The 72089-nt window shown below is 33.8% G+C and overlaps 2 protein-coding genes and 1 long non-coding RNA gene across 3 annotated transcripts; 1 reads left to right on the top strand and 2 right to left on the bottom strand.

Moving 5' to 3' along the window:
- Positions 1–2370: 2370 nt before the first annotated feature.
- LOC147076664 (uncharacterized) lies at positions 2371–17607 on the bottom strand. The gene is made up of 6 exons (XM_085940909.1): positions 17281–17607; positions 16860–17012; positions 11078–11194; positions 8627–8779; positions 7476–7625; positions 2371–2436 (listed from the first exon to the last, which is right to left on the bottom strand). The coding sequence occupies exons 1-6, from the start codon at positions 17419–17421 to the stop codon at positions 2371–2373; spliced, it is 780 nt and encodes a 259-aa protein (XP_085797035.1). The 5' UTR covers positions 17422–17607.
- A 311-nt stretch (positions 17608–17918) lies between these two features.
- Positions 17919–28303, top strand: LOC147076665 (uncharacterized). The gene is made up of 4 exons (XM_085940405.1): positions 17919–18124; positions 18385–18537; positions 24253–24399; positions 25820–28303. The coding sequence occupies exons 1-4, from the start codon at positions 17978–17980 to the stop codon at positions 27356–27358; spliced, it is 1986 nt and encodes a 661-aa protein (XP_085796531.1). The 5' UTR covers positions 17919–17977; the 3' UTR covers positions 27359–28303.
- Positions 28304–43268: 14965 nt separating this feature from the next.
- LOC147076666 (uncharacterized) lies at positions 43269–50667 on the bottom strand. Its single transcript, XR_015069354.1, has 3 exons — positions 50451–50667; positions 45090–45239; positions 43269–44760 (listed from the first exon to the last, which is right to left on the bottom strand). It is a non-coding gene; the product is annotated as an uncharacterized LOC147076666 (long non-coding RNA).
- Positions 50668–72089: the final 21422 nt, after the last annotated feature.

Below are 72089 nucleotides of genomic sequence, written 5' to 3' on the forward strand. Positions count from 1 at the left end.
GCCAAAAGACTTAAAATAATAACACTCGCTGCTTTCTTTTTTAACATTCCCATATTGACAACTGACATAACGTTTTTGAGAAGTACCTACCTACCTATACGAAATAAGTATCCGAATAGATTACAATACCATAATATGTAAACACCGCAGGTCCATTTACCTTGAACACCCAATGTTAAAACTTAAACTTTTTTTGCGTGCATTTGTTTGTGCATCGTTATTGCACGTTTGTGCAGGATTTTTTTTCGTTTGTGCACCTATAATGACCGAAAAATTCCAATTTCAAATTGGATGTTCCAGCTAAACGTTGGGTCACCCAATGTTGAAATTTCAACTTTTTTTGAGTGCATTCGTTTGTGCATCGTCAGCGCACGTTTGTGCACGCGTTTTTTTCGTTTGTGCACGCATATTAAGGGGGTTATTCGCATTTCAATTTGGGTGACCCAGCTAAATGCTGGATACTTGTGTCACTAAACATGTGTTTCCTTATATTTAAATTGTAAACACTTGTGCGTTGGTAGTGAACGTTAGTGCACGATTTTGTTTTGCTTTTTCACCTATATTCTGCGCGCTATTTAATTTTAAAATTTGTATGCAAAACCTGACTGGGTGGGTTAAAAAAAATATTTTGTAGTGAAATCTCTTGTCGCATAGCTAGTGCGCAATTCTGTATACTTTTTTTATTTTTTTCCTCATATAGTGCGTGAGGTATTCGATATGAATTATTTGATGAGTGTTAAGTAGAACCACCTAACAAACTTTTTAATTTTTTTATTAAGTCATCAATTTGTCTATTATTGACTTACGTTTGTGCACGTGCTTTTTTTGTTTTCTCGATTACATCGTGAGAGATATTATTTTTTTAAATTTAGTGACTTGATACTTGAACCATTAAATTTGCCCTAAAACATTTTGTTTAGTGCATCCGATTAAATATATTTATGTTAAAATTTAGCATGTTTTTTCAAATTGTTATCTCTTATATTAAGCTAGTAATTTTATTTTGAGTGGCCGTCAAGTTTTAACACCAAACATTTTTTTTCTTAATTTTATAAATGCACACCTTTGAGTAATTTAATTACATGATTTTCATGAAGTTTTTATTGTTTTTCCATTTAAATTACGCGAAAAATTCGCATTTTTCCATTTTCACTAAGTAACCCGTCAAAATGTCCCGAACAAAAACAACCGCATCCGTTTGGAACACCCAGTCAAAAGAGTCTACACAAAATAGCCAAAACGGTGTAATACTCACTAAATATGTCGGTTTATAATAGACTACCTTAAAATTTACATTTTGATTACACAAAAGTGTCAAAATTACAAAAACATTAAACATTCATTACATTTATCTTTTTATTTAGGTATGGTTTTGAATGTATCAACGTCAGTTTCATAAGGAAAAAAAGTAAATAATAATTATACTTACCTACTCTTTTTTAAAATGATCCGTTATAAAAATAAATAAGTTATTAGAATACAATTAGGTTTGCATACTTTTGGAAAATGCAATATGTTTTTATGCAACGATATTTTCTTCAAAAGATAATTTTGGAATGACATTTATATTTTTTTTATATAAAGGGGTTAAGTTGCTGGCACTTAACTCTTCCTAATAATATTTGCATATTATGAATTTCTTCTTTTTCTGTTTCTCCAGATGGTGCAACGTATGCTTGTAGTTCTTGTAGGTATTATGTAAGGAGAGAAGTGTTAGTCAAAAACTTCATATCATGCTCTTCAGAATCGATATCAAATGAAGTTTTGTAGGTAGGTACCTACTTAAAGTTGCCTCTGACGGCTTTGACAATGGTTTCACGCAAATGGTTTTCTTCTGAATGTGTGTTTATGAGTTCCTAAACAACGTACCTACCTACATATCCGTTTACATTTATATTTAAATTCATCATAAGTATGAGTTTTTAGATGACATAATATTTTTTTATATATGAAATGAAATACATCACACGCATATGGTTTTTTTCCAGTTTCGTTTTATGAGCTTTAAGAAAATGTTGTGCCGAGCCTCCGTATAAGTAGTCAATTTATTTAAAAGGTTATTCACCATTTTGTATCTTTACATGTATTTGAAGATTACTCCGTCACGAGCATCCAAATGAACATACATCGCATTTATAAGATTTTTGACGAGTATGTTCTATATATGTATATATTCATTTCTTCTCTTTTAAGAAAACTAAGTCACACGCATTTATGTAAATATATTTTTCATTTATAAGGATTTTCACCAGAATTTGTCATTTTATGGCTTTTAAGATTACCAAGTTGCGAGCATCTATATGTGCATATATTGCATCTATAAGGTTTTTCAACAGTCACCAAAAATGCCAGCGCGGCTTAAGCGATGGTCTATTGCGTCGAGGATCCCAGGTCCGAATCCTGGGTCTGGCAAGTACGCATATTATTCACGAGAATCTGTATGAACATACATTGCATTTATCAGATTTTTCATCGGAATGTGTCATTGTGTTTCTTTTAAAACTTTAATTTGCGAGCGTCTATATGAACACAAATCGCATGTGTGAGGGTGTACACCAGTATTACCATTCCACATGTTTTAAGACTACAAGGTATTTTTAAATGAGATATTTGATTACATTACAAATCACAATCATCACACGCAACTGGTTTTTTTCCTGAATGTGTAAGTTTATGAGTTTTTATACAACGTATTCAATACGCTGCTGCCAAAAGTTAGTAAGTCGATAGTTTAGGTATTTTGAGTTTACAACGGATAAAATGACTAAACTTATATACGTTTGCTTGAAAAATAAACCAGATGATACGATTTTTAGAACATAGTTTTTTAGCTATTCATTATGTTAAAAATACGTAACTCTTGATCTTTCAATTTTCCAATATCAAAAGATTGTAAAGATATTTACTGTATTAATCTAGATAAAAATCTAACCAAATGTCAATAAAACGCGGCAGTTAAATCTTTGTAATAATATTAACAATTTTATTATTTTTAATAGTTGAGCTTAAAGTTAGGCCTTCTTCCGAAATAAGTTTGTAAATATCATATTAAAATGGCATAGAAATTACGTTATTTTCAACAGAAGTAATATGGAGGAAATATCGAAAACATATAAAAATTACATTAACCTCTTCAATGAAAGAACTTATAAACTTCCACATTCAGGAGAAAAACCATTTGCGTGTGATGAAATGTGATTTCCAATTTAATCAAATATGTCATTTAAAAATACCTAGTAAGCTTAAAACGTATGGAATGGCAATACCGGTGAAAAACCTTATAAATGCGATGAATATTCATATAGATGCTCGCAAATTAGTTGTCTACTCTTCTCTTCTTGGTTGTATACTCATGGCTGAGGATCGTAACCACTGTTAAATTTTGTTATCCTTTGAGCGACTAAGACTTTCAAGCCTTCTCGATCTTCAGTTTCTCGCAAAGCAGAATAAATGGTGGCCGCAAGACACATTCTAATGAAAAACCTTATAAATGCGATGAATGTTCATACGCAGTGGTTCGGATGTCATCAAAAGGCGGAAAGTACGCTGTCAATGAACTTGACACAACGGACTTCATTGACTTCAAATATATTGCTGAAGAAATTATTAAAAACAAAAAGATTGACTCGAATGGAGACCAGGTAAACTGGTTGAAAATTTCTTGGTTCCAATATAGAAAAGATGAACCAAATAATATATACTTCAAATATGAAAAATCTGAGGAATTTAGCAGTATATCGATACAGCGGCGCCACTGTACAAGACAAAAGCCAATTGAATTAAATTTTATCCAGGAATATTATAAAAGACCAAAACAAACCCACAGCCAAAGAAAAAAAATAAGATTTAATGGCACTTAACAGCAAAACCACCAGTTTTATAATAATTAAACTATCGGTGGTGATATTCGTAATAATGAATCGGATTGAAAATGATATAATATCTTAATACAATAATTATTGAGTGTTTGTATATTAAAAATGACCACCCCCCCGCTCTAATCGGCAGGAGCGCCTTCGTACACTAAACCAACATTTTATTTTTATGATTCAATTTATTATTTTCTCTTATGTGATTATTTGCATTAAATTTATTATCAAATAAATTGTATGTACCATTATTTACCATCAACCTGAACTGTTAATTGTACCTTTTTATGATTTCTTCCATATATGTAATGTTAACATAATATTGTAATTGTATTGAATTGTTTCTCTGTATATTAAAATTAATGTTTTTTCCATCTAAATAAAGTTTTCATTAATCTGTATGAACTAAAATTCCATAAGTATTATAATAAAATTATTTCGAACAGGTCAATTTTTGATCATCAATTGACTATCATTTTTTGAAACCTTAGTATTTACCAGTGATGGACTAAAAATTTGTTTGCAACACGAAAACGTAAGTAGAACGACTTACTTTTTATAACCAGATTCTTAAATATATAAAATGAAAAAAAAAACTAAAAAAAAAATATTTAAAAGAGAAATGATTACAGCTTAAAACAATCAAAATTACACCTTTCTACGATTCTTACGCTAAAAAGCCTTGTTAAAACAAAAAAAAGTTTGTTTTGCCTCTCCTGAAAAAATTGACTTTTTGTTGTAGGTTTTTGTGTTAATAAGGGGACGATGTGATAATTTTACTTAGTGCAGTAATTAAACACACTATTTAACTGGTATTGTGGTTATATTTCTTATACAGGCTAATTATTTTTATAAATGTGAGACATTGTTTAAATTCTTAATTGTAAATCATTATAAATAGGGACGTAGGTAGAAACTTATAATTTACTATATTATTTTAGGATTATTTGAATTTATATAAAAAAACAAGACATTGTGGACATAACAAATCTAAATTAAAGACGTACACAACACGAGATTTTAATTATAACAAATATTAGGTACCCTCACAAGAGAGAAGAAGAGAATAGGTACCTACATATATAAAATAATTATAATAAAAACATACTTACTTCAGACCCTAAGTACAATTTTATCCAGAGATATAAAATTTTAAAAACAAAAAACATATCACGTCTTCGAAAATATCTACGTGTTTGGGAAGCTCATTGACTAGTCTTGCACCACTCGCTATTATTGTCGGATCCCCTAAGCAAAGCTATGAACTAGCTAATCCCACGATGACCGCACGTCTTAAGCATCAGCTTACAGCATCGTGGGTCCCAGGTTCAAATCCTGGGTCTGGCATGTACACATATTATTGTTTATCAATTTGTGTAGGGTCAGAGTATGGACTTAATAGGTTGAGAAAGTGGATGACATTTGTTTCTCGTAAAAACAAAATCTGTTGGAGGCCCATGTGTTCCTATTCGGATCGGATATGGTTTGAATAAAAAAAACTAGCTTACGGTAGTGGAGTTCGATACACTTCAATTTATGTCGCTAAAACCTATCGTACACAAATCCAAAATACAACAAACGAGATTTCTTAGAGCAAGTGGGTTTGAAGTATTCAAAAACCTTATTAAGCACAGAGATAATAATTATTATTGTATGGCTTAAAATAATATTACATACGGTTACATAATTTTATGTCGCTATAGAATAGGCTATAAAAATATGTTTACGTTATCGTTTGATGATAAAAATGACGTACGCACGTTCGGTGTCTTCTCAACTCTAGGTATAATATCGATGGTGCAGATCACAAACCTCCATAGTCAAAAAATACGATTTTACAGGGGAAGGTAAAAACTGATTTATTTGCAGCATAATACGATGAATATGACATAGGAGTTTTAATTAATAGATCAATAAACTCGGCTATTTTTATCTCGGATATTATCTCTTTGATATAGGAGGTAAAGTTCAACAGATCCATTAATGTTAGTAAGTATAAAATCAAAATCATAAAATTTGACATAGAAGGTTTGTGATCTGCACCATCGATATATTATATTGAAATTATTTCCCAAATATGCGGGAATTTTTACAAATTATTAAGTCGTTGTAAAATATGCTACCAGAACGGTCACCATGTCAACCGGTCAACCAGGCGCGAAAAATAACGGTCAGTTATTCATCAACCGTGTGCATTTAAACATTTACCTAAGCTAAACCGTCAAGTGCCACGCACCGGATGACCTAATGAACAATAGCGAACAAGACGACCAGGATTCACAACCAGACGATGGAGCCAGCCTCAATAGCATAAAAGGTCAGTGCCTGGCATCCTAGACATACCCTCCCCTCCCAGCATCAGAAACATTCCTTCACAATTTCCAACTCACTTAAAAGCACAGCCAGTGTCTTTTGTTTAGTGTCTTTTACAGACAATTTGCATCCGTATAAGTATTTACACGAAATGGCTTTTCAATGGGTCCTATCATGTATTTTCATGCTACTAAACGTTATACATGAGTAAATACATTTATCACATTATGCCTATTCAACAGTATGAGTCTTTTTGTGTCTTTTCATGCTACCAGATGTCGTGCATGAGTAATTGCATTTATCACAGTTAAATGGCTTTTCACCAGAATGAGTCATTTTGTGTGTTTTCATGCCACTAGACTGTCTGCATGAATAATTGCATTTATCACACTTAAATGGCTTTTCACCAGAATGACTCATTTTGTGTGTTTTCATGTGACTTGGATGTCTGCATGAATAATTGCACTTATCACATTTAAATGGCTTTTCACCAGAATGAGTCATTTTGTGTTTTTTCATGCCACTTAAATATCTGCATGAGTAATTACAGTTATCACATTTGAATTGTTTTTCACCAGAATGAGCTATTTTGTGGTTTTTCATGCTACTTAACGTCGTGCATAGGTAATTGCATGTGTCACATTTAAATGGTTTTTCACCAGAATGACTCATTTTGTGTCTTTTCATGTCACCTAATTGTCTGCATGAGTAATTGCACTTATCACAGTTATAAGGTTTTTCACTGGAATGGGTTCTTTTATGCCGTTTCATGTGACTAGACCTTGTGCATGAGTAATTGCAATATTCACATTTAAATGGTTTTTCACCAGAATGGGTCATTTTGTGTCTTTTGATGTCACCTGATTGTCTGCATGAGTAATTGCACTTATCACATTTTAAAGGTTTTTCACTGGAATGGGTCCTTTTATGCAATTTCATGTTACTAGACCTTGTGCATGAGTAATTGCAATTGTCACATTTAAATGGTTTTTTAACAGAATGAGCCATTTTGAGTGACCTTATGGCGTGACTAAGACGAAATCTCGAAAAATGACCATCGTCACATTTAACCAGCCTTGCAACGGAATCGGTCGTTTTCGCAATTGTGGTTTTGTGTATTGCTTTGTGAAGCAACATTAGGTCGAACGATGAAAAAAAATCAAAACAGATACTGCACACATAATTTTGTTTATGAAACGATTTTGTTTCTAGTTGTATAACAGCCACTAATAATTCTGTGTTAACAATTTTAATTGATTTAAAAATATCACGTTTACTATTGTGACAGGCGACATCTTTGAGCTTTTCAACATATTCTCCTAGTTCTCTCTTTATGTCTTGTTCCTCAATGTGAAGGTCTTCGCTAGACGCTTTTGCTATAGTCACGTTCCATGATGGTATGAGGCTCGCAACATTGGCCAGTACAGTGCTTCTAGCGATAATCTAAAAAAAACATTTTAAAGTATTAATAAATTATGAGATGTACTATAAGTAAAAGATCCAGTTAGAATTATTATACCAAGACACGGCGTTATTAAACCTTTTTACGAGGGCACGTGTGCCAAAATATTCCAATCAACTGTGTGACGTACCGAGCAGTTTTTTATTGGGAAAAAAATTAAAAAGTAGTTTTTAAGAATTCTATTAAAAAAAAAATATATTACAATGAGAAATTCTATCTTTCACCGTGTTTATAGAGGAATGCATATCTTTCATTCTTTGAATATATTATTTTTGCTTGTTTTCTAATTTTACAAAAAGGTCGTGGGAGCATTTTAACCACGCTTCTTTTATAGATTTCATATAGTCCATAACTGAACGGTTTTCATTTTCACTGTCTGTCAGAATTACTACTACTAGCTCCTCCAAGTTTTTGTTTCTTATTTGGTACTGGTATTTTGTTGGTACCAATTAAATTGTTTGTTACTGTATTACTTAGCTTGGTTATTTACACAGAAAATGACACCAGAATTGCTGCAATCAGATGAGGGATTCTTTCGCCACAGTGGCCCCAATCAATATAAATCGAATAAAATCAGAACTTCGCTTCCTCCGCCGCCTGATGAGGTTAGTACGACACGATTGTCATTTATTTTTCCCCTAACCGATTATAAACGATTGCTTTAGTTGATTTCAAAAAATGGACCTGACAATTTTTGGCCTCCTCCAAGGTCGTGCGATTTGATATATCTGGATTACGTCGTGTAAAACTTCGTGGAGTCACTGGTTTATCCTGATAAACCAATATAAGCCAATATTGTTCGCGATATACGACCAACAGTGCTCGAATAAGTAGCATCCGAATTTGTTGTGACCAGATTTTTCTGAGTTGAGAACAACTACGGTGACCATATACATTTTAATGCCATATAGATATCGATGTTTCGAATATTAAAAAAAAAGTTTGAAATTTGTGTTATTAGTGAACTTGTAAATGAACGTACCTGGTCTACAGGGCTGTATTGTCGATCGGAGGTGCCGGGTTGAGGATTCTCATTATTGATTTGGCGAATTGCATCGTCAACAAATTCTTGTTTGATGATGACACCCTCATTATCATTTTCCGACCTTATATTGATCAGGCTGTCTTCCCACTCCTGAAAATAACAACATCACCATTATGATTAGCCAGAGTCAATCCATTTCTGGATGAGACCTGCCACAGCTGTATCCTCTGCTTTCAGTGGCCACCAATATACGACTGCATTTGGGAAGTGAATGTATACTCACCGAAAGACATTCCAGCTAACTGCAGCACATTGCGTACTTTAATCTGCCTTTTTGTAAACATATTGCACATTGAGATCTATAGGATTGTGAATAGGATCGTCTATCAATTAACGACAATTTAATTAGTTGCAGTAGACTGCCGAAAATTGTACCATGTTAGATTAACTTTGTGTACTTTATCCTACTGTAGTTCTTAAATATATTTATATATATATTTTTAAATTATAATGTGGATTTTTGGAATTGCGGCCATATAGTTTGGGAATTGCCGAACAAACTTGCAGATGCGTCATCATAGTTTTAATAGAAAAAAAGTGCATCCTTTTCATATAAAATTTATTTTATTAAAATTAGTGTTTTATATAAAAAATCTTTTATTATATAAATAAAAAAAAATAGAAAACAGAGAAATAAAAGAAAACAATAAAAATAACTTAATCAACAGTAGGATTTGATATATAATTAATTTCAAATTCGGACAATTTAAAAAAAAATGTGTGTGTACTTATGTTCGCGTGTTAGAAGTTATTCTTCTTTGGTGTAACAAAACAAAAACAAAACAAGATTCTTCGACTAGCTCTTAATTATTTTATTAAATTAGACACGTAAGAAATCGGGCCGCCTATTGAAGCGCCGTTGGTTTATTTATATAAATTATATAATTATCACTCTGACGTTTAATAGTTATTTTAGGTGAGGAATTGCAAATGGCCGACAATAATAGATTTGCTGCCTAGGCAACGGAACAATTCTAAACTATAATATTACACTGTATAATCGTCTTTAATGCAGTATCATACTGTGGCATAAAGGTGGTGCGTTCGGCTGATAACCGAACAATCGGTGGTTTGAATCCAATCGAGTGCGTTTTTTTCGTGTGAAAAAATAAATTATGTGTTCATTTTTGGGTTATTTTGCAGTTACGACGCCATAGATCTCAGACTGCGATGTATATTTACCTTACCATGTTAAACATACATAATTTTGAAAACACTCATAAGAAAATAAAGCCAATAGAAAAAATCATTTTCGAAAACTGTCTCTTGGGTATGGCGCACTGTGCATTATCACTATCATACGGCTGCCATGCTTAATTACGACAAAATTTAACTATTGACCTTTTAAATACCTGCTTATAAGCGCTCTCCAAAACTGAAAAAATTCATAAACACAAAAATGTCGATCCTCAGCAATGAGTGAACGACCAAGAAGAAGAGCAAAACATAGTCTTTGCCGCATTAAGCCAGCTCTCACTCTACCTTCAACGTGTCGAATACGTCATCGTTATTCACAAAACACACGGTGCCAAATGGATCTGCGCAGATTGGCAAAAATAGTTAATTAAATTATTAGCAATTTCATGGTACAACATCTTGGAGTGATCCGTGACGTCGGTTTGTAATAATAATGTAATTAATACTTATTTTGATTTAAAATACAAAATCTAACTGCCGATAATAACTCAATTTAGAAAGCGATTCAGAGAATATTGTAAAAACTAATAGTTAAGAATTCGTCGCAATTAGATAAGATGCCTATAGTACTGTGCTCAATGAGCGTGGGCGCAAATTCCGAGATGCAGGTACGATTCCTACTGGGTGTCAAAAAAGATTTTTTCTTATTCTTATTCTATTGTTCTATCTATTCTATTGTTCAAACCATAAATCTTGTGAATAATTCGTTGAATCAAAAAATAGTTAATACATAGTTACGCATATAAGCACCTTTACATTATTAGTGACTTGCCAGATATATTTTCAAACTATTTCTGTATATCTTCCAATTATAAGCGTGCGTCAAATTAATGTCAAACATGTTATGCGTCAATAATTCGCAACAATACGAGGCGGTGTACGCGTGTCTAGTAATCGAACAATTGTATCAAGATGGCCACGTGGCTTAAGCGTCGGCCTACAGCATCGTGGGTCCCAGGTCTGAATTCTGGGTCTGGCAAGTACACATATTGTTTTTTAATTTTGTGTATGAGTCAGGGTATTGACCTAATAGGTTGAGCAAGAGGCTGACATTGATTTTTCGTAAAAACAAAAGTATGTTAATACAAACCTCTACTCTGTGGAGGCCCATATGAACTTAATAGGAACGAACATGGTCGAAGAAGTTCATAAAATCAGGTAGGTACCTAGATCTGAAAAATGAATACTCACCAAAGACGGATTTGGGCGTTCCCCAGATTCGACGAACGTATGACAGCTTTCATTGACAGTCTCTCGGAGAAGAGGATCAACTTCACATATTATTTCCACGTCAGGTTTGATGTCAACCTATAAACAAAATAATAAGTATGCACTGTCATTAATATATTTACAAAATAAATATTGTTATTGATGAGATATCGTTGTAAAACATTGAATCATTAAGCCTATTCCAGACATATATAAATACAGTGTCACCTTAAAGCAGACTTCGAATTCGGCCACCTTTAACTTTTAGTTTGAAATTGACAATGGATAGATTTTGACCACAGGACATCCATAGAATATGGGAAACGAAGTAAGTCCATTCTACTCAATGACATATTAAATGGACAACTCACTTCATACCCGGCGCGCACGAGAAATTGTGCATGAAAGTCATTCACAGATGTATACGTAGATGTCACGTGACCATATGACGTATCCGTTTCCATTATGCGATATAAGCTTCGAGAATTTATAGTAATATAACCTTTATTGTAATGGCGTATTAGTGTCATGACTCATTGCGTTAGAAACAGATTCTCGGTTACTTACGACTTCTCGGAGATTAGACGCAAGTGAGCCCAGCGCATCACAGGCGATTGTCCAATGGTTTCTGTCATTCAATTGCATCGAATAAACATTCATCAATATCTTAAAATGGCATTTTATCAATAATACATAATACTAACACATGAAAAGTGATATCCCATCTTCTTGGAGGTTTTAGTAGATTTTTTTTACAATTTTTAGCTAGGCACATTGGCATTTGTAACACAATAATAACGGTGGAGTAGAAACCTGACAGTCAGAAATTTTGTATGGGCAGACCCAGCGGTGTCGCCAGACCGCTTGCAAGCAGAATGTTCATTTGAGCGTAGGATACCGATATTAAAATATGAATATCGCCATCCGGCAGACCCGACACAAAGTGAGTGTCATTTTATTTTCTAGATGCTTCGTCCATATTAATGTCATTGATTCTACTATTCCCACGTTTCTTGTCCTGGTTTGTAGAGTTTCCTTTGAAGAGAAATGAGCTAAAACTGATACTGAGGCTAAGAACAGGCTCACCAACGGTAAACGATTTGATTTCTTCGTGGGAAAAAGCGATCCGCAGTTCTGCAATGAATGTGATGTTTTGGAGGACATAGTACATATAGCAGTACAATATCCAAAACATAAACAACACAGAGTACAGCTGCAGATTGCGGATATCTATAAGAATGCAAGTGCCCTGGAGGTAGGTAGGACGGAAGAGATTGGCAGAATTATAAAGTTCTTTAACAGAGTTGGAGTGAGGGTCTGTTTGGCAGATCCTCTTCTAGATGAGAAAGGCGATATGACAAATGACACACAATTAATGAACCCACATACAGTCCAAAATACCTGAAAATCACGTTAGACTGGACGCTGTCCTATAAGCAACACTGCATTAATATCAAAAATAAGACAGAGGCAAGGAACAGCATCCTGATAAAACTAAGTAGCAGTACGTGGAGAGCTCAACCACATACACTCAGGGTCTCAGCCCTTGCACTATGCAACTTGGTGGCCGAGTACGCCTGTCCGGTATGGCACCAATCTGCGCACACGACACATGTGGACACTGCGCTTAACGAAACCTTTCGGATCGTAACGGGGTGCTTGAAACCCACACCTGTCACCAAAGTTCGCGTGCTTACAGGAATCCCCACCCCACCCCGCATCTGACGCTAAACTGCAGCCCAAGTTAAAAGAGCAGCCTAAGAGAGGGACCCGCGACGCGTCATGCCATGTGAATCTGTGTATCATATGTGATACATACGAATACCAACTAATATATACCTAAAGTAATAATAAAACTAACTAAAATATACTAAACGTTAATTTATTTAGATTTAGAATATTTTATAGCTACTAATCGTGATTAAATTAGTTATAAGACCTTAAGTAGATAAAATGCAGGCTAACTTTCATTTTTGAAAGAACACACGCCCGTTCCATTCAATCATGTATTTAGGTATTACAGGAGCGAAGGGTGAAGGTGGGCTGTTAAGATCCGCCATAAATAGTGCACATTAAACTTTTTTGGTCATACGAATTTGTTTTTATTGAACAATTTATAGATATTATTGGTTAGTTTTTTTAAAATCAACTTAACCCTGCCTAAACCAAACCATAATAATTTTGGTATATTTTGGGTGATACTACAAAATTGTGCACACCTTTTCATTCATACTTATTTGTTTTCGTTGGATTAAGAATAAATATCATTACACATACATATTGTTGGTTGTTTTTTTTAAATTCATTAAGCTCTGTCTAAACCAAACTATAAAAGATAAAAAAATATTATTCTATCTATAAAATATTCAAAGTTATGTACCTATAAATAAATCGCATAATTTTAGATATTTTTAGATAGATGAGTATTTTTTGACTATTAATTAGCTATGGTTTTCGCAGGGTTTCATTGAATTTAAAAACTTACTAACACCATCTTTTAATTGTAGTCTTTTTATTGAAAACAGAATAATATTATATACGATTTAACAATAACTAAAAATGCAAAATGTACGATAACCGAATGTTAAAAATTATATTTTTTTTCATAATATTGATCAGTATAAAATAATGTTGTCATTGATGCATTTTATTTTAAAAACATACCTATTAATATTAATGATAAGTCAATGATAAATTCAATTTTACAAACAAATAAAAGCATACATCTCGCATCAAAGCTGCCTTTGTATAAATTATTATTCGTCGTCGATCGTCGAGCATTGAATGAATAAACAATGGATAATAAAAACCTCGCTGCGGAAAATAATAATGAGTTCCAGCGGCTTGACATTGTGGCGGGCAAAAGAAAAGTGTACGATTCTCGTAAACACGAGGGTCGTTTGTCTGAACGCTCCCATTTAGTTATGTGTAAATGCGGAATCTCAGCCACGCAGGTGGCTTAAAAAAAGTGCAAAACCGGTGTCTTCCATCTGAACGGTCCCATTTAGTTATGTATAAACGCGGAATCGAGCCACGCCATTGGCTCGACACCGGTATCCCGTCTGAAAGCCCGCTTACACACGTCAATAAAAAAAATCAATCGTCAAAAAAGATGCGCGAGCTGTCAACGTGTACTCGCAAACTGCGGAATTCTAAACAAACCTAAATGTGTGTGTATGATGTTTTGCGCATGCACATGCGCATGACTCGCCCCGCCCCCACCTGTATACACACTGTATGCAGATGAGAAATCAAGCTAGTCGATTTTTTGAATTTTTTTTTAAATTGTTACTGTGTGTTGCTCTCTTTTTGAAAACGGGACATTTCGACGTCCCGAACCTCTGCTTGGGGACAACGGGACAGGCTACCTAAATACGGGACAGTCCCGTTCAAAACGGGACGTATGGTCACTTTAGTCTTGCATAAAGCATTAGGAGCGGTATGTTCAATTATATATTTACATTAAACATAAATTCTTGTAGAGTATTTGACTCAAGGCCTGAACAAAAACGATGCATGAGTGCGAGTGAGAAAGTATTCGGCACCCTTACAATCTCTGCGACACGCGCTAGAGTAAGATAAAAGGTCTACATTTGTGTAAGCTAGTTTCCAAAAGTATCGCCATCAAATCGGGGCAAAACGCTTCACACAGCGTCGATAACTTGCGAGCTCGTGTTCCTAAAATTGATATTTTTGTGTTAAACATTAAGTCAGTGGTAAATATTTTTAGTTAATTAAGTAGAAAAGATGGTTCTGTGTGTTGTCTTAAAATGTGGTAGCCGTACTGATAAGCAAGAAGATGGTATTACGTTTCATAGGTAAGTTGATACATTTTCGTGATAATTTATGTGTATTTTATTATATATTTTAATATCAGTGACCCAGTATTTCTTTAAAATAACTTAAATTATGGATATCTTTATCTAATGGTTGCATTTTGACCGCTTAAAAATACTATATAACGTAAAAAAATTGAAAATTATATTTTAACTCTGAGCGTCTAGTGCGAGCACCTTGGGCGAGCACTAGCGAAATAGTCTATGGTCTCGAACATTTGTAGACGAATGCGTTCGCTCGCTCACAAACCAAACGCAAGGCACGCGGCTTCATTTAGCAATGCAACGGGTGGCGTCTAGATGTATCTATAGTCTAAGATTTGACTAATATTTCTTAATACAATACGATCTGTCATTTATGCCTGAGTTGCGTCGCTTGCGCATCGATTGGCAAATACCACTGGTAAAAATAATATTAAAATTTGTAGAAAATACGCATTGCTATGTCGTCATTATTTTTTAATAGTGTTAGTATAAGTACATATATTTATCACTTTTATGTATTTTTTTTTATTAAGTATTATAAATTAAAATTATTTTTATTAAATTTAATTATTATTAAAACATTCGCGTGCCATAGGTCATCACTGCTATAGAATAATGATTGGTCAGCAGTGGAAGGCGCAGGAGAGGTAAGACAACTCGTTGCCGGCAAGTTTCCGAATGCTAAGCTTGTACTTGAGTCGGCGTTGCGCGGAGTGATCGATCGATTAAAACCGACTGTGGTACTGGGTGGTGTAAATTGGTACATAATCTTTGTTTTACTTCGATTTTTGGAGTCCCGAACATACTTCAATTTAAATCAAGCAAAATCTTAAAAAGCTTGACATAATCATAATTATTAATAGATACTTATATCATTTTATAAAACGCGTTTTCTATCAGAAACAAATTAGTTATTGTAATGTCATTTAACACTTTCTATAAACCTACTCGATATAAGTGAGAGCGTGACTATGGTGTGGTACTTCATGTATTTATGAAAATCCAGAACGAGGTTTTCGTTGACCTCATGTATGCCCATCCCTAATCTATTGTCTGCTGGTTTGCAGCTATCTTGAAAATGGGATTGGTTTGATTTTTATAGATGGGGTAGGTACATCATAATTATTAGGTACACTAACATTAACACTTTCCGCAAACGTAATGTATAGCTCAATGCTACATAAGACATTTTTTGGAAATCAGTGTTACCACCGTTTTTTGCATGAAGAAATAGTTTGACTTTGATAACTGATGAATAACAGGAATGTATAATTATAACAAAAACACTGATAGGTTATAAATTTGATTTGCTATTTTTTATAATAATTCCATACGAAACGAGAAAGACCTTATAATTATGTTGTTTTGAAGACAATCTGGGATCTAATTTTGACAGCTGAACAGTGGGATCACTCGTTTGAGAAATGCTTATAGGTACCTACATAAAGATATTATGCTCAGGCTTTGTATCGTAAAATGGCGCTGATACTGTTCACAATATTATGTATGGATGAAATATCGAAAGTAATTTTTAAGTACGCAAAAGTAGGGCACTGTTAAAATTCATTGAAATAGGATCATTCAAAATATTCTGCGGAATGACGAAACCACAGACTTATTATGTCGCCATGCCAGAATGTGACGTGAGCATAATGTCATCGAAGCATTATTCTGCTAGGTACCTACAAATAATAATGTTATGACAAAAGTACTTTCTGAAAGAATCGGTCGATCGGTCATCATCAGTGGCAGACATCACATTCAAATACTGTAGGTCAATGCACCCACTCACACTAAACCAGATAAATAGGTTAGTGAAATAGTTGTACGAAGCGTGTATAACCGAGACGAGGATAATATGTACCTACCTATGGAAATTTTGTCACAAAGCTGTAATAGGATCCATGGCCATCCGAAGAAAATATCGCATAATATACAATTACCTGCTGTACTGGTCCGTTATCTGAATGCGAACATCCAGGTGTTGGATCTTCATCGTGGAATGGGTGTTTCGCGTCTGCAACGAACTCGCATTTGACGTCAACCAGCTGGAGGGCAATCTCAGGATTAATTTCAACGAGACGCGTTGCCGGGATCTGAAAGAAACGTTATACTTACATTTTTGTAATCATATAAAAACAATTTTGAGCTCGCGTAATTATTTTATGACAATAGGTACTCACTTATATAATTGAGGTAAGTACCTAGCTGTCTAAATGTACCTATGTCAAAAGGTTTTTGAAAGAAAGTTTGACATCCTCGTATGTTCTTAAACAATTTGTAAAAAATATAAACCTATCGTAGCTATTCGGCTAAAATAATTATAAAAAATCGCAGGAAAGGACTTAATAAATAAAAACAAACCTCAAAATCGCAACTGAAATCGTCTGTGTTCTCCTGCTTTATATAGGTGCGCGTGTCAGTGCTGTTTTGATGGCTAGTTGTTACATCAAACTTGTCTAAAGTACCAGATTGGTCTCCATCACATACTCGCTTGACTTCCATGTTTGCGTATCAACAATCGTATGCAATGTGCTAGAGACAACTTGACAACTTTCTTTTCTAAGTGTTGCCGAAATACAGTTAATAATATTCCGTGTAGCTAATATCTGATAAACAAGAATGTACCTATTGAATTTTGTAGGTATTATGGTAAAGATGCTAATGTCACGAAAACCGACTAAACGTAGAACTTTTATTGTAGGTAAACGTATGTCCTGTCGCTGGAAACTAGTAGAGAGTGGAGCCGTCACGAAAAGATATCGTCAGTGTTGACATGAAAGGAGAAAAAAATCTAATTTCATTTATTTGTTATTATATACCGAGATGCGCTGTTCTCGTTATGATTGAGGAAATGCTGACGATCATTTTCGTACCATTGTTTCGTTGAGACAACAAAACACATATTATTAAAATGTGTCTCCGTGTCAAGTGTGTATTTTTATTATAGGTAGTTCACACGAAAATACTTTTCAGTATTGCGGCAACACTATTCTAACATTACCTTGAAAGGATACTGTCTGTCACGTAACACGTTGCTTTTGGAATATATACCTTTAACATGGATGTAAAGCAAGAATGTGATGGAGAACACTCCGATATAGAAGGCAAGCCTTTGTTTGACACGCTTACTAGCCATCCAAACAACCCGGACCCTCGCTTTCATGTAACGCACGAGAATGCGGACGTTTCAAGTTGCAATTTCGAGGTTAGTTTTTAGAAACTAAATTCTTTTACAATCACTTTAATAATATGTTGCTTTTTTACAAACTATGTAAGGACATTCGATGACATTAAACTTTGTTTCAAAAGAATACACTTGATTAAGCAATTTGACAGCTACGATACATCTGTGATATTATAGGTTAGGTTGGGTTATCTACTAATTATTATACATTGTTTATGGATGTTACGAGAACTGAAACTGGTTTTACCGTGTTTACAAAATAAAATAATTGCTTCTTTCAGTGCCTAATGGCTGACCTCTCAAATATAAAATCTGAGACAGATGATCAACAAGCCGTCGTCAAGCGCGAGATTATTGAAGATGTTTCACACCCAATATATGATGATGAATACCCTCAACAACCGGGTTGTTCGTATTCAGATTACAGGCCAATTGTAAGTATATACCTATTATAATGTATGCTGTCTTGTATAGAAGGTTGGAATTTGAAATGCATCTTTGAAACTCATTTCACCATTACTAATTCGCTTCAACTTGTTTCATTTAGTGGTTTTAGCTCACACTGATATTTTAAAACAATTTATGTGTAGGTTTATAAATCTTTCGTCCAATCATGAGCATTTACTTATGATGATTTATACATCACAATCATTCGAATGTGAAGCAATAATTAATGCAACCAGCTGAGCCAGCTGGCGGTCGCCAGTCTGTCTCGCTAGGTCTTGCAGATGGCTGGGCGGTGTTGGATTTTAATATAATTGTGAAATATGCATAGATGGCGCCATAGTTTTCCCTTCGAGATGGGTTTTTTATTCACGTCAGACAAATTGATATTTCGCTAATTTATCTATTTTACGATTTGTATATCGTCACTGCCAATATAAATTTGGACTCATATGCGTAGTCTATTCAGAAGTCTGGCCTTCACAATATCGTTTAACACCGCCTTAGGCTGCTATGCCTAGCAGAATCGCCGATTGCTACCACTGACATTTTAATTTTAATACAATATATGTGTAGGTATGTGCAGTTAAATATGATAAATAATTATACGTCTCAATCATTCGAATATAAAGCAATATATATAATTTAGAAAATCACTTTCTGAGAGAGTATATTATAATTAAAAGAAAAAATCTATTTGGAAAAAAGTAGGCCACCCAGGCCGGGAATCGAACCCTGCATCTCCATGGGTAAACGCCCCAAATGTCGCATTTATCCAATATGCTACGGCGTGACATACCTATTGCGACAAATTCTTTAACTATTGGTCACTTTTAATACCTACTCATAAGCGCTCTATTAAATCAAGCTACTATGGCAATCAATTTTTGTTTCTTAAATCAAAGTAGGTAACAATTTACTACTACTTCGTTTAGTGTTTACTAACCGACATCGTGGAATTTCTCCAATTTTGTCGCCATGTGTCGCAATTAGTATGTCACGCCGTAGCATATTGGATAAATGCGACGTTTGGGGCGTTTACCCGTGGAGATGCAGGGTTCGATTCCCGGCCGGGGTGGCTTACTTTTTTCAAAAAAGATTTTTTTATTGGTTATAATATACACTCTCAGAAAGTGTTTTTCTAAATTATATATGTTCAATAATCAGAATGATATATTCTTAAATCTTGTGAATTATTCATTTGAATAAAAGAAATAGTTAATTATAAATTATTAGCAAGTGCAAGTAGTTACATCTAAAAAATATTGCAGAAATTCCACGACGTCGGTTAGTAATCGAAGTAATAGTAAATACTTACCTACTTTGATTTAAGAAACAAAAATCGATTGCCAAAGTAGCTTGATTTCGAAGAGCGCTTATGAGTAGGTATTAAAAGTGACCAATTGTTAAAGCATTTGTCGCAATTAGTATGTCACGCCGTAGCATATTGGATAAATGCGACGTTTGGGACGTTTACTTGTGGAGATGCAGGGTTCGATTCCCGGCCGGAATGGCTTACTTTTTTCAAAAAAAAATTTTTCTATTGGTTATAATATACTCTCTCGGAAAGTGTTTTTCTAAATTATATATGTTCAATAATCAGAATGATATATTTTTAAATCTTGTGAATTATTCGTTATTTCTATAAAAAATAAATGCTTGCAGCCATAGAATAATATTTAAAAAATCAAAATTTGAATTACAAATTAACCTTAAACAGTATAGTTTCCCGGTGCGGGACATTCATATCGAGACAAATGTTGATAAATAATGAAGCAATACATATTATATCTGAGAGGAACAGACAATTCTGATAAGAATAGGAATTTGTAAGACCTAAAGATGTGGAATCAGCTTAAAGAAGCCTTCATCCAGCAGTGGATTGATACAGGTCGATGACGATAAGACTTATTACTTAGTAATAACGATATAAATGGGTAGGTATATAAAATCACAAATTTAAAAAAATAGTGCAATTTATATGACCAAATAGAGTAGAATTAGGTTGGGATAACCTTCATCCAGCAGTGGATTGATCTTGGTTGATGATGATAATGATGATATGATGAATAGGTAAATATAATATCAACAATTTTGATAAATATAGCAATCGTTTGACCGCTAGTAGTAGAATCAGGTTGCGGAACCCTTCATCCCCTGGTCGAAGATGATGATCATTATGATGACGATATGAATATGTAGATAAATAACATAAGCATTTTTAATTAATATAGAAATTCAATACTGTCAAGAATACAATCAACGTAGAGAGGCCTTCATCCAGCAGTGGACTTATTGAGGCTCGTGATAATAATGGCATTATATATAAAAAGGTAGATAATACTATCACTGATAAATATAGCAATTCAAATGACAGAAAGGAATAGAACCAGGCTAGGGATGCCTTTATCCAGCAGTGGATTGATTCAGGTCAATGTTGATAAGGATGATAGAAATAGGTATAATATCACAAATTCGTTTAACCGCTACTAGTAGAATCAGGTTGCGGAATCCTTCATCCAGCAGTAGATTGATCTTAGTTGATGATGATGATGATAAAGATATGAATATGTAGATAAATATAATATCACCGATTTCGATAAATACAGCAATTCAAATGACAGAAATGAGTAGAATCAGGGTAGGGAAGCCTTTATCCAGCAGTGAATTGGTTCAGGTCGATGGTGATTATGACGATATGAATATGCAGATAAATATAATATCACCGATTTTGATAAATACAGCAATTCAAATGACAGAAATGAATAGAATCAGGCTAAGGAACCCTTCATCCATCAGTGGATTGATCTTAGTTAATGATGATGATGATAACGATATGAAAATGTAGATAAATATAGTATCACCGATTTTGATAAATACAGCAATTCAAGTGGCAGAAAGGAGTAGAATCAGGCTAGGGAGGCCTTTATCCAGCAGTTGATTGGTTCAGGTCAATGTTAATAAGGATGATAGAAATAGGTATAATATCACAAATTCGTAGTTGAATCATGTTGCGGCACTCTTCATCCAGCAGTGGATTGATCCTGGTTGATAATGATTCAAATAATATGTATATTATAACATCAATTATTGTTGAATAGCTTTTAAATATTTTTGGGTTATATGAGCTAATTGAATGTATATAATAAGTTTCATTGGGTTAAAAAAATTATCATTTAACAGCCATAAAAAGATGTGACAATTGAAATTATCAAATTTTGAAATATTATTCCATGGTTGATGCGTTGATCGCATAGTTGATCGTGAAAATATGAAAATATGACCGCGGATAAAATGAACTGTTTTTAATGGGAATTCGTATAAATGTTATTGTATATTTGAATAATTCTAGTTATCTATAGGTACTTGCTATACGTGTGAGGTATTATATAGTGCTGTGTATTTTAAAATCATTATGAGACGTAAATAATATCACCTGTCGTTTTTTACATAAACAACTACCTAAGAATGACGGATGATAGTTTTTAAAAGTGATTTTTTTGTGACCGTGTTGAGTTTTATAAAATTGTTCTCGCTTCGAATTATAGCCACTCGAATGCATCCGATAAGTAAATATGTGATGAGTAAATTGAAATAATCTAGTTTAGTATACATAGCGTGATAAATACGTAGTTCAAAAGACTTTCTTTCCGTCAGAGGTTAGAAACTTAACTTAAAACAATGAACTTAATTCATAAAAATTTAAATAAATCAGTTCTAATATGTTTATCGTTAATCTTATTATGATTACTTTGTGAAAATTGATTGTATAAATCGGTTAAAACGCATTTAAATTTGAAGCGGCCATCTTTGGTGAGTTGGTTTGAGTGTTGCAAATATCGTGAAAAACAAATTTCCGACATAATCAGTTGTCAATAAAGTCGCGTGTCGTTGGAAAATGTATCGGGAAATGAACAAAAATCACCGAATTCGAATGGAATTTAATCATGCAGCTGTCAACTATGGAAAACCCATTTTAAACGATCCGAGAACCGTATATTTTTTTGAACCTATCGGACATGACGAATAAGGCACACAATCGCTCGCCAAAACCCGGGAAAGCTGTAGGATAATAATATATAGGAGATAATGGGTGTGATATATCTTCAATGATCTCGCGCTTGACGACAGCTGGTTGATTATCAGATGTTTTATCAGAGAGTTCCGCTATAAGATACTGATAGAAGCATTATTACATTTTGTAAAGACAGTAAAACTATTTTTAGTTCACGAAACGTCCATACAACGATGTACTTGTAATAATTATATATAACATGAATTAGTAGTTTTGAAACAAAGTATAATATCACCTTATGTTTCTACGCAGTTTGTAAAAAAGCCACAGTTTATAATATTAAACGAATTATTGTTATTCTCAATCTAAAGTGATTGTAAAGGAATTTAGTTTCCAAAAACTAACCTCGAAGTTGCAACTTGAAATACGTGGTTGTCGGCAAATACGTAATGATTTCCTCAGAAAATGTATGCATAAGGCAGAATTGATTAATAGATAGTAAATTGGATACTTTTAAGAAAGCTAGAATAATCGGAAATAGGATATTTCGACCTTCTTAGTTCTTCATACAACTCATCTCGTGAGCGAGAATCGAATAGATTCGCCTAGAAAGAGAGAGGTGACAAGTTGTATCGATCATCGTCTCACCTCTCAAATTATTACAATTTGTTAATTAAGTTTACAAGAAGACTTAATTAGTACATTCTTATAACATAAACAATGTTCATTTTTACATTTAAGTTATATAAATCAATAATCGTATCTCAAAAGATCGATATCCCCTTTGGTTGATTCTATATTTTAAGATTGTGAATTTGTCTCGCTCATACGTACGAGATCTGGCTATAGAGAATCTGTCTTAGAGTGTTCTCTTTCTTACTCACTGAGCTTCCCATACTGAACAAAGCGTGTGAGTAAAACACATGAATAGTGCTATCTCTGTTTAACACAAAGGGTAATATAGCATCTACTTGAGAAAGAAGATGTGTGATATCATTTGTACGAATTCACAAGGGGATAACATTTTACATGAAAGCGTAATTTTCTGTATGATTCTATACACTGGAAATAACATCTTAAATTTGATCAGCGATTTAAATTGATAACATTATAAAATAATTCAAATACATATTGACTCACGATGTATGCGAGTGACACTTATGAAATTACAAAAATCACACTTATGTGATAACTTTTTATATTACTTACTTATAGTTGTTCATGACCTTTTCAGGTCGACTTCTATCATCCACAGCTCACTCTGAGGAGTCCGTAGACCGATCAAGGTGAACTGCGGGACTTAATATTAGGATTTTGTATCGTTGTAGGAGGTTAACGTCGTTTCAAACTATGAAAGGGTTGACTACAAGGCGGAAAAATTGCAGTTATGTCTTCAGGATTTTGGAACTGAAGATCAATACATTTATATTGATGTCATAGGGCAAGCCAGTTCCTTGGTTCGATTAGTGTAAAAACCTTACGAAAAGCTTTAATATAACACGGTATGGGTGCATGTTGGATATTATGCGACAAGAAGCTAAACTAATGAAATGGCATTGTGCCGGAACGTCGCATGCCAAATACAGTTATACAAGCGGCCACTGACGGTAGAAAAAAGACCTGTGGAAGGCCTACTCTAGGTGAACATAATGGTGATACTTTTGCATAATATTATTAATGTTATTTACAGAATCGCGAAACCGGTCTGATCGATATAAAGTCAGATAATGTGGGAGTGGTCATCAAAGAAGAATTTGTTGTCAACGCAATCCGCCAAATCAATAATGACGATTCTCTACATGACTGCTCTGTTCCTCAATACATGCTATTAAAACAGGTACGTTCAATTTTTTTAAATGTTGTTTTTCAAGGGGATTATTATTCCAGCAGAATATCAGCAGAGGCACCTAGCTGAAAAATACGACGCTTGCAATTTGATACATTTTTTTGACAATTTACAATTTCAACTGTATTAATTAATAAACATGTATCTGAAAACATTAAAGATGTTTGTTTTTTTTGAAGTAAGTTAAGTCAAACATAAACTTACAATTGTGAAAAAATGTAATAACATGAGAATTTGTTGCATGGTCTCATTTTATTATTACATTATATTTTATGGTCATATTTATTATTAAAATTTTATATTATTAAGTTGTCAATTTTTAAAAGATTTTTGACTTATTTATCGTTTTAATTTTTTTTATATTTTAAAAAACATCGATTTTGACAAAAATATAAATCTGTATAACTTGAAATCCTTTTAATGTATATTTAAAAAAATCTTTTTAATGTTTCCAGATACATTTTTTTTATTAATTAATACAGTTGATATTGTAAATTATCACAAAATGTCTCAAATTGCAAGCCCCGTATTTTTCCGCTAGGTGCCTCTTCTGGCATTCCCCCCCGTTAAGCCCGATAGAACTTTGAATTGTAAAAAAATAACGAAAGTCAATTTTGATAGTTTTTAAATTCGAAAGACAGACGTGCATGGCGTTAAAGGCATATTGCCACTGCAGCTGTTCTCAACGAAGCAAATAGTGGTGGCCCAATTTAGCCCACTTTTTCGTGCACTGTCAGTTATATAACACGAATAATGTTGGCTTTCAATGCGCCAATTGTTGTTAACTATCGGAATCAGCCAGTGAATTCGCAAACCCCCACAGGAAATATCGCCTGAATTTGGAGGACATTTGACAGGTCCATTTATGGAACTAGCTTATCCCCAAAATTTGATATAGATGAGTGCTGTCACCGTACATTTCGTTAGATGATTGTCATTCATATTTTCAAAAAATATTATTGATCAATGTTCCAAAACGCATCTTCAGCCTCATTTTGAAGAAATATTGTCCGGTAATGCAATCAAGGGACTTTTAAGGATCGGTCTCAAGCCACACGCAGCATATTTCCATACTAACAAACCCGTTAAGCTACAATAAGCTAAATCACTAAAGACCAATTTTGCGAGAAAATGCATTTATAGGTTGCGCAAATCGACAACATTTTTTATAGGTAGATTTGGTAAATTTGTCAACGTGATTCTATTCGTGTTGCTTTGCTAGACTAAACCAATCATTAATGTCATAAAGTCAATGGGTGTTACACATCACACAACAATTTGACAGTTAACTCTTTAGTAAGTTCTATCTTAGCAAAACAAAAACCTAGCATTTACAACTGTTAAAACAAAAAAAAAAAATTTTTGCTTTTATATTGTTAAATTAAATATACCAACCCTATTCTTTTTGTAGATTTCTTCCCAGCAATGTTTCACATATTATAATCCATTGGAAGTCGTTAAAAGAGATACAATTGACAATAACCTGACCCATAACAACATAACAGATTCAACCAATAAAATGGAAAATATAATACAATATTCAGAGATAACTACAGATGTACTAAACGTAAAACAGGAAGTTTCGAAATTATACTTGCCAAAGGTGGTTCGAATTGTGTTGAGAAGAGTTACATATTTTCCACGTAACTTTATTTGCAATAGTTGCTATAGAGTGTTTGAATCTGTTAATCATCTAAATATTCACTACATTTTATGCACGAAGTCTCAGCATCCTAAGTTATATAAAACACATATTGGTAAAAAACCACATCAGTGCGATGTGTGTTTTAAAACATTTCTGCATATTGGTAACCTTAAAAAACATAAAATTACACACACCGGTGAAAAACCATATCAATGCGATGTGTGTTTTAAAAAGTTCACCGCAAATAGTACACTAAAAATACATAAAATGACACATACTGGTGAAAAACCACACCAATGCGATGTTTGTTTAAAGAACTTCCAGCGAATTAGTGATCTCAAAAAACATAAAATGATACACACCGGTGAAAAACCATATCAATGCGATGTGTGTTTTAAAAAGTTCAACGCAAATTGTAATCTAAAAATACATAAAATGACACATACTGGTGAAAAACCACACCAATGTCATGTATGCTCTAAAAAATTCTCTATAATTAGTAATCTTAAAAGTCATATAATTACTCATACTGGTGAAAAACCACACCAATGTCATGTATGCTCTAAACAATTCTCTCAAATTGGTAATCTTAAAGGTCATATAATTACTCATACTGGAGAAAAACCATATCAATGTGATGTGTGTTTTAAAAATGTTGTCTCAAATAGTGATCTCAAAATACATAAAATGACACACACTGGTGAAAAACCACATCATTGTCATGTATGTTCTAAACAATTCTCTCAAATTTCTCAGCTTAAGGGTCATATAATGACTCATACTGGTGAAAAACCACACCAATGCGATGTGTGTTTTAAAAAGTTTATTGCAGTAAGTGATCTCAAAAGACATAAAATGACACACACTGGTGAAAAACCACATCAGTGCGATGTTTGTTTAAAAAATTTCCAGCAAATTTTTGATCTCAAAAAACATAAAAAGATTCATACTGGTGATAAACCATATCAATGCGATGTGTGTTTTAAAAAGTTTATCGCAAATTATGAACTAAAAAGACATAAAATGAAACATGCTGGCGAAAAACCATATCAATGCGATGTGTGTTTAAAGAATTTCCAGCGAATTGGTACACTCAACATACATAAAATGACTCACACTGGTGAAAAACCACATCAATGTCATGTATGTTCTAAACAATTCTCTCTAATTTCTACTCTTAAAGGTCATATAATGACTCATACTGGTGAAAAACTACATCAATGCAATGTGTGTTTTAAAAAGTTCAACGCAAATAGTAAACTGAAAAGACATAAAATTGTGCATACTGATGAAAAACCACATTAATGCAATGTATGTTTAAAGAATTTTCAGCTAATTAGTAACCTCGAAATACATAAAATTAAACATTCTCATGAAAAACCACATCAATGCGATGTTTTTTTATGGAACTTCCAGCGAATTGGTGATCTCAAAAAACATAAAATTACACATACTGGTTAAAAACCACATCAATATCATGTATGTTCTAAATAATTCTCTCAAATTGGTAATCTTTAAGGTCATATAATCACTCATACTGATGAATAACCATACCAGTGCGATGGGTGTTCAAAGAATTTCCAGTGAATTGGTGATCTCAAAAAACATAAAATAACACATGTTGGTGAGAAACCACATCAATGTGATGTATGTATTAAAAAATTCTCTCGAATTGCTAAACTTAAAGATCATAAAATGACACATACTGGTGAAAAACCATATCAATGCGATGTGTTCTCGGCAAATTATTATTAATCTGACCATAAAAAGAACCCTCATTTGAAAAAACAAGCTTACAAAATTAAATCCAGTTTTGGTTCCACATATTTCTGCGAATCTTGGTTTACTGATAACAGCCTTGCCATTCTATCCTAACACTCCTGTCTTTAAAAAGCCAGTAAGTGAAATGCAATGTCAAAGATCGCGCTCTCGTGGTGCAGTGGGTAAGGCGCTCGCCTTCCACGCGAGAGTTCCTGGGTTCGATTCCCGGTCATGACAAAACATTTATGTGTTTTTCTCAAAGCCTGGGTGTTTGTGATTGTTCAAAATTACTAACAACCACCTTGTACGAAAAAGCAAGGACATGGTTATTAATAATTCTAAAAAAAAAAAAAAATACCCTTTGTTATTTTGAGTATTTTTTTTACTCTAAATGTTTGTTTGGGTGTTTTATGCTTCTTTTGTAAATGTCCTCACAGACGCTTAAATGTAAATAAACGTATAATCGACCGATATAATAAATGTACTTAATACGTTATACCTACTTATTATTTTTTCCCACTTTTATCCCAAATCTCACATGCGCCCGCTACCGTAAAAAGTTTAAGAACACATGCTATAAGCGAACGCTTGTCGCGCGGCTAACATGGCCATCGAAATATTTTTCTACAATAATATTAAGGGTTCGTCCCCGTGTGTGAAAATGTTAGTAGACAATGTCTTTTTTTGGTTATATCGTTCAATTGCTGCAACAATGACACAACAGTAAAATATGCATTTTTGAGATATGTATTACAAAAGAACAATTCCTAGATTTACTTTTTACTGGTAGAACGTCATTTCTGAGCTTCAAAAACTCGCTACGAGAGAGCAGATGTGTCACTATTTCGTCTTGTCAATTTATCCTCTCCGCTTGTTGCAACACCGTTCTATCTCAGTTAAGGGGGGACATACTCAGCGTAGGTAAAAATGGAGCTTTTGTTCTATTTTCAAAGCATGATCCTGGACATACCTTAAACGTTGTAGAAAATCTTTTTATATACTTTTGAAGACTTAATATTCTTTATATTTATTTTAAACATTTGACGACTGCATAAAGTATTTTTATTACATGAAATAGTATTCTTTTAAACCTTCGCTCTAATATTTTAGCATATAGTCATATTTCAGTACATAACTGTGCAGTGGTGTTAAGATTTTTTACATTTATTAATTTTTAAACGCATTTATAAAACCATCAGTATAATTTATATCGTCATTATTATAGTGAAATATTTACGATAACAAATTATATTGATAAACTCTGTGATCCCAAATTTGACAAGAATTAGGCATTTTATTATTACAGATACTTACATTAAAAATGTAAATAAACAATTTTTAAAACAAATAAAAATTCATGTCACACCATCAACAAAATTGATGTGTCCATATGGACACCTGTGCCACTAATGAGTAATGGAAAAATAATGAAACAATAAAATAATAATTGAAATTAACACTAATAATACCAAAATAAAACTTTCTAAAATATATATTTTTAAAAATTTATTCAAACGGATTCTGTTTCAATTCTGAGTACGTGACGATATTCACAATATACGTCATTGTGTGTTAAACATATTTGTGTGTTTAAAATAATTGATTTACGTTAGTGAAATCCCGTTTAAAGCGGTACATCCATGGGGTTCACGGAAAAGTACGCGTCCTTAGACGTTCTTGGCAGCCTCCCGGTTAAGCAAAATGTATAGCTTTCCCAATGCATGTCTCTTCTTGTACGAGAAGATGTGTATCATCCATCTTTAGTTTTCTGCTCAGTTTTCGGTCGACTCGTCCGCTTCAGACTCCAATAAAATTCCCTCTTACAAAACAAACCAATTCGGTGGGTGGAGGTTTGAAGACGGAAACTTCAAGGTACTTTACTCATAGATGAGTGAAGTGGACTGGAGTGAGTTTCTCGAGATTTGTGATGTTAATGAGGCGGTACAATGTTTTTATATTATTGTATATAATAATTTGATCAATGTTTTTCGAGGAAGAGGAAGGCGATACCCCCGAGGTGGTTTTCTCGGAAGATTATTGGGGATATTAAGGTCAAGCATTACTATCATACAGCATGGAAGCCTGGGCATGATCAGATTGGTTATATTATGTTTAGCATCCATCGTTCGAAAGTGAGACAAGCTGTTCGACGGGCCTATCGAACATATTATATGGAAACGGTAGGAGATTGCATTCGCGAAAATCCTAAATTGTTTTGGAATTACGTAAAGTCATTAAGAAGAGATGGTGGGTTTACCGCTAGGATGAGTTGGAAGGGCGAAGAGGTGACCGGACATGGGGTGGCGGAATGTGGTGTGGTGCCCAATCCGTCTATATTTTTTCAAATAATATGGGTGATGTACTTAGGTTTATTAAACACTAAAAACACTCGCTCTTTGGAACCTGATTATGTCCTTTTTATTAAGGGTTGTATTGACTTTGTCAAAGGCCCGCTTTCATATATATTTAATCTCGCAATGGAGACAGGTATCTTTCTGGAAACGTGGAAGATGTCGAAGGATACTACAATCCATAAGAGTGGTACAGAGTCATCAGTGGAGAATTACAGACCGGTAGCTGTTCTCTCTGCACCAGCAAAAGTTCTTGAGATGATCATGCACAACGTGATTTCTCCAAAAATTGAGTCATTAATTTATAATAAATGAACAGCATGGATTTAGAGCAGGCTGATCAACGGAAACTAACCCGATGGTATTTACCGATTATGTGTCATCGGCACTGGATAGAGGCCACCAGGTTGACTGTTCTTACAATGACTTCTCGAAAGCATTTGACAAAGTCTATCATGACATCCTGATGGAAAAACTCCAACTTTTTGGATTGTCGAATCGATATTTGAAGCTATTCGGGAGTTATTTTAGGAACCGTCAGGAACAATACGTATCGTACGGCCTTTATCAGTCACAAACCTTTTACAAATTTTCTGGTGTGCCCCAGGGCTCAAACTTAAGGCCGTTGCTGTTCACGATTTTTATAAATAATATAGCATTGGTAATAAAAAAAATGCTATGTTTTTGTTGTTCGCTGATGACTTGAAACTCTTTTTGGAAGTTGTCACCTTGGACGATTGTCGTCAGCACCAACTTGATATAGATAATATATTAAATTGAGTCAGGCGTAACAAACTAGAATTCAATATTGATAAATGCAATCTTTTATCGTTTACCAGAGCCTCAAAAGTGTTGTTTTTCCAATACTCGATGCATGGCAGAGTTCTGTCACGAATAACATCTGTAAGGGATCTTGGCATTACGTTTGAGAGTAAACAAGGGGGATGAAAGTTCCATACAGCGAACGTGACCACCTAATACTCAGTTTTCAGAATAAATGGTAGCTCGGTCACACACGAAGTCGCATGATACAAGGCCATTTCAATGACCAATCAGAGCTCACCCATGGTACAGCCAATCAACATTCAAGCTTTCGATCAGTATTTTCAAATTTCATGTCAATTCTACATGATATTTTCAAAACAAAAGCAGTCGTCCAATATTTTTCGAGTTGACATAATGTCAAGTGTCAGAATAATATTGCTGTTCTGCGTTTTTAAACCATATTGATAAAAAGGTTTTGCAATCCGATGGCTGATAAAATTAGTTAATGGGTAAGTCTACTTTTATTATATTAGTTTATAGGTATTTTACGATTGTATGCCCCTTGAAATTTCTTTGCAGTCGTCGCATCGAAATAATGATAGTTCCTAAATACCTATTGAAATTTTCACGTTTGCAAATCTACCAACGCAAACATAAAAAATAGATACCTAGGTATATAAAGAAGATAATGTTTGAGAAAATTACGTACCTACCTATATAAAATATCTATATTATATTTGCGCATTCTAACAAAAGTGTAAATGGCGACCATTGTCATTTTATATTTAAGTACATTTTAAAATTATTGTTTCAGAATCTACATCAATATGTTGTCGATCTGTTATGCATTAGATCGATACGTCGATAAGAGATTCTAATTAGAGAAACCGCAACTTCCTGTGATAACAATAGCATCCTCTGATATCAATATTATTGTCAATTTAAATATTGATTCATTTTATTCTAATTAATTCTAGAAAACCACAAAACAATAATATCATGTTATTTGTGTTTGATAATTGGAAACATCTAGAACATTATTCAATCTATATATGAACCATTGTACACGTAATGAATTTGTTAGTTCTTTGTCGACCATTGTACCCATAGTATGTAAGTTGGCTTTCTGTCAATTGTAATAAATCTGTATTACTTGTAATTTATCGCCGTTTAATAAATCAAACATCTATCAAAAGTTCTTCTATTTTCGATTTGATATCTCCTGTGAATATTTCCGCCCTCTTTCGCTATTCCTGACAAATCAAAAGAGACTTTTACAGAGTCCTATTTCATAGTCCTCTGTATAATAATAATAAAATAGCAAATAATACCTAACAAGTATAAAGACTATTTAATTTCGTATATTACGAAACCTAAAAGACTTAGTGAAAGTGATTAATTATCTTACTTAAACTATTCCACTTTTTGGGGACGTAACAGATCGTTGAGGTTTTGACTGCGAGAATAACAGCAAGCGATGAAAATTTATAATGAACACACAAAATGAAATAATTAATGTAATCATGTTTTGACAGGAATTGCTGACAAATAATTTCCATGGTGGGAGTGCTTTACTATTATTATTGTTACATAATTATGTCCTCTTAAATTTATGTAATTATTCATAATTTGTCAATATGATTATCATTGCAATAAATTAATGTACCTTCTTCTTCTTCTTGGTCGTGCACTCATGGCTGAGGATCGTGACCACATTTAAATTTCGCCATCCTTTGAGCGACCAAGACTTTCCATCCTTCTCGATCCTCCACTTCTCTCAGGGCAGAATGGATGGTGCCTCCAGTCAGCTCTTTCACTTGGTCGCTCCATCGCGCAGACGCTCTTCCTCTGCTTCGCCTTCCCTGGAGGCTATATCTATCTGAATTTAAATATCGACTTTTATTCATTGTTGTCACAATTTCGTTTATATAATTATAAAATCTACAATTATATAAACGAAATTGTTTAAATTATTTTAAGTATTATTAAAAATATTTAATACTTTTTTGGGTTCGGATCTATGGTTCTGTCATAGTCAAAACTTCTAGTCACGCCAATAGATGGTGCTAATTATAGGGGGCATCTTCTTGTATGGAACTTACGAATCTATATACCTATATATATATATATATATATATATATATATGCCTGTTATCTATGGAGTTAATTGACATTTATTAGCCAAATAGTTACCATTTGTAACAACGCGCTTAAAATGTTGGCCTTCGTCTTGCGTACCTACTTCCCGGGTCTTTTCAGGTGTTACGGTATTAAAACTTTTATTTAATTCTTTTGTTCGAAGCAGACTTGAGAGTGGGTCTATGGTTTGGGCACCGCATCAGTAGAAGTATGGCCTAATGGTGGAGAGGGTTCAGAATAAATTCTTGAGACTCTTTTACTTGAGGTTGTGTGGATATTATCCGTGGCTTTATCCAACTGACTTTCTCTTAGGCATGCTTACATACTGCAGTTTGCAATTTAGAAGAAATCTTTATTTAGCTACGTATTTTTTACGACTTATACGAGGTATAAATGAGAACTGCGTGTCCCTGATAACTATCTTAGAAATAGATACTGTCAGTTGTTTATTCTCCCAAGGTACAAAACCAACCTGCCACTGGTAATGCCAATTGGGGGGCGATAACTATGTTCAACGAAATTGCACCGGGTCAGGATATATTATTCGACCTACGTGAAAATGAGTTTAGGTGGACGTTGTTTTATAAATTCTTAAAATAGGGTCTGCTTAACTCATCCGGTGTACTTCCTTGTACCTATCTAATATATCTACTGATCTATCTCTTTTTTTATGTAATACTGTTTTATATATCTTTGTTTCTAAATGTCATGTTGTGAACGCCTTAAACTTATAATTTGTATTGTCCGCAAAATTTAAAAAAAAAATGAAATAAATTAAAAATTGAATAAAAAATATCCATGTAAATAGCGAATCATAAATTCTATTGTAATCTTTAGCGATAACTGGCTTCTAGGATTACAGGTTAAATACAATTAACCACAAATTGTTAGGCCAACTAGTTTATATGATTCATCAATGATTTATAATTACGGTAACACCGAACCTTTTCTGTTATATTAATATATAGTTTTATTTTGTTTGTTTGTAAAATGGAATTACGTAGGTAGTTTCTTTTTCCAAAATAATTTTGGAATTAATGGTAGGTGTGTTAATGAAAATATTAAAAAACAGTTTGTCGGATATTTCAACAATTATGAACAACGATGTTTTTATTTGTATAAAACCATTATTTATTTATCATTTTTTTTTTATTAAAACCAAGGTAGATACATAAATGGTTAAATATTATAACAATTACTGTCAGGAATGTTCACATTATTTAAATCGTGGTGATTTAATAGCAGTGTACTTTATTAATACAAATATAACACAATTTTTATGTACTAGTTCCACGACATATTAAAACTAAACTGATATGTACTGATAACACATTTAAAGCCGCGTTGACACGGTCCATGTACGATCCAAGCACACTCGGACCGAGTACCATCCAAGCGCACTCGTATGAGACAGCTTCATTCAAATTATTCCTATCCAAGCTACTCGGACCGCGTCCTATTTATCCAAGTTAGCTTGGATAGGAGTAATTTGTATGAAGCTGTATTATACAAGTGCTCTTGGATGGCATTCGGTCCGAGTATACTTGGACTGTGTCAACACGGCTTATACCGACGATATAATATTATTATGTACTTATATAATAATAATATAATTCCACCACCCAAGTTAAAGAGTATAATAGAGAGAGATAATAATGGTGAGCTTTGGTTTAAAATAAAGAGATTTTTAAATATCTTAGTAACTATAAATAAATAAACTCAATATCGTAAAATTTGTAGTTACCAGGTTTTTATATCCTAACGACGATATGCATCGGACACATACTTCAAAATCAAAACTATGATTCTGATACTCATGTTAATATGAGAATATTTTTAAAATATTTCAATATTCTTGTGAAATATGAAAGCAATATAAAAATGATTGTTTTGATATACTTTGGAATACTATTTCATCCTGTCTCTCAAAAAATGTTTTATATACACCGACTATACAATCAATAGCACAAAATCATTAAATGTAATATAGGTTTGCATAAGATTTGCACATTTTTATAAAAAAACTAGACACCATGGAAAAATCACAGATGCAGATACACATAAATACTCATTAAACAATTCCATTTTAATAAAACATTGCATTGAAACAGAACTAAACAAATACGATCCAAGTTGACTTGGACCGAGCGCACTCGTACGAGACATCTTCATACTAATTATTCCTATGCGAGCTAGCTTGGATGAGTAGGACGCGGTCTGAGTATCTTGGATAGGAATAATTAGTATGAAGATGTCTCGTACGAGTGAGTTCGGATGGCGCTCGGTCCAAGTCAACTTGGATCGTGGCAACGCGGTTATGGAAATGTAAGTATACTGACACGAATGTAAACTTTAAAATGGAATTCTTTCGTGTATTTAAATACATGAAAAAACTGTTTTGAGACGAATATAAAATAATGTTTCACAGTTGATTATAAACAGGTATATTCATGCAAGGTTTAAAATGTATCAAGTGAACAAGCATAATATCGCCATATACATTAAACATAAGTTCTGATAAAACATGGGATCACTTATATTGAGATACACTATGCTGCCAAATCTTATTTTATATTCGGCTCAACACGGTAATTATGATTCAGGGAAAACCCCGAAATAGCGACAACCACCCCAAAGACGTGATTACGGTGCATTGCCGAGATTGTCTATTTTTGCACCGAGCATTAATATTAGCGCACTCAACTCTGATTTGGTTGCAGCGTTGAGAGCCTGTATCTCTGATCTGGCTGCACCGATCAGAGCCTGCGTATCCGACCAGGTTGACATGCTGAGAGCCACCATGTTAGACCTGAGCGCAGCAACGTTGATGGCCAGCAACCCTAGGGTGGTATTCAACACGGGCACCGGACACATTGTCTGCGTTGCCACAGAAGTGACATATTCCAAGCTCCGACTCTCTGCATGGTGTTGCCGGAGTACTAAACGGCACCAACTTCTGTAAAAGGAGGAGTTGCAGGGTGCACGCTCCGCATGCTGTTGCCGGAGTATTCAGCGGCTCCAACACGTGCCAGAACATCATGACGCAACTGTAAATGAAAAATGTAATCATCATAAGTAAACATGCGACGGATGAATCCTTTTATACTGTTAATCAATATAGATTTTTATGAATGACCTATCCCAGAGAAGATCCCCTGTCCAATGTGCTGATCAGTAACCGTAATATTGGATGTATGAGAGCCAAAATTCGGTTCTAAAGAGCAGACAGCTGGATTCAACACGTGATTTCAAAGAGGCCAGCGGATGTTCCAGCTGCTCACAGGCGACACTGTATTGGTGTAGAGAGCACTTATCACGGTGACCAATTTCCGTGGGACACTATACCCTAGCAATATTTGCCATAAAGATTCACGAAGAGGGCTGTCAAATGCCTTTTCATAGTCCATGAAGCAACAGGCGAGAGGTATACCTATTCATCTCTATATACTGTAGCACGAGGCACGGAAAGTTAAGCGTATATATTATATAATATTGTCTATACTTTATACTTATAGCAATTATGATTTGTGTGGAAATGCAATTATATTTGAATGTGTCAGTGGGAATGTGTACAGCGCCTGAAGATGCCAAAAGGCGAAACCCGGGTCGCAAAAAACGATTCAAATGGAATAGTACAAAACTTAAATCCATTAGAATTTGAATTTGTGTATTAAATAATATGTGAGAACGTGACTAAGGTGTAGATGTTTACCTATATATTATAAATCCCTAATCTATGGTCTGCTGGTTTGCACTTGTCTTGAATAAGGGAATAGGTAGTTTGATTTTGATAGATGAGTTACATCATAATTAATACACTGACATTAACACACCTTCCACAAACGTAATGTATAGCCCAATGCTACAAAAGACAATTTTTGGGAATCGATGTTTCCACTGTTTTTTTTTTGTATGAAGTAATACAGAGCGCGATGCTCAATCGTCTGTCATAACTAAAATTTATTAGGTCCATTTACCTGGAACACCCAATGTTAAAACTCCAACTTTTTTTGCGTGCATTTGTTTGTGCATCGTTAGTGCACGTTTGCGCACGATTTTTTTTCGTTTGTGCACCTATAATAACCGAAAAATTCCAATTTCAAATTGGGTGTTCCAGCTAAACGTTGAGTCACCCAATGTTGAAATTTCAACTTTTTTCGAGTGCATTCGTTTGTGCATCGGTAGTGCACGTTTGTGCACGCGTTTTTTTCGTTTGTGCACGCACATTAAGGGGGTTATTCGCATTTCAATTTGGGTGACCCAGCTAAATGCTGGATACTTGTGTCACTAAACATGTGTTTTTCCTTAAATTTAAATCGTAAACACTTGTGCGTTGGTAGTGAACGTTAGTGCATGATTTTGTTTTGCTTTTTCACCTATATTCAGCGCGCTATTTAATTTTAAAGTTTGTATGCAAAATCTGACTGGGTGGGTTTAAAAAAATATTTTGTAGTTAAATCTCTTGTTGCATAGCGAGTGCGCAATTCTTTATACTTTTTTTATTTTTTTTCTCATATAGTGCGTGAGTTATTCTATATGAAATATTTATTAACGTTAAGTAGAACCACCCAACAAACTTTTTTATTTTTTTATTAAGTCATCAATTTGTCTATTATTGGCTTACGTTTGTGCACGTGCTTTTTGGTTTTATCGATTATATCGTGAGAGATATAATTTTTTAAATTTGGTGACTTGATACTTGAACCATTAAATTTGCCTTAAAATTTTTTTGTTTACTGCATCCGATTAAGTTAATTTATGTAAACTTTTACCACGATTTTTAAAATTTTTATCACTTATAATAAACTAGTAATTAGATTTTGAGTGGCCGTCAAGTTTTAAAACCAAACCTTTTTTTTCCACATTTTTTAAATGCACACCTTTGAGTAATTTAATAACATGATTTTTCATGAAATTTTTATTGTCTTTCCATTTAAATTACGCGAAAAATTCGCATTTTTCCATTTTCACTAAGTACCGCGTCAAAATGTCCTGAACAAAAACGACCGCATCCGTTTGGAACATCCAGTCAAAAGAGTCTCCTCAAAATAGCCAAAACGGTGTAAGACTCACTAAATATGTCGGTTTATAATAGACTACTTCAAAATTGACAATTTGATTACACAAAAGTGTCAAAATTACAAAATCATTCAACTTTCTTAACATTTATCTATTTATTTATGATTTTGAATGGATCAATGTCAGTTTCATAAGGAAAAATGCAGTAAATTATATAATTATACTTACCTACTGTTTTTTTAAATGATCTGTAATAAAAATAAATACCGTTAAGTTATTAGAATACAATTAGGTATGCATACTTTTGAAAAATGCAATAGGTATGTTTTTATGCAACGATATTTTCTTCAAAAGATAATATTGGAATGACATTTATATTTTTTTATATAAAGAGGTTAATTTGCAGGCACTTAACTCTTCCTAATAATATTTGCATCTTCTTTTTCTCTGTTTCTCCAGGTGGTGCAACGTATGCTTGTAGTTCTGGTAGGTGTTATGTTAGGAGAGAAGTGTTAGTCACTTCATATTATGCTATTCAGAATCGATATCAAATAAAGTTTTGTAGGTTCTTTAAAAAGTTATTGCCTCTGACGGCTTCGACAATTGTTTCACGCAAATGGTTTTCTTTTGAATGTGTGTGTTTATTAGTTCTTAAACAACGTACCTACTTACATGTATGTTTACATTAATATTTAAACTCATCACGATTATGAGTTTTTAAATGACATATTTGTTTAGGTACTACTTTCAAAATAAAATTCATCACACGCAAATGGTTTTTCTCCTGTTTCGTTTTATGAGCGTTAGGATAATTTTGTGCCGAGCCTCCGTATAAGTAGTTAATTTATTTAAAAGGTTATTCACCATTTTGTATCTTTACATATGTTTGAAGATTACTCCGTCGCGAGCATCCAAATGAACATACATAGCATTTATAAGATTTTTCACGAGTATGTTCTATATAATATGTACATATTCATTTCATGTCTTTTAAGACAACAAAGTCGTACGCATTTATATGTATATACATCGAATTTTAAAGGTTTTTCACCAGAATTTGTCATTTGTTAGTTTTTAAGATGACTTAGTTGCGAGCATCTATATGAACAAACATTGCATTTATAAGGTTGTTCACCATCCACCAAAAATGGCCGCGCGGCTTAAGCGTTGGCATATTGCGTCAAGGGTCCTCGGTCCGGCAAGTGCGTATATTATTCGCGAAAATCTATATGAACATTCATTGCATTTATTAGATTTTTCATCAGAATGTGTCATTTTGTGTCTTTCAAAACTTTAATTTACGAGCATCTATATGAACATAAATCGCATTCGTTAGTATGTTCACCAGTATTGTCATTCCACATGTTTTAAGACTACTAGGTTTTTTAAATGACATATTTGATTACATTTCAAAGTCATCACTCATTACACGCAACTGGTTTTTCTACTGAATGTGTAAGTTTATGAGTTCTTAAACAACGTATTCGATACGATGCTGCCAAAAGTTGGTAAGTTGATAGTTTAGGTATTTTGAGTTTACCACGGATAAGATGTCTATACTTATATACGTTTGCCATATAAAAATATCAAGTTCATCCGATTTTTAAAACATAGTTTCTTTAGCAGCTATTCATTATGTTAAAAATACGTAACCCTTGATCGTTCAATTTACCAACAAACTTTAAAACTAATATTACCATGTTGGTGTGTAGGTAACTAAGTACTTATATATTTTAACTACCTATCTATTGGTTTAATATTACATAAATATCTAAATCCGAATAAGAAAACTTAATTCATAATTCATTGACACTGACATTTCAATTCGATAATCGGTTTTACTAAATTAAGACATGTACAGAATCAACGAAAGTAAAGGAAAATATGTCGTATTAAATGTCACGGATATTAAAGAGTTGTTCAACAGTTTTAATTTGCAAAAGGTAATTAAAATATCGTATATCTACCATCGTACCTAGGCACCTAATCTTTTTCAGTGGCTTTTTTGTCATGTTATGAAATTTTACCTACCTACTCATAACATTATATTAATAATATATACTACCTACCTAATAATGAGTAATGAATGAGTTAAGGACTGTTGACAATTATTCATAATATAATATTATCGTAAGTATTGTGTTTCAATCGAAAACAGAAGATCTCGGTTCTCTATTTTCGAGATTGTCCATTATCGGCATTTTGCGCGAATTCTACATTGTACCATGCGTACCTACATAATTGTTTGCAATAACTGCAAACTCCAATATGCAATATCCATATTGAGATCAATAATTGTTAAATGAATTTGAGTGTATGGGCTGTATTATAGACACGTAAATTTATTTTGACAGCAGCTGTCAGTGGTAAATGGTAATACAGAAGGGGGCGGGTTCATAACAAAAGTAGTCTATGGTAAAGGATTCCTTAACTCTATAATCTATAGTTAACAGATGAATTTCGGCTACTCACCAATTTTACTGTAAGTTTATGGTAAGTAGGTACGAATTGAGCATTACGCCCTTTGCCTTTTTTCTAGTAGAAGGGGAAAAGCGATTCTATTGCTCGGGAAATTTTATCAATTATCTTGTAGAAGGGGACAAAAACAATCCCATTGGTTCATCGCCCGAGCATTGAATTTGTCATGTAAAAGTTATGTACGCATATTTTCTACATTTTCCTGTTTATAGAGTTTTGTAATATATTTCAAAATGAGCCTTAGTATTTCTTGATTAGATTCCTCAAGGTTTCAAGAGAGAATTGATAAAGTCTTAAAATCGTAGGCAGAGTCTCACGTCCCGTGAAGTCAAATTTTTGGGAAAATCCCGCCGACTTCTTATAAAAAATCGACGTTTTTTATACAAAAATTAGTAAGTCTCGCCGCTTCAAGCTAAACAGTCTTAATCCGCGCCACTTTGATGTCGGATTTTCCGGTAAAAAATCCTGCGAGAAAATTTTCGCGGAGTAATAGGTACCTACGAGGGTGGTCCCAGAAGTACCCGACCTAACAAAGAAAACACAAAAAATTTGGGATTTTTTTTATTTCTCTACGTAGTCTCCTTTTAGGTCGATACACTTTTTGCAGCAATGTTCAATAGCTTTAATACCATGTTTATAGTAAGAATTGTCAAGTTCCTCAAAATATTTATCAAACGCCGACTCCACCTCTTTATTGTTGGAAATTTTTTTACCACCGAGCCATTTTTTCAAATTTGGAAATTGAAAATAATCCGAGGAGCTACATCTGTCGAATAGGGTGCGCGAGGAAGCAATTCGAACTTTAACTCATTGATTTTGGCCATCGCGATAACGAATGTGTGAACTGATGAATTGTCCTGATGAAACGAAACTATCTTTTTCGCCAAATGCGGTTGTTTTTTATTGATTTCATCACTCAAACGCTGCAATAAGTTTGCATAATACACGCCGTTCATTGATTTTCCTTTCTGATGATAATCAATGAAAATTACCCCAGGCGCATCCAAAAAAACTGACGCTATGACCTTGCCTACAGATGGAACTGTCTTCGCCTTCTTTGGAGCCGATTCTCCTTTTTCAGTGTATTGTTTTGACTATTCATTCGTCTCAGGTGTGAAGTAATGGACCCATGTTTCATTCATGGTTATGACGCAAAAACTCTGCTTTATTGCTGTGAAACTTCGCCAAACACTCGATTCAAAACATCCTCACGATGCTGTTTTGTTCCATTGTGAGTAATCGCGGCAGCCACGTTGCGCACAGCTTTCTCATGTCTAAATTTTTAGTCAATATGTGATTTACAGCGCTTTTTGAAATGCCTACCATGTCTACTAGCTCGCGCAATTTCAATCGACGTTCATCCAATACTATTTTGTGGATTTTCGTCACCATTTCTGGCATGGTCACCTCATTTGGTCGACCACTGCAATGTTCGTCTTGGCAGCTTGTACAGCCTCGTTTAAACTCACCCACCCAATATGTTACTGTTGTAAACAAAGGAGCAGACACCCCCAGAGTAGAATTTAGTGCTGCTTTGATATTGGTTGGACTGGAGCCTTTCAAAAGAAAGTATTGTATCACATAAATTTGACCAATTTTTTCCATGTTTACAAATTCACTGAGAACGTTCACTGTTGATGGCTGACAAATAATAACTGAACAACGTAGCATCGTCAAACTTCAAACTTAGGCTTTATATGGTTGGTACTTTCTATCATAGTCACTATTTTCAAACAACAACTACTATCTATACGTCAGGTCGGGTACTTTTGGGACTACCGGTACATACGAGTACCGCTCGAGCAAGTGCGTCACAGTGTGTGACGTCACCCCGCAAATACTCGCGTAGTGAGTGAGTCACTCACAAGTATATAGACGAAAAGTACCATAGGTACATCTAGGAAAGTGCCAGTCGTTCCTAGTAGTATAGTAGTTTATTAAGAAATAATTATTAACTTATAAATTAAGTTTTATGTAAATAAAAAAAATAAAAAATATAGTTTCATATAATTATTGTAAAGAATGTATAAATACTATATCAAAGTTTTATAAAAGATAATAAACAATTTTACGAATGACAACTTTTATATGAAATAACGATAAATAAATAAATTTTAAATTAAAAATGGACCTTTAATTAATATAGTTCATGAATCCCAAATTAATTAGTGTTGCTATATGGCCCTGACCTAGGCCAACAATAAGATTGTAGTGACATTGAACTTGAACCTTACGGGTTCGTAAATAGCCATCAGCTGTCTCTGATACATAGCGCCGTGACCGAGACCTTGAAAATTAATATGAACAATAATAATTGACGTAACCCCTGACGTCACCGCGAGATCGACAGCGACAAATTTTAGGCTGCCAGAGATTGCATTTGTAAACATAACATACATCTCGCGTTTCGAAAAATTGATAAAAATGTAAAAGTAATAATATAATGTAAAATAAATATGAGTAAAATAAATTCGCCGTTTTAGACCATTCCGAGATATTTATTTGTTCACTGCCAAGTCGAAATAACAGACGATGACCAGCAACCAGCATACCGAGCGAAGAAAGAGAATGCACTTCTTCGCTCTGACGGGAGATGGCAATAACTATAATATGGGTTACAATGATGAATCTCATATTAATGTACCTACCTAGTTTCTTGTGCGAACAGGTGCTACTTATTTCGGATAGAAAAACAAACGATTAAAAGCAAAGAAGTTTCTTTATTTACATATAAATTTTATTAATATTTTACTTACAGGTCGTCGAAATCGGTCACTTAAAGTTAGGCGGGTATCCAAAGGACTTACGCTCCTAAGTATGGTTCTGCACGGACACTTCGTTTGTTTTGAAGGGTACAGCATCATCAGGCGTTTTCTGTGAGATTTTTTTACGATGAAAACTTTTGAAATAGTCACATTTGCACTTGTCAAATTTTTTTCTATGGAATATTACTTCATTTTTCTTGCGGTACTTTATGACTCGTTTGTGGAATTATCAGTCAGTTTGAGGATTATCCCTAATAACAATGGCTAGGTCGTTATTTCATCGAGAAGAGACGCATTTGTTGGGACGTGATACTTGAAGTGTTATCACTATTATGATGTTTCAATGATCACAAATATTTATTTTGTTATTCGGTTTCATTTCATATGTCGTACGACATTCTAATTTTTGAAGCTACGTATACCTTTAGTTTTTGTTTAGCAATTTTTATCTCAATCAATTGGTAGTTAGGTATTATGTTGTATAGGAACTAGATTTGAAACAGGACTCACGATGTGGTTTTTCATCAGTATGTGTGTCTTTTTATGTCTTTTAAGATCACTATTTGTAATGAACTGTTTAAAACCACACATCGCATTGATGTGGTTTTTCACCAGTATGTGTCATTTTATGTGTTTTGAGAGTACTGATTTGAGTAAAGTTTTTTAAACACACATCGCATTGATGCGGTTTTTCACCAGTGTGTGTCATTTTATGTCTTTTGAGATCATTATTTACAATGAACTTTTTAAAACACACATTGCATTGATGTGGTTTTTCCCCAGAATGTGTCATTTTATGGATTTTGAGATAACTAATTTGCAGAAATTTTTTAAAACACACATCGCACTGATGTGGTTTTTCACCAATATGTGTTAATTTATGTCGTTTAAGACCTTTATTTGCAATGAACTTTTTAAAACACACATCGCAGTGTAGTGGTTTTTCACCAGTATGTATCATTTTATGTGTTTTGAGAGTACTGATTTGAGCAAATTTTTTTAAACACACATCGCATTGATGTGGTTTTTCATTTGTATGTGTCATTTTATGATTTTTAAGATGACTACTTCGAGAGAATATTTTAAAACATAAATCACATTGATGTAATTTTTTACCAATATGTGTCTTGTATAACTCAGGATGCTGAGACTTTGTGCATGAAATATAATGACTATTTAGATGATTTACAGATTCAAACACTCCATAACAATCATTGCAAATAAAGTTACGTGGAAAATGTGTAACTCTTCTCAAGACAATTCGAACCACTTTTGGCAAGCATGATTTCAGAACTTGAACGTTTGAATGCTGTATTATATTTTCAATTTTATTGGATGCAGTTACGTTGTTATTGGCCAGTGTATTGTTAACTGTATATTTTCTTACGATGTCCAGTGGTTTATGTGTGAAAGATTGCCGAGAAGAAATCTAGAAAAAAATAGGATTTGTTTATTCAATTCAATAGTAATAAAATCTCCCATATAGGTAGCATTGATGCAATGTGTTTTATCAAGTACATATTATAAGGATTGGTTGTTTTTTTGTTAAAATAGAACTTACGACATGGTTAACTGTCAAACTAATCTATGACACTGCCGTAACTTGGCATTTATAATTACTAATCACTCATATTGTTAATCATACTAGTCATTGATTAGTATAGACTGGCAAAACAACTTGAATAGAGTCACGATTGAACAACGCTAGCAAATCATCCATTTTGACCTGAATGGGTTAATCTTTATAATTGAACATACCAAATCTAATGGCCTGTATTGTGGATCAGAGGAACATTGGGGATTCTGATTATCGGTTTGACGGATTTTGTTGTCAACAAATTCTTCTTTGATGACGACTGCTTCTTCGTAATTCTCAGACTTTATATTAATCAGACCGGTTTCACGATTCTGAAAATAACAACATTATTAATATTATGTAACGGTAAAACAGCTCTTTTTTCTGCTGTCAGTGGGTGCCAATGTGTGCCTGCATCTGGCAAATCAACGTCTACTCAACGAACGATATTCCGGACCAATTCCATCTCATCAGCATAGCTGCATCACACCACGTACTCTTGACTGCCTCCGTTAAAATAATAATTAAAATCTTCTCGCATGATAGTCAATCGCATGACTAGCGTTGATAATTATATTCTAAGCATAATGGGAGGTCAGTGGCCGCCAATATATGGCTGCATTTGGCAAATGAAGTTAAACTCAACGAGCGATAGTCCGGCCTAATTCCATCTCACCAGTTTAGCTGGATCACATCGCGTAGGTACTTTTATCTATATCAGGCATAATACGTTTTAAAGTATTGACTCGTGATGTCCAACATACACCTTACAGTTGAAGCTACTCGTAATGTTTGAGTATTTTATTACACTAACGCACACTTTAGTGTTGATAATAAAATTATACTTTAATGGATAATGGGAGGTAATTTGTATGGTACATTCGGTGGTTATAAGTGTCTCATGTCACATTGGTTATTAACTTCCGGTTTCGAGCAAATCGCGTGAACTGGTACCTAGTTACTGTTATCAAAGTTATTTCCAGCAAAATAAACCAAACTGAACGAAACAAATCAAACCGGACGGTTGGATCTCGGATTATTCGGCAGATAATGTTTGTAACGCAATTTCTGACTGCTAATTTATGCTGCCAATACTTCAATTCAAAAAAAATTCTCTCTAAAACAACAACACATTGATTGACACACTTTTACTCGACTTTAGATTGTCGTATTTATTTATTTTAAATGTATAAAATATAAAATAATAGTGCTTCATGGACTAAGTTAATATATTAGGTTAATTAGACACAGGTTTTTTTAAATTTATTTTTCTCAAAGCTTTTTCTAATCACCCACTAGTTTGATTGTTTTCATGTTGACATGATGTGACCTGCACATAAATTGATAACATCGATAGCGGGTACATAATGTGTCCCTACACACATTATATCTACTTACAATTATTGGCCTGTAATCTAAATACGAACAACCCGCTTGAGGATCGTCATCATATAATGGGTGTGAAACATCTTCCTAAATTTCGCGCTTGACTACAGCTTGTTGATCATCTGTCTCAGATTTTATATTAGAGAGGTCCGCCATATAAGGGCACTGAAAGCGATAGTGCCCATAGAACGCGTCGAGCGGGCGAAGTCGGCGGATGAAGCGTTTATTCATAACCATAATCACACGTCTCTTGCCGCGCATTACCCTTCACCTATGTAATAAGCGGCCCAAGCAGCACAAAATAATTATTATTGCAGCGTCTCTCATAACAAAGCAATAAAAATATTATATTATTTCGAGGCTTGTAATTAATATTTACGATGACATTATTCAACCAGCGAAATATAGGACACGGAACAAAGAGTTCTCTGTTATTAAATAATTGCTTTTCGCCCGTCGATTGACGACGCCTCGAGCAGCGTGATTTTGGTTGCCGTGTTCAATGAATGGACTTCTTTGTATTTTCATTAAATCGTATCGCCGAGAAGCGAAAAACGGTGACTCATGCGGCAGGCGGGACACAAGGCATCGTCAAGTCCAGTGTGCGCTGGCGTATTTGATTACGTTGTATTTTCGATGATTTACGCGCCACTTGTAGAAATTTTGCGCGAGCGCTGCCTCGCTGCGTCAATGGGCTTTATGCCAAAGAAGCGTTATTGTATTTTGTAAACACAGTAAAAACCAGTTTTAGTTCACGAACCATCCATATTATGATGTATAGGTAAAAACATATAACAATGTATTTATAATAATTATATTTAACATGAATTAGTAGATAATCTAGGTAACTAACCTTTATCACAGATGTAGGTATCGTAACTGTCAAATTATATTATAAACAAGTATTTTTTTGAAACAAAGTTTAATATCATCGCATGTTTCTACATAGTTTGTAAAAAAAAGCAACACTACTTTATAATATTAAAATAATCATTGTTATTCTCAATCTAAAGTGATTGTAAAAGAAATTAGTTTCCAAAAACTAGCCTCGAAATTGCAACTTGAAACGTCCGCATTTTCTTGCGTTACATGAATGCGAGGGTTCGGGTTGTAAGGACCAGGAGCAACGTGACAGACACGATATATTCAAGGTAATGTTAGAAAAGTCTTGCCACAATAATACTGAGAAGTATTTTCAGTAAAAACTATTGTACATACACACTAAACACGGTGAAATTTGTATGCATATATTATAGTAGATTTTTGGGTTTCCACCGTGTGTCCTTCCTTCTTTCCTCGACGTTTCGGGCTCGTAGCAGAGGCCATTACCAAGAAATGAAATTGAAGATACTATGTCATATCGAAACGTCGAGGAAAGAAGGAATGACACACGGTGGAACCCAAAAATCGACTACGATAAAAACAACCGTGAAAGCCTCAAACATTATATGTAAGTATAATAATGTTTGAGGTAATATGTTTTGTTATCAAATCAAAACAATAGAGAGAAAATTATCGCCTGTTTGATCGGCGTGCCAAAATAAGCCAACTTTTTTTTTAATTTGTGGCACGTGCCATTCTCTTTTAGACCCATACATGATAATAATCTAACTAAATCATATTTATTGAAATCCATTAATACCTAACTTTTTGTTTATGGAATATTAAAAAAAATGATGGACATAACATGTATGGAAATTTAAAAACATTTATTAACACATTAATTTTTGTTTTATGATTTTGCGAGACTTTTTATATCAGGCTGATAAGTAGGTATATCGTTCTGACAGCGGCGGCCTTTACACGCATATTTCTTACCGCGTGTTCAGGCTTGTACGCGCCAGAACCCGGTATTGAGCGTGTCAGATGTCTGCTGCTGAAATTTACATCTCAACTACCTATATCCAGCGCGATAGGACAACGTTTTGAGGAGCACGCTCTGGAATTGAGCGTCTGAAGGCATATCGCGCGTTCATTAACGCGTGATCCTGGAAGTCGTTCGGGGCGTACAACAATTCAATGGTTTTAGCAGGAGTGTGTGATTGTCGCGTGAACTAGTTTAGCTTTATTTTTATACAAGAAGGCATCTGTACACGCTTGATTTGTATATTATAATGGATATACAAAGAAGAAATCTAGCTGTAACTTGTGCAGTCGTAAGTGTAAGGTTAAGTCAAAATAACAAAAAACGAAAAATCTGCGTTAAAGACTGACATTAGGTACGAATTAGGTACTTTAAAACTATCCCGATGATTTTAAAAATTATTTACGAATAAACAGTTCATCATTTGATTTATTACTAAATAAAGTGAAAATCAAAAGCAGATCGTAATACCACAATGTTGGCTCACATATAACTTCATCTCTTCGCCGACTTTCCTCCACTTTTTAACTCTTTCAGAAAAGAACCGCAAGGCTTTGAATTTTTTTTACTAGGTATATTAAATGTTTTAATATAAATATAATTTTACAGTGACACCTGTAAATAAAAAACACTATCGATTTTGTCAGCACACTTTCCCCACTGCAGAGAACTGCATGTTTTTAAATAAAATTTTATTTACACAACAAATTAATTTAATGCAACATAAAACTTGAATAAGTGTCTACTGCCAGAACGGTGACGAAATGGTCAAGCAGTCATCTGCAGCACTATTACTGGAGTCACCAATGAAATAATGATAGAATAAATCAGTCTTTCTCAAAGTAGGCGATAACGCCCCCTTGTGGGCGCTGGAGGCTTTCAGGCAGTAGAAAGCTCAAAGAAAATTAGGGGGCGTTAAGGAAATCTAGAGGAGCGATGGCAGACAAATTCTATCTATAAAAATCCGACGGAATCTAGACACGACACCACTTGAGATGCGCTTTGCTACTCGAATGCTTGGAGTTTCGCATAGATGGTTTAATTAGAGTCGCTTACGCATGTAATGATGTGGATGCAGATTTATGTTTCATGTACATAGTCCATGGTTAAATTAACTTAATAAAATTGTCTGCGATTTCCGATAACAGACTCGTCAAAATGCATCAGATGCATCCTTCACGATAGATAAGTTTTAAATTCAAAGCTTTCTTTTCATGTTAATAAAAATACTTCTAAATATGATTAAGTAGTTTTATTTCCTCTCATTGAAACATTCTTTGAACTCAGAAATAGGATATGGGTCACACCCTATCTATCCTATCCATATAATAATTATATTTGCAATAACTGTTTTTAAGATACGCAACAGATGTTAAAGTAAAAAGATAAGTTAACAAATTTGGGGGCCACTAGATTTTTTTTTAAATGTCAAAGTGGGCGCTGGTCAATCATCAACTTCAAAGAAACCCTTACATATCAATATAATATTATAATATACACAACATAGATATATTATATCTATGTTGTGATGTGAAATCAGGTCATTTTTGGATCTTTGCCAATTGTACTATTTTAGTTCTCGTTTAGGTGATTTTAAATATCAATTTTGCTGTCCGATCGGTCTCCGTTTCAGTTGAACTGTCAGTTAAACTGACGTGTATTCCGTTTTTAGAGTTCCCAGTTCAATTTACCTGTAAATTAAGGTGTATTACCGTATTATATATATTATTTTTCTAATTTCTATTGAAATATTATTATTTATTCAAATATAGGTTGGTAGTGTATTATCCCAACCAATATAATATGTTTAGAAAGTTATTACAAAGATAATAGGTAGGTAGTCATTTTAGTTGATAAAAAATACGTAAATATAATATAATAATCGCTGCTCCCTAACTGCGCATCTATTCCATACACAAGACTACTTTCGGCCCCTACGGCAGCTATCTAGGGTAGGTTTGTATCGAAGTAATAGCACTTATTGTAACAATTACAATAAGTTTTCAGTCACAACTGTCTATCTGGCTCTAAAATTTATCACAGCCAAAAGATGTGCTGTAAAAATTACAACTGACGTATAGTAATTATTCCAGTAAGTGATAATACTTCAATACAAACCAACCCTAGATAGCTGCCGTTGCAACTAAGCTGATCGTCTAATGCACTGCTGTTTTAATACTGAACGGACCAAAACGGAAACCTCGACTAAACTGACAACAGAACTAACGTCTAAATGATCTTTTTTAATATCTTTAGGCGTAGGTATGATACAATTTGTCTTAAAAAAACTAACCTCAATAATACTGTTGGCGTCATCTGTGCATTCTTGCTTTATGTAGATATCGCCATCCGTTGCGTCTGCATTCTCTATGGGTACATCAAACCAATGCTGCTGCTCTGCATCTGATTGGAATTCGTCTGGTTCGCGCTTTACATCCATTCTGCGTAAGTATTTATCAGCTCGAGGACAAAGACGTTCTTATAACTTTCAACTAACACCTGTCATCGTAGCTTAGTGTTGCTATCTCTCTACGTGGGACAGTGTTGCCATATTTCTATTTTTTTTTATATTTCCGCAAAAATTTTAGTTAGCCACAAACTTATTTGTAGAGGTCCATTTACCTGGATCACCCAATGTTAAAACTCCAACTTTTTTTGGATGCATTTGTTTGTGCATCGTTAGTGCACGTTTGTGCACGTTTTTTTTCGTTTGTGCACCTATAATAACCAAAAAATTCCAATTTCAAATTAAGTGTTCCAGCTAAACGTTGAGTCACCCAATGTTGAAATTTCAACTTTTTTTGAGTGCATTCGTTTGTGCACGCTTTTTTTTCGTTTGTGCACGCACATTAAGGGGGTTATTCACATTTCAATTTGGGTGACCCAGCTAAATGCTGGATACTTGTGTCACTAAACTTGGGTTTTTTCTTAAATTTAAATTGTAAACACTTGTGCGTTGGTAGTAAACGTTAGTGCATGATTTTGTTTTGCTTTTTTACCTATATTAAGTTCGCTATTTATTTTTTAAGTTTGTATGCAAAACCTGTCTGCGTTTGTTTAAAATTTTTTTTTTAGTGAAATCTCTTGACTCATAGCTAGTGTGCGATTCTGCATACTTTGTTATTTTTTTTCTCATAAAGAACGTGAGTTATTCGATATTAAATATTTGAGGAACGTTAAGTAGAACCACCCAACAAACTTTTTTAACTTTTTATTATGTCATCTATTTGTCTATTATTGGCTTACGTTTGTGCACGTGTTTTTTTGTTTTCTCGATTATATCGTGAGAGATATTATTTTTTTAAATTTAGTGACTTGATACTTGAACCATTAAATCTGCCTAAAAACTTTTTTGTTAAGTGCATCCGATTAAGTATATTTATGTTAACTTTTAACACGATTTTTAAAATTTTTATCTCTTATATTAAGCTAGTAATTTGATTTTGAGTGGCCGTCAAGTTTTAACACCAAACATTTTTTTTATCATTTTTTAAAATGCACACCTTTGAATAATTTAATTACAGGTCCATTTACCTGGAACACCCAATGTTAAAACTCTAACTTTTTTGCGTGCATTTGTTTGTGCATCGTTAGTGCACGTTTGTGCACGATTTTTTTTCGTTTGTGCACCTATAATAACCGAAAAATTCCAATTTCAAATTGGGTGTTCCAGCTAAACGTTGGGTCACCCAATGTTGAAATTTCAACTTTTTTCGAGTGCATTCGTTTGTGCATCGTTAGTGCACGTTTGTGCACGCGTTTTTTTCGTTTGTGCACGCACATTAAGGGGGTTATTCGCATTTCAATTTGGGTGACCCAGCTAAATGCTGGATACTTGTGTCACAAAACATGTGTTTTTCCTTAAATTTAAATTGTAAACACTTGTGCCTTGGTAGTGAACGTTAGTGCACGATTTTGTTTTGCTTTTTCACTTATATTCAGCGCGCTATTCAATTTTAAAGTTTGTATGCAAAACCTGACTGGGTGGGTTTAAAAAAATATTTTGTAGTTAAATCTCTTGCTGCTTAGCTAGTGCGCAATTCTGCATACTTTTTTATTTTTTTTCTCATATAGTGCGTGAGTTATTCTATATGAAATATTTAATGATCGTTAAGTAGAACCACCCAACAAACTTTTTTAACTTTTTATTAAGTCATCAATTTGTCTATTATTGGCTTACGTTTGTGCACGTGCTTTTTTTGTTTTATCGATTATATCGTGAGAGATATTATTTTTTAAATTTTAGTGACTTGATACTTGAACCATTAAATTTGCCTTAAAATTTTTTTGTTTAGGCCATCCGATTAAGTTAATTTATGTAAACTTTTAGCACGATTTAAAAAATTTTTATCTCTTATATTAAGCTAGTAATTAGATTTTGAGTGGCCGTCAAGTTTTAAAACCAAACATTTTTTTTCCACATTTTTTAAATGCACACCTTTGAGTAATTTAATTACATGATTTTTCATGAAGTTTTTATTGTTATTCCATTTAAATTACGCGAAAAATTCGCATTTTTCCATTTTCACTAAGTACCCCGTCAAAATGTCCTGAACAAAAACGACCGCATCCGTTTGGAACATCCAGTCAAAAGAGTCTCCTCAAAATAGCCAAAACGGTGTAAGGTGCACTAAATAAGTCGGTTTATAATATACTACCACAAAATTGACAATCTGATTACACAAAAGTGTCAAAATTACAAAATCATTCAACTTTCTTAACATTTATCTATTTATTTATGATTTTGAATGGATCAATGTCAGTTTAATAAGGAAAAATGCAGTCAATTATATAATTATACTTACCTACTGTTTTTTAAAATGATCTGTAATAAAAATAAATACCGTTAAGTTATTAGAATACAATTAGGTATGCATACTTTTGAAAAATGCAATAGGTATGTTTTTATGCAACGATATTTTCCTCAAAAGATAATATTGGAATGACATTTATATTTTTTTATATAAAGGGGTTAACTTGCAGGCACTTAACTCTTCCTAATAATATTTGCTTCTTCTTTTTCTCTGTTTCTCCAGGTGGTGCAACGTACGCTTGTAGTTCTGGTAGGTGTTATGTTATTGTTTTTCCATTTATATTACGCGAAAAATTCGCATTGTTCAATTTTCACTAAGTACCACGTCAAAATGTCCATACGAAAACAACCGCATCCGTTTGGAACATCCAGTCCAAAGAACCTATACAATATAGACAAAACGGTGTATGCTCACTAAATATGTCGGTTTATGATAGACTACCTAAAAATTGATATTTTGATTACACAAAAGTGACAAAATTACAAAAACATTCAACATTCTTAACATTTATTATTTTATTTATGATTTTGAACAGATCAATGTCAGTTGCATACGGGAAAAAGCAGTAATTAATAATTATTCTTACCTACTGTTTTTTAACAATTTATGATCCGTAATAAAAATAAATAAGTTATTAGAATACAATTAAGTATGCATATTTTTGAAAATGCAATATATTTTTATGCAACGATATTTTCTTCAAAAGATAATATCTGTACCTCAGAGGCAGACGGATGCAAATCCAAATACCCAATTGTTCAGGAGAGCCAAAAAACAATTTTTATTTTAAACGAATACTCATAACTTCTAAGAAAATAAACATAGAATAATCATTATTTTTTTATTCTAATTCAATTAAAGTACTTCTGGAATATGTAAGAAAGGAATAAATATAATACAATTTTATATCTAAAAAAAATAAAATAAAAAACGTAGTGTGGATTTGCATCCTTCTGCCTCTAAAGATATTTTGTTAATGTGGATTTGTATCTTATTTACCTAGCCAAAATAAAACAATTTATAAGTTAAAAAATATATAGGTATAAATATTACAAAGCAAAACACATTTTTAAAAAAAAAAATTATTATGTCATCATCATCATCAGCAGCCTGAATCTATTCATTGCTGGATGAAGGCCTCGCTAATCTCCTCTCATTCCACTTCTCTCATTCCTGTGCGTTGCGTTGCCAAGGTTTTCCGCAGAACTTTATCATTTCATCGATCCAGCGGCCTCTAGGTCTACCTTGCGGATGTTTTTTACCTCTTGGATATACCACTGGATGACTAAATTTGTCCAACGATTATCTTTTCTTCGAGCCATGTTCCAGCCCATTTCCATTTGAGGTTTTTAGCAAACTCTATCACATCATTAATCCTTGTCTGTTCCCTTATCCACTCATTCCTTTTTTTGGTCCTTTTGCGTTATGCCCAGCATACACCTTTCCATACCACGTTGTGCTACTCTAAGTTTCTGGACCTCTCTTTTACTTAGGCTCAATGTTTCACACGCATGTGGTTACGGGAAGTACACACTGGTTGAACACTTTGCACTTTAGGCATTTTCGAAGAAATGATTCAGGCGGCCAAAAGCACTCCAGCCTAGCTTTACTCTGCGAACAATTTCATCAAATATACATCCATCTATAGACACTTATTGTGCCAGATAGATGTATTTTTTCACCTGTTCGAGCTGAATGCCATTGATGAGGATCTCTTTTTGGCCCGCAAAGCAGTTTAACATGACTTTTTTCTTTGATACATTTATTTTCAAGCCTACTTTGTTGCTTACTCTAGCGAGTTACTGCATTCTGCTTTGGAGGCCTTCTGAGTCTTGAAAACGACTATTTATTGTTATCGGCAAAGCGTAGATGACTCACGTATTCTCCATTTATGGGGACTCGTGTCATTCCAATCAAGTTGTCTAAATTAGTCTTAAAATGTAGCTGTACATAGTTTAGGTGAGATTGTATCACCTTGTCGGCCTCCTTTGATAATAGGAAATGCGCGATGGTTTATGGAGATGTTGTTGCGCTACTGTATATATTATTGAAAATATTTATATAGCGCCCGGGGATTCCTCGATTTCTGAGTGCATCGAGTATTGAAAATTTCTTTTTGGAATCGAACGCTTTCTCATGGTCTATAAAACCCACGGATAGCGGCAGCTTGTATTCCTGTTACCGCTCTGATTTCTCTGATGACTTGGATAATATTATGGTCCATAGTGCTGTATCCTCCTCTAAAGCTCGTTCTCCTGGCTGGTTCTCGTCTAGTACATATTGCAGACGGTTTCTGAGAATTTTATCTTAGTGGATTATTCGATTTGCATCCTTCTGCCTCTAAGGTAGGTATGGCACTTGCATCTTTATTCTATGCATATCTTGGACTAGGACTTTCATCTCTCTGCCACTAATAGATAAAGCCTTTAGCATGACGATTCTTAAAAAAACTCATTTTCCCCAAAAACGGAGTTGCATCCGTCTGCCTCTGAGGTACAGATATTGGAATGACATTTATATTTATTTTGTATATAGGAGGTACCTTGCAGGCACTTAACTCTTCCTAATAATATTTGCATAGGTATTATGATTTTTTTCTTTTTCTCTGTTTCTCCAGATGGTACAACGTGTGCTTGTAGTTCTGGTAGGTATTATGTTAGGAGAGAAGTGTTAGACAAAAACTTCATATTATGCTCTTCAGAATCGATATCAAATGAAGTTTTGTAGGTAGGTACTTTAAAAAGTTATTGCCTCTGACATCTTCGACAATTGTTTCACGCAAATGGTTTTCTTCTGAATGTGTGAGTTTATGAGTTCTTAAACAACGTATTGACCTACATATCCTTTAACATTTATATTTAAATTCATCACGTTTATGAGTTTTTAAATGACATATTTGTTTACATTTAAAATGAAATAGATCACACGCAAATAGTTTTTCTCCTGTTTCATTTTATGAACTTTAAGATAATGTTGTGCCGAGGCTCCGTATAAGTAGGTACCTGGTCAATTTATTTAAAAGGTTATTCAAGATTTTGTATCTTTACATTTGTTTGAAGATTGCTGCGTTGCGAGCATCCAAATGAACATACATTGCATTTATAAGATTTTTCACGAGTATGTTCTATGTTATATGTATATATTCATTTCATGTGTTTAAGGACAACTAAGTCGCACCCATTTATATGAATATACATCGCATTTTAATTTTTTTTCACCAGAATTTGTCACTTGTTTGTTTTTAAGATGACTAAGTTGCGAGAATCTATATGAGCATACATTGCATTTATAAGGTTTTTCACCAGTCACCAAAAATGCCGGCGCGGCTAAAAATTTGGCCTATTGCGTCGAGGGTCTCAGGTTCTATTCCTCGGTCTGGCAAGTTCGCATATTATTCGCGAGAATCTATATGAACATACGTTGCATTTATTAGATTTTTCTTCAGAATGTGTCATGGTATGTCTTTTTAAACTTTAATCGCGAGCATCTATATGAACACAATTCGCATTTGTGACACACCACCAGTATTGTCATTCCACATATTTAAAGATTACAAGGTATTTTTAAATGACATATTTGATTACATTTCAAATCACAATCATCACACGCAACTGGTTTTTCTCCTGAATGTGTAAGTTTATGAGTTCTTAAACAACATATTCAATACGTAGCTGCCAAAAGTTGGTAAGTCGATAGTTTTGGTATTTTGAGTTTACCACGGATAAAATGTCTATACTTATATAAGTTTTCTAGAAAAAAAAATCAAGATCATCCGATATTTAGAACATTGTTTTTTTAGCTATTTATTATGTTGATAAAAATACGTAACTCTTGATTTTTCAATTTCCTAACATCAAAAGACTGTAAAGATGTTTACAGTATTAATCTAGATAAAAATCTAACCAATGAAACGCAGTGGTAAAATCTTTGTAATACCTAACCGTCTTATTATTTTCCAATAGTTGAGCTAAAAGTTAGGACTTCCGAAATAAGTTTGTAAATATTATGGTAAAATGGCATAGAAATTACATTATTTTCAACAGAAGGTAAATGGAAGAAATATCAGAAACATATTCAAAAAACATAAATTTATTCAATGAAAAAACTTATGAACTTACACATTCCAAAATGAAGAGAAAACCCATTTGCGTGTGATGAATGTGATTTCCAATGTAATCAAATATGTAATTTAAAAATACCTAGCAAGCTTAAAACATATTATGGAATGACAATAGTGATGAAAAACCTTATAAATGCGATGAATGTTCATATAGATGCTCGCAAATTAGTTGTCTTCTCTTCACTTCTTAGTTGTATACTCATGGCTGAGGATCTTAACCACTTTTAAATTTTGTCATCCTTTGAGCGACCAAGAGTTTGAAGCCTTTTCGATCTTCTTCTTCTCACAAAGCAGAATGAATGGTGCCCGCAGTAGTCGTTAAAGACATGAAATGACACATTGTGATAAAGAATCTAATCGTGATCAGTGTACATATAGATGCTCGCAACATAATAATTTAAAAATACATGAGATGACAAATAGTTTTGATAAATCTAATAAATGCAATGTATGTTTATATAGATGCTCGCAACGTGGTAGTCTTAAAATACCTACATATTATGACACATTTTGTTTTCCAAACCAGTTGCTGGTGATGATTGTGATTTTAAATGTAATCAAATACGTCATTTAAAAATACCTAGTTGTCTTAAAACATCTGGAATGACAATACTGGTGATGTGTAACCAATGCGATTTGTGTTCATAGAGATTCTCGCGAATTAAAGTTTTAAAAGACATACAATGACACATTCTGATGAAAAATCTAATAAATGCAATGTGTGTTCGTATAGATTCTCGCAATGTGGTAGTCTTAAAATACCTACATATTATGACGCATTTTGTTTTCCAAACCAGTTGCTGGTGATGATTATGATTTGAAATGTAATCAAATATTTCATTTAAAAATACCTTGTAGTCTTAAAATATGTGGAATGACAATTATGGTGGACACCCTGACAAATGCGATTTGTGTTCATATAGATGCTCGCCAATTAAAGTTTAAAAATACCTATAATGACACATTCTGAATAAAAATCTAATAAATGCAATGTATGTTCATATAGATTCTCGCGAATAATATGCGTACTTGCCAGACCGAGGCTTAGAACCTGAGACCCTCGACGCAATAGGCCAACTCTTAAGCCGCTCCGGCATTTTTGGTGACTGGTGAAAAACCTTATAAATACGATGTACGTATATTCATATAAATGGGTGCGACTTAGTTTTCTTAAAACACATGAAATGAATATATACTAGAACATACTCGTGAAAAATCTTATTTATGCAATGTATGTGCATCTGGATGCTCGCGACGAAGTAATCTTCAAACACATGTAAAGATACAAAATGGTGAATAACCTTTTAAAAAAATTGACTATTTGTACGAAGCCTCGGCACAACATTATCTTAAAGTTCATAAAATGAAACAGGAGAAAAACCATTTGCGTGTGATCTATTTCATTTTAAATGTAAACAAATATGTCATTTAAAAACTAACAAACGTGATGAATTTTAATATAAATGTTAACAGATATGTAGGTCGGTACGTTGTTTAAGAACTCATAAACTCACACATTCAGAAGAAAACTATGTAAGTACGTGAAACAATTGTCGAAGCCGTCAGAGGCAATAACTTTTTAAAGGACCTACAAAACTTCATTAAATTTGATATCGATTCTGAAGAGCATAATATAAAGTTTTTGTCTAACACTTTTCTCCTAACATAATACCTACCAGAACTTCAAGCATACGTTGCACCATCTGGAGAAACAGAGAAAAAGAAAAAAATCATAATACCTACCTATGCAAATATTATTAGGAAGAGTTAAGTGCCTGCAAGGTACCTCCTATATACAAAATAAATATAAATATCATTCCAATATCATCTATTGAAGAAAATATCGTTGCATGAAAATATATTGCATTTTCAAAAATATGCATACTCAATTGTATTCTAAGAACTTATTTATTTTTAATACGGATCATATTGTTAAAAAACAGTAGGTAAGAATAATTATTAATTACTGCTTTTTCCCGTATGCAACTGACATTGATCTATTCAAAATCATAAATAAAAAGATGAATGTTAAGAATGTTAAATGTTTTTGTAATTTTGACACTTTTGTGTAATCAAAATATCAATTTCTATTATAAACCGACATATTTAGTGAGCATTACACCGTTTACGCGCAGATTTCCTATCAGCAAAGGAGTCCGACAAGGTGATACAATCTCACCTAAACTATTTACAGCTACCCTTGAAGACTTATTCAGGCAACTTGACTGGAATGACAAAGGGATCCCCATAAATGGAGAATACCTGAATCATCTGCGCTTTGCCGATGACATAGTAATTTTCTCGCAAGACTCAGAAGACCTCCAAAGCAGAATGCAGGAACTCGCTGAAGTAAGCAACAAAGTAGGTTTGAAAATAAATGTAACAAAGACGAAAGTCATGTTCAACTGCTTTGCAGGCCAAAAAGAGATCCTCATCAATGGCACTCAGCTCGAACAGGTGAAAAGCTACATCTATCTGGGACAACAAGTATCTATAGATGGATGTATATTTGATGAAATTGTTCGCAGAGTAAAGCTAGGCTGGAGTGCTTTTGGCCGCCTGAATAATGTCTTCAAAAGTGACCTTCCACTGTGCCTAAAGCGCAAAGTGTTCAACCAGTGTGTGCTTCCCGTGATGACATATGCGTGTGAAACATGGACCCTAAGTAAAAGAGAGATCCAGAAACTTAGAGTAGCACAACGTGGTATGGAGAGGTGCATGCTGGGCATAACGCGAAAGGACAAAAAGAGGAATGAGTGGATAAGGAAGCAGACAAGGGTTTGCGATGTAATAGAGTTTATTAAAAGCCTTAAATGGAGATGGGCTGGACACATAGCTCGAAGAAGAGACAATCGTTGGACAAATCTAGTCATCCAGTGGTATCCAAGAAGTACAAAACGTCCACAAGGTAGACCTAGAGGCCGCTGGATCGATGAAATGATAAAGTTCTGCGGAAGTACGTGGCAACGCAATGCACAGGACCGAGAGAAGTGGAAGCAACTTGAAGAGGCCTTCATCCAGCAGTGGATAGATTCAGGCTGATGATGATGATGATGACACCGTTTTGGCTATTTTGTATAGACTCTTTTGACTGGATGTTCCAAACGGATGCGGTCGTTTTTGTTCGGGATATTTTCACGGGGTACATAGTGAAAATGGAAAATTGCGAATTTTTCGCGTAATTTAAATGAAAAAACCATAAAAACTTCATAAAAAATCATGTAATTAAATTACTCAAAGGTGTGTAAATTAAAAATGTGGAAAAAAAATGTTTGGTGTTAAAACTTGACGGCCGCTTAAAATCAAATTACTAGCTTAATATAAGAGATAAAAATGTAAAAAATCGTGTTCAAAATTAATATAAATATACCTAATCAGATGCATTTAACAAAAAAAAATAAGGCTAATTTATTGGTTCAAGTATCAAGTCACTAGTGACCCAACGTAGGTCCATTTACCTGCAACACCCAATGTTAAAACTCCAACTTTTTTGCGTGTATTTGTTTGTGCATCGTTAGTGCACGTTTGTGCACGATTTTTTTTCGTTTGTGCACCTATAATAACCGAAAAATTCCAATTTCAAATTGGGTGTTACAGCTAAACGTTGGGTCACCCAATGTTGAAATTTCAGCTTTTTTCGAGTGCATTCGTTTGTGCATCGTTAGTGCACGTTTGTGCACGCGTTTTTTTTTCGTTTGTGCACGCACATTAAGGGGGTTATTCGCATTTCAATTTGGGTGACCCAGCTAAATGCTGGATACTTGTGTCACTAAACATGTGTTTTTCCTTAAATTTAAATTGTAAACACTTGTGCGTTGGTAGTGAACGTTAGTGCACGATTTTGTTTTGCTTTTTCACCTATATTCAGCGCGCTATTTAATTTTAAAGTTTGTATGCAAAATCTGACTGGGTGGGTTTAAAAAAATATTTTGTAGTTAAATCGCTTGTTGCATAGCTAGTGCGCAATTCTTTATACTTTTTTATTTTTTTTATCATATAGTGCGTGAGTTATTCTATATGAAATATTTAATTAACGTTAAGTAGAACCTCCCAACATTTTTTTTTAACTTTTTATTAAGTCATCCAAGTAACTGGGGGTTAGCATTTAGCTGGGTCACCCAAATTGAAATGCGAATAACCCCCTTAAAGTGCGTGCACAAACGAAAAAAACGCGTGCACAAACGTGCACTAACGATGCACAAACGAATGCACTCGAAAAAAGTTGAAATTTCAACATTGGGTGACCCAACGTTTAGCTGGAACACCCAATTTGAAATTGGAATTTTTCGGTTATTATAGGTGCACAAACGAAAAAAAATCGTGCACAAACGTGCACTAACGATGCACAAACAAATGCATCCAAAAAAAGTTGGAGTTTTAACATTGGGTGTTCCAGGTAAATGGACCTACCCAACGTTTAGCTGGAACACTCAATTTTAAATTGGAATTTTTCTTTTAGTATATGTGCACAAACGAAAAAAAATCGTGCACAAACGTGCACTAACGATGCACAAACAAATGCACCCAAAAAAAGTTGGAGTTTTAACATTGGGTGATCCAGGTAAATGGACCTCCAACCGGCTTAAAACGTCAAATTTGAAAATAACCTATTTCTCATGTTTAAATGAGTTTAAATGTTTTTCTTTTATATTGGTTTAATTAAAAAAAAAAAAGTGATCAAATAAAAATACAAAATTAGTAATTTTGTATTTGTTTAATAATAGGTACTGAGATATCCCGAGTTCTGGGTTAGCTCAGGGTATTGGTTGAACTCAGGATTCACAAAAATAGATTCAATAAAAGTCTTTGTTTTTTTTTTTGTAAGCACGTGGCTTTGTATTTTCAATGGTTTTTTTTTTTACACTTATATTCTAATAATTAACACATAAGTAACTCAACTCTACGTTTGCTCGTGATAACATATTTTCTTCGACTAATCCTTAAATGTTTAAAAATGCCCGCGTGATAATTAAGCGAGTACGTTACTGCAAAATAACTTTCATGCTAACTCTCTTCTACTCTTACATCTTTTACACCCATCTCTTTCAAACTCATTAAACAAAATCTTACAAAGATTTACAAGCTATTCCTATTACTAAATTAATTAGAATTTTAATGCTGTGAATCTTTAATATAATACTTAAAGCTATTGGTTTAAAATTTTATATCTAGGTACATATTGTAATTAGTATTCAAAATCTAACATATTCTTTTTTATCCAGATAGGCAAGTGATACGTCATAAGTCTTTTCTATTCTGTTAATTGACTATGTGACCAAGCTGCACGTTTAGGCTTACAAAACTTTATTCCGGCTCCCCATTGAAGACGGGAAGTCCAGGAGTATATCAGTAGGTACGTATAAAAAAATTAGATGATGAAACTTATTAATTAATGGTTTTACCCATATCAAAATACGACAATATACATATCAGAGTGAGGAGCACCTTCGTAATATTCGATAAATACTATTTAATAATTATTATGTAGCAACCTAAGTATTGCGCAAATATGTACTACATTTTACATAGCTACCTATCCTAAACGTTATATCATTGTCATCAGCCGGGATCGATCCATTGCTGGAAGGAGGTCTCCCTTAGCCCACTACAATCATCTCGGACTCTATATATACCAGTGGCGAAGACTCCATACTAGGCGATTATTTAAAGCCTAACTTCTAAGAAAAATATATATACGCCAGTCGGAAGCCAACAGCGGTGGAGTGAGGTTGTACAACTTCGCTTGCGTATTCGGGACGCTATTCGCCTGGTTACTCGCGAACGGTTATAAATACGGGATACAACAAAAATAATATTGTTTGTAAATGAATTTGACAATAAACTCAACATGTGTGGTCCCATGTGATTTTGACAATCAGTGCCAGTGCTTGAAAAAAAGTGAAAAATATTTATTGTTGCACGGATAGTGCTCTTTGTGCGGGGAGTGCGTCAAACGCTGTGAAGCGAGGGGTTGTCCACACTGTTTTTTGTTCACACTGTTGCGCGAATTCCAAGACCGCGTGAACGGCAAAAGCAATAAAATGGAAAACACCACGATGGAAGTGAATGAAACCAAAAAAACGAAGAAGAAAAGAAACGATGATGAAGAGGAAGTGGTTGGAGAAAAAGAAGAAGAATGGCAGACGGTGACCTCTGGAAAAAAACCCAGAAGAGACTCTGGGGTCACTCCAAAGGGAAACCAAAACATCGTCATGATAGCGACGGGAAGTAAAATTCCATTAAAATTGAAAATAGCGCAGATGCTGCATAAGGCAGGAGTAAAAGTACAGAAAATTTACAATAAAAATTTAAAGACGTACATCCAAGTAGAAGACGAAAAAGAAGCAGATAAAGTGAAACAAGCTGGAGAACTCAAAGATCTCGGTTTTGTGACCAAAGAGAATGACTCCTGCTCTTATGGAGTAATAAGAAAAGTCGATATTGATATGGACCTCCAAGAACTGCAAATGGAAATCAAAAGTGATGCAAAAGTAATCAACCTTAAGAGGTTGACAAGAAAAGGTGATACAGGAGAGCTGACAAAGACCTCGTCAGTCAGTATTAAATTTGGGGAGAAAATATTGCCGAGAACAATTTACATATATGGAGTCTCTTTTGCTGTAGAACCGTATGTATTCAGGGTTATGCAATGCTACAAATGCTGGCGATATGGGCATATCGCGAACAATTGCGGACGTACAGTAGAAACGTGCCCTAAGTGTGGTGAAAACCACAAAACCTGCGAAAAAAATGAGGAAATTACGTGCATCAATTGCAAAGGTAACCACGCGGCAAACAGCCAAAAATGCCCAAAGTGGCAAGAGGAAAAGAATTGCAAAGAAGCAATGAAAAAAATGAACATACCTTTCAAGGAAGCAAAAAAAAATATGTTAAATAATAGCTATGCTGACATATTAAAACAAAAAAAAATCGTAGGAAGAGATGAAAGCGAAACAATTCAAAAAACTAAGGAAAACAAAAAGAAAGAAGAAGCGGTGGTAGAAGCTTCAGGCTCAACAATAATATCTACAGGTAGTAGCGTAAAGCCTACAAAAAATAAGAAAAATTCAAAGGGGAAGACAGAGGTTAACGCGATGGGAGAAATTATGAAAGTCTTGCTGAAAGGGGGAGACTGGCAGCAGATCATTAAACAACTAATAATTAAAGCAGTGGACTGGGTATGCAAACAATTCAAAGAAGGACACTTAAAGGAAATTCTAGGGGAGGTTCTGGAGCAAAATGGATAATAAAAAACAAATTAGGATTTTACAATGGAATGCCAGAAGTATGAAGCAAAAAAAGGATGATATAGAACTCTACTTAATAAGACAAAAAATTTCAATAGCATTAATCTCAGAGACTTGGCTGAGGTCTGAATTAGACTATCTGAAATTCAATGATTACACGATGTATCGAAAATACAGAAGGGATGGATACGGAGGAGAGCGATTCTGGTGCATAAAACACTGGCGTCTAAAGAAGAAAGAAAGAAAGACGGAAGAGCTAGACAAAATAATTATAAAGCCATTTAACAGAATAGGAGTGAGGACCTGATCGAAGGATCCCCTTCTAGAAGAGAAGAGGCGATACGACAGCGAGTCGCAGTCAAAGCCTCGGTAAAATCACAAAAAAAAAAAAAAAAAAAAAAGAAAAATATATCTTCAAGTATTTGATTTATATTAAAATAGGTAAATAAAAAATATGTATGCAAAATATAAAACAATTGAGAGTCATTTATCGTCAGAATTTAAAATTCCGTTTAATTTAGTTTCGAATAAAGTGGCCACAAGCGCCACCTATCTTCAAGTGAATTAGCTTCGGATTCCGATCGGCAGAATCCAAACTACATTTTGTATCGCTACAACGTCACATAACATCAAGCATGTTTTTAATTTATAACGAATCTATACACGCTACAGAATACGCTTACTGTATGCCCTACTCTTTAGAAATATGTTTATTGTCGATATCTGTCGCTTTAAGCAAAAAATATATACATGAAAGGAGTTAAAAAAAAAATTGGATTCAATGATATAATTAAAAATTGATTTTAAAAATTAAAAATATTTGTATCTTGTGATGTGTGTCATTGTGTTGTGTACATATTCATCAGTAGTAACATCGGATTACCTCCTTATTACTCGTAAATATATCTGACAAGTATATTTTTTTTCTCATATCTCCACAGCCCACCTCTTTCCAAAAGTCACCCTTCGCCACTGATATACATACACTACATGTTATATTGCTCGAGACTTTCACGGTTTTAGGTAAATAAGCTTATAATATTATGCAGACAAACATTAATAACTCAATACAAATATGTACCATATTATTTTTCATATTATCACACAATACACTTGTTGAGGTCACTCCAGTGTGGTGTTCGATGTGTAGGTAGAGGATGATGACAGTGACGAAGTCTACGATGTAGCGGGGTGAGATTTATTAGCAGCGTATCGGTACAATAGTATATTATACATGACAGTTACTAGCTAAGTACTCTGATTCGAGTGACATTGAGATAAATTGTTCTTCGTTATTTATACAATAAAAGTTAGTACATTAACAATAAATTTTGTTACATAATCATATTAAACTAAATATAGAATCAGCGTTTTAAATTGAGTAGCGAAAAGAAATATTATTTGTTAATACAGTTGTAAGAAAATACTATGAGAAATGTTTATTCAGCTCATACACCGTAATGGTATAGTGCTGTTTAAGAAAATTGCTTTACAATAATTGTTTTGTTCACACAATAAGCTGTTTATCAAGTCATCATCTTCAGCCGGGGTCGATCTACAGTTGGATGAAGGCCTCCTTAGCTTCCTCCATTTTTCTCGGTCCATAATTCTTCACTGCCACATACATCCTTCTTCTTGGTCGTTCACTCATGGCTGAGGATCGTGCCCACTTCTTAATTTTGCCATCCAACTTTTTGCTGAGTTTTTTCTTATTTTTTTATCAAGTATAAGGACTGAAATTTATGTTCTAGTCTATATAATATTGTAATTATTATTGTCAATACTGTAGGTGGGCGAATTCAAATAATTCATTCAAAGCCAATGTATAAATATATTAAGTTGTTTTATTGTATTCAACAATTATTCCTTCACTGGGCCTCCCAATGTTTCGAAAATGGCATAAAGGCTCAACCAAACAACTACGAGATAATAAAAATTCTTGGATCCCTATACGCTACATCAACTTTCAATCTTAACGAGATGTAGCTCATGCACATCTCAAGAAAGTCACTGATCAATTCCCAGATGATATCGAAGCTTGGATTTAATTAGAGCAGTCTGATTTGCAGTTATATCATCCCATTTTTTATTAATATACAAGACATAAACTTTCATTTTTAAAGATATAATAATTATGTATAACCATCTTAGTCATTTTGTCATCTGTCTTTGTTTCATCGTTGATACTAGATAGATCAATATACACTTCAGAGAAGTGTTGTTTATTATCTGCATTGTGAAACTTGTAAAACAGTTTACTGATTCAGATTCACAATTCACCAAGCACGTCTTTATAGAGAGCAGCAGCCATATTGTAGATCCAATTCATGGTCCGAAATATGTGTATATATAATATGACAAGGGTGATCGACTAAATCTCATGGAGCAATTTGGGATAAAAAAGTGTATTCCAAAAAAGTCTATGTGGATCTTAATCTGTAAAAGACTTGTTTTTGCAGGGTTTAATTGAATTTAATAAAACTAACCCAACACCATCTGTAAGTTGTCGTCTTATTTCAATGAAAAAAATATGCATGACTGACAAAGTTTAATGTGCACTATTTATGGCAGTTCTTAACAGCCTACCTCCACCCTTCACCACTGCTATCTATGCAATGTGCTGCTCACCCATCTAATGGTCAAACAAGCAATGAAATGTAAAAACAATAAATTGTAGACTACGTAGTATGTATACGTTTATACAGCAAATACTTTTAAGTAATATTCTGTTTATTTCTGTGTTATTTCTGTACACGTTTGCTTAATCTTATCAATGCTTTTTTGTTTGCAGTATGAGAATTGTTTAAACAAATTCCACGCTCACCATAATGTGGATGATTTGATTTACATGGCCCGAGCTGTGTCGTATGCGAATCGACTCCAGGAAGCCAATATAGCTTTGCTACGAGCCAGATGAGTTGGGCCGTGTAACGGCTCTCTACTCTACACCATGGTGCTCATCCTGAGAAGAATGTCCGCCCACGTTTTGATTGGTCACAGAAGTTTATTACTTTTAATACTTACCTATGTAACTACCTACCCACATTGATTTTTTCCTTTATAACATTGATGATTTATTGTAATATATTTAGACCAAGCAAAGAAATTACATGTTACACCTCCTTACATTTTTAAGTTTAAGTCGACCACCCAGTTAAGTACCTCTTGGATTGATGATTTTTAATAGATAGGTAGTTTTAAGTATTTTAATAAATAATTGATGTTTTATGATAAATGTAATTTCATTTTTTCACCCTTTCCTTTGCTCAGCTGTTAAGTTATAAAATATTATTAAATAATATTCGCAGAAAGCATTATATTACTAATTACACTGTGCTCTAAAGGGATCTTATAGAATATACTATATCACAATATTTGTGAGGGTGACATTCTTTATGAACATACACAATTTTAAAACATATCTGCTCGATTAATGGAACCGCTGGAAGCTGTGTCCCATTGTATTCTGACCAAGCCGCAAAGGTCAATAATTCTAGCATAATTTGTAAAAAGCTTCAGTCACATTACGGCTAGTTATGCCGTAATTGGATATAATACTGGTGACTAAATTGGTAAAGCACATGCACGGCCAGAATTCAATGTATACAGGTTCGAATCCTGTTGGGTGTCATATTTTTTCAAGTATCAATGTTTCTGAGGTGTTTTCAAACAGTGCAGGTAGGTAGGTATGTTGTTCTTGTCGGTTTATAGGAAGCCAGCGGCAAACAAATTTTGAAAATAGCTGATATAGGTACCTACTGGATTATTTGTTAGGTTAGGTTTTCATTTTTGCATTCATGAATTTTGCCAAAATCAGCAATGAAAATTGGCGCGGTTCCCGCCTGGCTTCCTGTAAACCGACTTGCACCGGTATGTGTATATCAGTGCCCCGCAACCTTTCTCACCCACGACACACCACAGGTCTTGCAGAAGACAGTGACACACCACATGTAAAATAATTTATACTCCAAAACATGGACCCCACATCCTGAAGGGGGACCACAGACTAGGATATTTGCCCCTCCTACCTATCGCTAAGGTTAAAGACGGTGTGATACTCTAAAATAGAGTTTTTAAAATGGTGTTTGAGGTAAAATAAATGGTATTGAATGTTTGTATTTATTAATACATCCACTTGAATTATGGTAAGTTGTCTGGTTAAGAATATTTGTTTGTCGAATATTGACACAATAATAATAAATAATTATTGTAACCTACGATCGAATGTTTTAAATTATTAATACCAGCGTAGTAAAATAGCGCTGCAGTCGACTATTGTTAATATGTGAGCAAATTAGTAATTTGTGTTTATCTTACTTATCTGGTTGACCTGCCACGCAGTCCCACCCCTGGGCCTGGTCCCCCAGGCTAGAGGCCTATCAGTCCCCCACACTGTGTATTTTTTGACTTGATTCTTGAAATTTTTAATTATAACTTGAGTTGAAAAACTTTTGCACACATATATCGTAGATACGGTAGCTGAACTGCAATAGCCTTGTCGGAAATCCAAGAATATTCTTTTTTAACCGAAATCCAGAAAATAGCCAATGGAACATCGGCAAAATTCAGTTTTTAGAGTCCTATCGTTTCTCAATTCAACTAATTCCTCTCAAATTTATAGAGAAAGCGGTTCTATAGAATTTTAGGCATTGGTAGCGAAAGGGTTTCAAATCCAGTCGTACCTATTGATTGTATGAATGTAATGATGAAATTTCTTTTGCAGCAAAGCTAATTGTTTTTGAGACGGATCCAAAATTAATTACTTGTTTTTAATGGTGGTCTGGTAGGTCCTTTGATACATTTGTAGAGATCCTTGTCTTAACTCCTTCTAGTTTATCAGAGCACGTCAATATATTATTTTCATTCTGACTTTGTATTGTTTTATTAAGTTCATGCAGGTGCTAAAATATATTACCGTACATATATATATGTACGCAAATTCGGTTATTAAGTAATTATCGTATAATATACAAAATTATTTGTTTTTTTTGCAAGCAATGCACCGCGACACACCTACCAACGTCTAGCGGCGCACCGGTGTGCTATAGAGCTACAAGTCTCATGACAGTGTTAAACAGAGTATGATTCTCTCAGTTCAGATGGCATCCTAGTTATTTTCATGGAGCGTACGTGGCATAGGTGCTGGTGTATTATGGCTCATCCATCAACATTGACCACGGCACTGGGTGTGTAGAAAATGATAGGTATGAGGAAATGAAAAATATATCGACGTTATCGTGACATTGTCACCATAGAATACTGCAATGTAGTTACTAGGTGCTGGGAAAATTCTAGGGAAAACAATAATTATCCACTATAATTGCTTAAGCAGGGATGTGGTAAATAGACGGATAAACTTGTATTAAATAGTATTTCCAGTACCCTAAACATGAAAGGAGCATCTCATGTGACAGACGATTTTGACGTATGATAGGCAACGACAACAAACTTAATATACTTATATTCATAGACAATATTTGACAAAATACTAATATTTAATAATTATTAATTATACATGATTCTTATGCTGTCATTCGAAACGATAAGGTGGATAATAACTACTTATTATTTTGTTAATTGGTTGTCTTATTATTAAACCTACTTAAAATTGTGATTTTTAAAGTACCTAACGTTGGATATAAAGCTTGCTCGTCATAAATTAATGCATAACGAAACATTTAAGAACGCACGAGGTCTAAAGATACAGTGAAAGCCATCAATAATTTGTAAGATAAATAACAATAAATAATATTATAATATTGTGACATTAGAGTGGTGAAAACAGTTTTTGTTGACAGCTATGACTGTTGCGAATGGCTTCGCAAAGTATATTTTGACGTCGCACCAATAAAAATATATACAGGTGCTTTCCAAATCGAAGCACGAAGATGTTGATTATCATGGATTAAGTATAAATGGAAAACAGATAGAATTGGCTGTTTTGCGAAACTCTTTTGACCAGACCATCCATGCGGATGCGGTTGTTTTTGTTCGGGATATTTTGACGGGGTACTTAGTGAAAATGGAAAAATTGGAATTTTTCGCGTAATTTACATGAAAAAACAATACAAAATACATGAAAAATCATGTAATTAAATTACTTAAAGCTGTGCATTTAAAAAATGTGGAAAAAAAATGTTTGATGTTAAAACTTGACGGCCATTCAAAATCAAATTAATAGCTTAATGTAAGAGATAAAACATTGAAAAATCATGTTAAAAATTTAAAAAAATATATTATGTAATTGTATGCACTTAACAAAATAATTTTAAGGTAAATTTAATGGTTCAAGTATCAAGTCACTAAATTTAAAAAAATAATATCTCTCAAGATATAATCTCGAAATCAAAAAAAGCACGTGCACAAACGTAAGCCAATAATAGACAAATTGATGACCTAATAAAAAGTTAAAAAAGTGTGTTGGGTGGTTCGACTTAACGTTCATCAAATATTTCATATCAAATATCTCACGCACTATATGAGAAAAAAATTAAAAAAGTATGCAGAATTGTGCATTACCTATGCGACAAGAGATTTCACTAAAAAAAATATTTTTAAACCCACGCAGTCAGGTTTTGCATACAAACTTAAAAATTAAATAGCGCGCTGAATACAGATGAAAAGGCAAAGAAGAATCGTGCACTAACGTTCACTACCAACGCACTAGTGCTTACAATTTAAATTTTGAAAAAAATCTAAGTTTAGTGACACAAGTATCCAGCATTTAGCTGGGTCACCCAAATTGAAATGCAAATAACCCCCTTAATGTGCGTGCACAAATGAAAAAACGCGTGCACAAACGTGCACTAACGATGCACAAACGAATGCACACAAAAAAAGTTGAAATTTCAACATTGGGTGACCCAACGTTTAGCTGGAACACCCAATTTGAAATTGGAATTTTTCGGTTATTATAGGTGCACAAACGAAAAAAAATCGTGCACAAACGTGCACTAACGATGCACAAACAAACGCACCCAAAAAAAATTGGAGTTTTAACATTGGGTGATCCAGGTAAATGGACCTCTTTATCAGCTCGGCTGTTATCCTATCGGTTCCAGGTGCTTTATTGTTTTTCAGCGTTCTTAACGCTCTTCTTACTTCAGGCAGAGTAGGCTCATTAATAAATTCCTCAGCAGTGTGGTACAATACTTCTTCCGTTTCCTCATGACCATTACTATAAGCCTGATTTAAAAGTGTTGTGAAATAACCTTTTCATCTTTCCATAATGTCCTCCTTTTCGATCAGCATTTGTCCTTCACTATCCTTACAGGAGTTTAATCTGGGTTGATAGGATTTCGTTAGATTTCGAAGAATCTTGTAAAATTTTCTGGGATCATTGTTTCTTCTTTGACATTCCATGTCTTGAAGTATTCTCTTGAGCATCAATCGCTTTTTCTCTCGACAGAGCTTTGTTGCAGTTTTTCTCTTTTCTTTATAAGTTTCGTAATTTTGGCGCGTTTCCCTTTGTAGGCATTTCTTCTTTGCTTAATTTTTTTCAAACAGTGCTTGCCTGCAATCATCATCAAACCATACTGCATCTATTTTTGCTTTGTTTTGGCACTCGTGATAATACAGTTTTTTGTATTTTCCCAGTCCACTTCACATCATCGGTTATTAAAGTCATTTTTAAGTTTGTTTCTATAGATTCCTGGTAGTTATCCTAAATTTCTTCATCCCTCAATTTTTCAGCTCTCCATTTAGTTCTTCTCTGGCCTTATTTTTTCAGTATTAAGGAGATTTTTTGTTTT

Source organism: Rhyacophila brunnea, unplaced genomic scaffold (genome assembly GCF_057557595.1).
Source record: "Rhyacophila brunnea isolate RB1 unplaced genomic scaffold, BYU_Rbru_1.0 scaffold_13, whole genome shotgun sequence".
NCBI classification, from domain to species: domain Eukaryota; kingdom Metazoa; phylum Arthropoda; class Insecta; order Trichoptera; family Rhyacophilidae; genus Rhyacophila; species Rhyacophila brunnea.

What these genes read in the sequence shown, in the direction of transcription:
- LOC147076664 (XM_085940909.1), bottom strand. Translation starts at nt 17,421, where the DNA reads ATGGAAGTCAAGCGAGTATGTGATGGAGACCAATCTGGTACTTTAGAC. An exon ending in ATTTCAGTTGCGATTTTGAG is followed by an intron (nt 17,013 to 17,280) that starts GTTTGTTTTTAT and finishes CGTTTCTTTCAG; the next exon opens with ATCCCGGCAACGCGTCTCGT. An exon ending in AACGCCCAAATCCGTCTTTG is followed by an intron (nt 8,780 to 11,077) that starts GTGAGTATTCAT and finishes TGTTATTTTCAG; the next exon opens with GAGTGGGAAGACAGCCTGAT.
- LOC147076665 (XM_085940405.1), top strand. Translation starts at nt 17,978, where the DNA reads ATGGATGTAAAGCAAGAATGTGATGGAGAACACTCCGATATAGAAGGC. An exon ending in TTTCAAGTTGCAATTTCGAG is followed by an intron (nt 18,125 to 18,384) that starts GTTAGTTTTTAG and finishes TGCTTCTTTCAG; the next exon opens with TGCCTAATGGCTGACCTCTC. An exon ending in ATTCAGATTACAGGCCAATT is followed by an intron (nt 18,538 to 24,252) that starts GTAAGTATATAC and finishes TGTTATTTACAG; the next exon opens with AATCGCGAAACCGGTCTGAT.